At 43.9% G+C, this 71214-nt stretch overlaps 3 protein-coding genes across 5 annotated transcripts in view; 2 read left to right on the top strand and 1 right to left on the bottom strand.

The window, feature by feature from the left end:
- LOC139421191 (contactin-associated protein 1-like) overlaps nt 1-20485 on the top strand; it is a 28968-nt gene extending 8483 nt beyond the window's left edge. The window contains exons 5-24 of the mRNA XM_071171826.1: nt 20-223; nt 830-1014; nt 1416-1565; nt 1698-1959; nt 2170-2319; nt 7882-8056; nt 13306-13412; nt 13604-13726; nt 14361-14564; nt 14709-14865; nt 14966-15093; nt 15190-15363; nt 15728-15946; nt 16177-16416; nt 16589-16828; nt 17710-17837; nt 18047-18140; nt 18520-18750; nt 18888-18932; nt 20283-20485. Of these exons, the coding sequence (XP_071027927.1) occupies nt 20-223; nt 830-1014; nt 1416-1565; nt 1698-1959; nt 2170-2319; nt 7882-8056; nt 13306-13412; nt 13604-13726; nt 14361-14564; nt 14709-14865; nt 14966-15093; nt 15190-15363; nt 15728-15946; nt 16177-16416; nt 16589-16828; nt 17710-17837; nt 18047-18140; nt 18520-18750; nt 18888-18932; nt 20283-20485 (3419 nt within the window). The remainder of the gene's footprint in view (nt 1-19; nt 224-829; nt 1015-1415; nt 1566-1697; nt 1960-2169; nt 2320-7881; nt 8057-13305; nt 13413-13603; nt 13727-14360; nt 14565-14708; nt 14866-14965; nt 15094-15189; nt 15364-15727; nt 15947-16176; nt 16417-16588; nt 16829-17709; nt 17838-18046; nt 18141-18519; nt 18751-18887; nt 18933-20282) is intronic.
- A 5728-nt stretch (nt 20486-26213) lies between these two features.
- LOC139421188 (histone-lysine N-methyltransferase EZH1-like) lies at nt 26214-45891 on the bottom strand. Of its 3 annotated transcripts, XR_011635600.1 has the most exons (21): nt 45643-45875; nt 44409-44583; nt 44196-44321; nt 42759-42881; nt 40913-41030; nt 40439-40651; nt 39806-39908; nt 38906-39069; nt 34848-34939; nt 34534-34696; nt 31985-32166; nt 30816-30907; nt 30576-30604; nt 30326-30451; nt 28850-29028; nt 28547-28642; nt 28299-28380; nt 28105-28185; nt 27926-28010; nt 27637-27766; nt 26214-27472 (listed from the first exon to the last, which is right to left on the bottom strand). XR_011635600.1 is itself a non-coding variant. In XM_071171820.1 (20 exons), the coding sequence occupies exons 2-20, from the start codon at nt 44577-44579 to the stop codon at nt 27706-27708; spliced, it is 2286 nt and encodes a 761-aa protein (XP_071027921.1). In that variant the 5' UTR covers nt 44580-44583; nt 45643-45891; the 3' UTR covers nt 26214-27705. The 3 variants fall into 3 exon arrangements, 2 of the variants coding, with proteins under 2 accessions (XP_071027921.1, XP_071027922.1); XM_071171820.1 differs by having other exon boundaries at nt 26214-27766; nt 45643-45891; XM_071171821.1 differs by having other exon boundaries at nt 26214-27766; nt 27879-28010.
- A 5239-nt stretch (nt 45892-51130) lies between these two features.
- On the top strand, nt 51131-57619 carry LOC139421187 (receptor activity-modifying protein 1-like). Its single transcript, XM_071171819.1, has 6 exons — nt 51131-51517; nt 52368-52430; nt 52796-52846; nt 54977-55015; nt 55265-55436; nt 55699-57619. Exons 1-6 carry the CDS (start codon nt 51451-51453, stop codon nt 55946-55948), a joined length of 642 nt encoding a protein of 213 aa, XP_071027920.1. The 5' UTR covers nt 51131-51450; the 3' UTR covers nt 55949-57619.
- The last annotated feature ends 13595 nt before the right edge of the window (nt 57620-71214 follow it).

Raw genomic sequence — 71214 nt, 5'->3', positions numbered from 1 at the left:
CCCCTTCTCTCTCGGCCAGACTCCCACGTGATGCAGATGAACGGGGACGACTCGGTGGCCTTTATGTTCCCAGGGAAGAGGTTCCGGACCCTGCAGGACCATTTTGCCGTGAACTTTAAGACCCTGGAGCAGGACGGGTTGCTGCTACACAGTGAGGGAGTCCAGGGAGACATCTTGACCCTGGAGCTGAGGAAAGGACGCCTCGTCCTCACCATCGGCCTAGGTAGGATCAGCTGGAATGCGTGGGCAGAGACTCTAAACTGGTCAGAGTGCGGTATGCCATAGATGGAGATAAGAAGCACTCTGACCTGTTGGTCTGTGAAGGATCAAATAAAATAAAATGGAAGTCAAAGGAAATTCAATCTGTTCATTGTCATAAACACAAGATGAAATGCTTAATGGAACATAAATATTCGTGTTGTGGGGTGATTATACAATCTGATAGGCTGGGATATGACTTAAGGGTTCAGTTTCCTAGATTAGATTGAATTCTCTTTACTGGATGAAAAACAGGGCTTGAATATCCCTGTCAATCCTCCATTACTGCTGAAGCAGACATTAGGCTTCTGTATCTGTGAGGAGAACTCAGGTTGGTATAGCCATTACTTCAGCTCCACCTTCTCTAAAGGAAACATTTATAGAAAAATGTATACACGCTGTAACTGTAAGTCGCTTTGGATGAAAGCATCTGCTAAACGCCATACAGTATAGCTATAGCTTGAACTATAGCGAACTATAGCGAACTTGATTATTGAATGAGTTTCACATAGCAGTACTCCCATCATCCCATCAAATTCTTACGTCATTCATTTCCGTTCTCCTATTAAAGGAAGCAGTACGGTCAACCAGGTGGACGGTCGGACCACAATGACCGTTGGCAACATACTAGATGACCAGCACTGGCATTACGTCACTATCAAGCGCTACGGTCGACAGGTCAACTTCACAGTGGACGCCCACACTGAGACGGCCATTAGCAAAGGAGATTTCACCTACATAGACCTGGACACTCAGGTTGGTCGTAGAACTAGACGCTAAGGTGTGTCTGGACATTTCTTCTGTTGCTGAACATTAGAAGGTAGTGGGCCTGGAGAGTTTGGAGTCAGGCTTGTGACAGTGGTCCATAGGGACAGGAAGGAAGTGGTCATTGAAGGGGTCAATGGTCATAGACAGAGATCAGCCTACTATTTACTGTACCTGGCGCCTGCTAGTCATTCAGGGTGTACTTTGTTGATATACACATGATCTGTTCCTAGGCCGTCATTGAAAATAAGAATTTGTTCTTAACTGACCTGCCTAGTTAAATAAAGTTTTAAAAAAACAACCAGCAAATACATGTGTGCCTTTGAGTATAATATTCCATTGATCATATGGGTACATTTATCTAATTTATTCCTCTGCTGGTACTCTCCTAGATGTATGTGGGCGGAGTGATTGAGCCCAATGTGCCCCACCTCCCAGAGGTTCCTAACTTCCGTGGCTGCCTGGAGAACGTCTTCATCAACGGGATCAACGTCATCAACATGGCCCAGGATCAGGAGCCTGAGATACGCATCCCTCGGCAGGTGTAGCTTCTCATCCGACTTCACCTCTGCATCACGTACTCGTTTACCTACACACACACACACGATTTACATGTGACATACAGTAATCTTTCTTCGTAGTTTGTTGTAAATGCAATGATTATTTTCTCTCAGAAAAAGATGCATTACGCGTGCCGTGACATCCTGTGGAAACCCATGACCTTCGCCGGGCCCAACAACTACCTGCAGGTGCCTGGGTTCTTCAGGAAGCCTCGGATGTTTGTGAAGTTTAAGTTCCGTTCCTGGGACTACACAGGCCTGCTGATGTTTACACGCTTCGCTGACGACCTGGGAGCCTTGGAGCTGGGCCTGAGTGAGGGACAGGTCAATGTCACGCTCTTTCAGCCAGGCAAGAAGAAACTACAGTTCGCAGCAGGTGAGCCAAAATGTGGAACTGAACTCACCCTGCCTCGTTAATAAATATTTACTCTTCTACAAATTCGAAATAATGTGCAGAACGTTTGTTGAGACGGTAGAAGATGCAGCTTTGTCAAATGAATACTGGATTATGATGCATTCATACTGATTGCTCATTCATTACATCTAAAGCTGTTCTAATATTGTTTATGTTTGTTCTCCTCTTCAGGTTACCGTTTGAATGACGGTTTCTGGCACACGGTAGACGTAGCAGCCAGGGACAACCTACTGTCCATCACCATAGATGAGGAGGAGGGCTCTCCTCTGAAAATCACCAACCCCTTCACTGTCCGCACAGGGGACCGCTACTTCTTTGGAGGTGAGCTGTTCACCACACCCTCTCTTCACTTTACTGTTCCCAACATCAACATACATTACAATAGCAAATCAAATCAAATCAAAATCAAATCAAATTTTATTTGTCACATACACATGGTTAGCAGATGTTAATGCGAGTGTAGCGAAATGCTTGTGCTTCTAGTTCCGACAATGCAGTAATAACCAACAAGTAATCTAACTAACAATTCCAAAACTACTGTCTTGTACACAGTGTGAGGGGATAAAGAATATGTACATAAGGATATATGAATGAGTGATGGTACAGAGCAGCATAGGCAGATACAGTAGATTGTATCGAGTACAGTATATACATATGAGATGAGTATGTAAACAAAGTGGCATAGTTAAAGTGGCTAGTGATACATGTATTACATAAGGATACAGTCGATGATATAGAGTACAGTATATACGTATGCCTATGAGATGAATAATGTAGGGTAAGTAACATTATATAAGGTAGCATTGTTTAAAGTGGCTAGTGATATATTTACATCATTTCCCATCAATTCCCATTATTAAAGTGGCTGGAGTTGAGTCAGTGTCAGTGTGTTGGCAGCAGCCACTCAATGTTAGTGGTGGCTGTTTAACAGTCTGATAGCCTTGAGATAGAAGCTGTTTTTCAGTCTCTCGGTCCCAGCTTTGATGCACCTGTACTGACCTCGCCTTCTGGATGATAGCGGGGTGAACAGGCAGTGGCTCGGGTGGTTGATGTCCTTGATGATCTTTATGGCCTTCCTGTGACATCGGGTGGTGTAGGTGTCCTGGAGGGCAGGTAGTTTGCCCCCGGTGATGCGTTGTGCAGACCTCACTACCCTCTGGAGAGCCTTACGGTTGAGGGCGGAGCAGTTGCCGTACCAGGCGGTGATACAGCCCGCCAGGATGCTCTCGATTGTGCATCTGTAGAAGTTTGTGAGTGCTTTTGGTGACAAGCCGAATTTCTTCAGCCTCCTGAGATTGAAGAGGCGCTGCTGCGCCTTCTTCACAATGCTGTCTGTGTGAGTGGACCAATTCAGTTTGTCTGTGATGTGTATGCCGAGGAACTTAAAACTTGCTACCCTCTCCACTACTGTTCCATCGATGTGGATAGGGGGGTGTTCCCTCTGTTGTTTCCTGAAGTCCACAATCATCTCCTTAGTTTTGTTGACGTTGAGTGTGAGGTTATTTTCCTGACACCACACTCCGAGGGCCCTCACCTCCTCCCTGTAGGCCGTCTCGTCGTTGTTGGTAATCAAGCCTACCACTGTTGTGTCGTCCGCAAACTTGATGATTGAGTTGGAGGCGTGCGTGGCCACGCAGTCGTGGGTGAACAGGGAGTACAGGAGAGGGCTCAGAACGCACCCTTGTGGGGCCCCAGTGTTGAGGATCAGCGGGGAGGAGATGTTGTTGCCTACCCTCACCACCTGGGGGCGGCCCGTCAGGAAGTCCAGTACCCAGTTGCACAGGGCGGGGTCGAGACCCAGGGTCTCGAGCTTGATGACGAGCTTGGAGGGTACTATGGTGTTGAATGCCGAGCTGTAGTCAATGAACAGCATTCTCACATAGGTATTCCTCTTGTCCAGATGGGTTAGGGCAGTGTGCAGTGTGGTTGAGATTGCATCGTCTGTGGACCTATTTGGGCGGTAAGCAAATTGGAGTGGGTCTAGGGTGTCAGGTAGGGTGGAGGTGATATGGTCCTTGACTAGTCTCTCAAAGCACTTCATGATGACGGAAGTGAGTGCTACGGGGCGGTAGTCGTTTAGCTCAGTTACCTTAGCTTTCTTGGGAACAGGAACAATGGTGGCCCTCTTGAAGCATGTGGGAACAGCAGACTGGTATAGGGATTGATTGAATATGTCCGTAAACACACCGGCCAGCTGGTCTGCGCATGCTCTGAGGGCGCGGCTGGGGATGCCGTCTGGGCCTGCAGCCTTGCGAGGGTTAACACGTTTAAATGTCTTACTCACCTCGGCTGCAGTGAAGGAGAGACTGCAAGTTTTCATTGCAGGCCGTGTCAGTGGCACTGTATTGTCCTCAAAGCGGGCAAAAAAGTTATTTAGTCTGCCTGGGAGCAGGGCATCCTGGTCCGTGACTGGGCTGGATTTCTTCCTGTAGTCCGTGATTGACTGTAGACCCTGCCACATGCCTCTTGTGTCTGAGCCGTTGAATTGAGATTCTACTTTGTCTCTGTACTGACGCTTAGCTTGTTTGATAGCCTTGCGGAGGGAATAGCTGCACTGTTTGTATTCGGTCATGTTACCAGACACCTTGCCCTGATTAAAAGCAGTGGTTCGCGCTTTCAGTTTCACACGAATGCTGCCATCAATCCACGGTTTCTGGTTAGGGAATGTTTTAATCGTTGCTATGGGAACGACATCTTCAACGCACGTTCTAATGAACTCGCACACCGAATCAGCGTATTCGTCAATGTTGTTGTCTGACGCAATACGAAACATGTCCCAGTCCACGTGATGGAAGCAGTCTTGGAGTGTGGAGTCAGCTTGGTCGGACCAGCGTTGGATAGACCTCAGCGTGGGAGCCTCTTGTTTTAGTTTCTGTCTGTAGGCAGGGATCAACAAAATGGAGTCGTGGTCAGCTTTTCCGAAAGGGGGGCGGGGCAGGGCCTTATATGCGTCGCGGAAGTTAGAGTAACAATGATCCAAGGTCTTTCCACCCCTGGTTGCGCAATCGATATGCTGATAAAATTTGGGGAGTCTTGTTTTCAGATTAGCCTTGTTAAAATCCCCAGCTACAATGAATGCAGCCTCCGGATAAATGGTTTCCAGTTTGCAAAGAGTCAAATAAAGTTCATTCAGAGCCAACGATGTGTCTGCTTGGGGGGGGATATATACGGCTGTGATTATAATCGAAGAGAATTCTCTTGGTAGATAATGCGGTCTACATTTGATTGTGAGGAATTCTAAATCAGGTGAACAGAAGGATTTGAGTTCCTGTATGTTTCTTTCATCACACCATGTCACGTTAGTCATAAGGCATACGCCCCCGCCCCTCTTTTTACCAGAAAGATGTTTTTTCCTGTCTGCGCGATGCGTGGAGAAACCTGTTGGCTGCACCGCTTCGGATAGCGTCTCTCCAGTAAGCCACGTTTCCGTGAAGCAAAGAACGTTACAGTCTCTGATGTCCCTCTGGAATGCTACCCTTGCTCGGATTTCATCAACCTTGTTGTCAAGAGACTGGACATTGGCAAGAAGAATGCTAGGGAATGGTGCACGATGTGCCCGTCTCCGGAGTCTGACCAGAAGACCGCCTCGTTTCCCTCTTTTTCGGAGTCGTTTTTTTGGGTCGCTGCATGGGATCCACTCCGTTGTCCTGTTTGTAAGGCAGAGCACAGGATCCGCGTCGCGAAAAGCGTATTCTTGGTCGTACTGATGGTGAGTTGACGCTGATCTTATATTCAGTAGTTCTTCTCGACTGTATGTGATGAAACCTAAGATGACCTGGGGTAAGAAATAACACGTAAAAAAACAAAAAACTGCATAGTTTCCTAGGAACGCGAAGCGAGGCGGCCATCTCTGTCGGCGCCGGAAGTAGAGAGCAACCACTGGAAGTGAGCTGTTGACCAGACCTGGGCTACGTCCCAAATGGCACCCAATTCCCTTTATAGTGCACTACTTTTGCTCTTATATACCAGAACACTGTTCATCTACATCATTTGTTTTACAGTGCATTGCGGAAGTATTCGGCCCCCTTGAACTTTGCGACCTTTTGCCACATTTCAGGCTTCAACATAAAGATATAAAACTGTATTTTTTTGTGAAGAATCAACAACAAGTGGGACACAATCATGAAGTGGAACGACATTTATTGGATATTTCAAACTTTTTTAACAAATCAAAAACTGAAAAATTGGGCGTGCAAAATTATTCAGCCCCTTTACTTTCAGTGCAGCAAACTCTCTCCAGAAGTTCAGTGAGGATCTCTGAATGATCCAATGTTGACCGAAATGACTAATGATGATAAATACAATCCACCTGTGTGTAATCAAGTCTCCGTATAAATGCACCTGCACTGTGATAGTGTCAGAGGTCCGTGCAGAGAGCATCATGAAGAACAAGGAACACACCAGGCAGGTCCGAGATACTGTTGTGAAGAAGTTTAAAGCCGGATTTGGATACAAAAAGATTTCCCAAGCTTTAAACATCCCAAGGAGCACTGTGCAAGCGATAATATTGAAATGGAAGGAGTATCAGACCACTGCAAATCTACCAAGACCTGGCCGTCCCTCTAAACTTTCAGCTCGTACAAGGAGAAGACTGATCAGAGATGCAGCCAAGAGGCCCATGATCACTCTGGATGAACTGCAGAGATCTACAGCTGAGGTGGGAGACTCTGTCCATAGGACAACAATCAGTCGTATATTGCACAAATCTGGCCTTTATGGAAGAGTGGCAAGAAGAAAGCCATTTCTTAAAGATATCCATAAAAAGTGTAGTTTAAAGTTTGCCACAAGCCACCTGGGAGACACACCAAGCATGTGGAAGAAGGTGCTCTGGTCAGATGAAACCAAAATTGAACTTTTTGGCAACAATGCAAGATGTTATGTTTGGCGTAAAAGCAACACAGCTCATCACCCTGAAGACACCATCCCCAATGTCAAACATGGTGGTGGCAGCATCATGGTTTGGGCCTGCTTTTCTTCAGCAGGGACAGGGAAGATGGTTAAAATTGATGGGAAGATGGATGGAGCCAAATACAGGACCATTCTGGAAGAAAACCTGATGGAGTCTGCAAAAGACCTGAGACTGGGACAGAGATTTGTCTTCCAACAAGACAATGATCCAAAACATAAAGCAAAATCTACAATGGAATGGTTCAAAAATAAACATATCCAGGTGTTAGAATGGCCAAGTCAAAGTCCAGACCTGAATCCAATCGAGAATCTGTGGAAAGAACTGAAAACTGCTGTTCACAAATGCTCTCCATCCAACCTCACTGAGCTCGAGCTGTTTTGCAAGGAGGAATGGGAAAAAATGTCAGTCTCTCGATGTGCAAAACTGATAGAGACATACCCCAAGCGACTTACAGCTGTAATCGAAAACAAAAGGTGGCGCTACAAAGTATTAACTTAAGGAGGCTGAATAATTTTGCACGCACAATTTTTCAGTTTTTGATTTGTTAAAAAAGTTTGAAATATCCAATAAATGTCATTCCACTTCATGATTGTGTCCCACTTGTTGTTGATTCTTCACAAAAAAATACAGTTTTATATCTTTATGTTTGAAGCCTGAAATGTGGCAAAAGGTCGCAAAGTTCAAGGGGGCCGAATACTTTCGCAATGCACTGTATATTTAATTTTTTTTTGTTGTTGACATTTAGCAGACACTCTTATCCAGAGAGACTTACAGGAGCAATTAGGGTTAAGTGCCTTGCTCAAGGGCACATCAGCAGATGTATCACCTAGTCAGCTTTGAGATTTCAACCAGTGACCATTCCGTTACTGGCCCAACGCTCTTAACCACTAGCCACCATTTTGATGTTCTCACTCTCAAAATGACAACCCAATAGGAACATATCTTCACACCTCCCTCTGTGCTTTGATCCTCAGGGTGTCCGAAGACTAACAATACGATCAGGAAGTGTGAGACCAAGCTGAACCACTTCCACGGCTGCATGCAGCAGATCTTTATCGACAACGAGCCGGTGGACATCGACATCATCCTGCAGCGACGCTGGGGACGCTACGCTGAACTGTTATTGGGCACCTGTGGTATCACTGACAGGTAGGGGGCATCAGTGACATATAGAGCAGAGGAAGGGGTCATCAGAGACATATATACGGAGGAGGAGGTTGGCAGAAGGGGAGGGGCACAGACTAAGATATTATGGTGAAATGGTTTGTTTGCAACATGCTAGGACAGGCCTGGGCAATTATTTTCCATGGAGGGCCACATTAGAATATATTTTTGCCATCGCGGGCCAGAACCATATTACAGGATTATACATCATGTGTATGACTGTGTTGACAGATATATCTACTGTAAATCACATCCAGACATGCTACTTATTTTATGCACAGAAATAAACCACATCCATGTTCTCCTTTTGGTAGGTATTTTCTTTATTAAACAGACAATGAACTACATGGAGGGAAAAGTACACTGTGCTTTCAGCACCACGGACAGAACTCTTGTTAACGAGTATGTACAAAATACAAGACAGAGAGAGAGCTCAACATTACATTTACACTACTCAATCAGTGTGAGGAGTGAAGTCTCTGATGGGCATTGACTAGAGCAGTGAAGTCAGGTATAGTTTCTGTCGCTATGCGCAGGATTGCTGAGAGGTGAGTCAGTAAGAGATGATCTGTGCCTTGACTTGCTATATTTCATCACTGAAAATGTCTGTTCACATACATAGGTTGACCCAAACACTACAAACGTCTTCTGAGCATGACTCCTAATCTTTGGAAAGTTTTGTTCATCAAGAGATGCATTAGAACCTCGTCAGTGACATTGTTTTGAGTAGTTCTCCAATCACTGCATCAGACTGAAGATCGATAAGCTCAAGTTGCAGGTCAGTGGGAGCTTGATCCACATTGAAGGTGAAAGGAGAGGAAACCAACAGCATGTCATTTTCCAACACTTTGAAATCCTCAAAACGACAATAAAACTCCCCGTTCAAAGCATGCAGCAGCGAAGTATACTTCTCCTGCTGGTCATCTAATAGGGAACAGACTAGTAGTGTGGGAAGGTGGGTGAGATTGTTGGCTTCTACTGGGCGGGTCAGGAGGAATAATTCTCCCTAGAAGGCTTTGACAAGGCTGTACATCTGATGTGCAAAAAGGCCCTTCCCTTGTAGTTTGGAATTCAGTTAATTCATGAGGGCCATGATGTCCACAGTAAAGGCAAAATCAGCCAATTATTCTTTATCAGCCAATTATTCTTAATCCATCTCTGACTTCAGGTCCCACACCCTTTTCAACACCTTCCCCAAACTCAGCCATCTCACGTTTGTGTGGTAAGGGAGATCTGCATGACCCAACTCTGTCTCTGCCAACAGTGAGACAAACTGCCTGTGGTTTAAAGATGTTGCTCTTATGAAGTTTACCACTTTAGTGACTGTATCCACAACATGGCTTATTTTCATAAACATTTACAGAGCACTTCCAGATGAATTATGCAATCACTTTCTGATCTGGGTTCAGCTCAGCTCAGCTACTTGATCTTGTATCCTTTTCAAAAGGCCAATGTTTTTTCCTGTCATGTTTGGGCACCCATCAGTGGTCACACAGGATAACTTTTCAAAACTCAGTCCCAGCTTTGCCACATACTTATTAACCTCCTCCAATAAACCTTTCCTTGTGGTTGTGCTCTTCATTGACTGCGAACTGAAGCAAACTCGTCTGTAATTTCAAGGTCTGGGCTTATGCCTGGTAAGAATATCAACAAATCAACACGCAGCGTCGTGTCACGTGCATCACTGCTCTCGTCCAGGGCCAGAGAAATAGGTGAAATCCTTTACCTTTCAACTGCTTTTCATATTCTCAACACGCCGTGTCACTGTTCCTCTTGACAGGGAAACATTTTCAAGCAGCTCTTTATTGTCGGGGCAAAGTATTGCTGCAGAGTCAATTAAACATTCTTTAATGAATTCACCCTCAGCGAATGGCTTGCTATGTTTAGCAATTTTGTAGGACAGTTCATAGCTAGCTCTCGCAATTCTGTCGTTTGCTGAGTGCAGTTTTGTGACAAGTCCTTGCTGCTTTTGCAACGGAGAAAGCAAAATGCACCTGCCCTCTGCTCAGAAGACATATTCCTATATTTCTCTGCATGCTTTGTCTGGAAGTGTCGGGACAAGTTGTAGTCTTTCAAGACAGCGATGCTCTTTTTGCACACTAAGCGCACAGCTTTCCCTGATACCTCAATAAAGAAATATTTCGATGTCCACTCTTGCTGGAACACCCTACATTCGTTGTCTACTTTCCTTTCCTTTGAAATCTTTGAAAAACTCATTTTTTCACAATTTCTAGCTAGCTGCTATTTGTAACTGTGACGTGTGTCAGCCCGTCAGTCACAGTCTGTCCTCTTGCAGTTGTTATTTATACGTGCCTTCAAAATAAATGTCCCACAAGCGGTAGGAGTTAAATCATTACACAAAAGGTGAGTATTCATTGGGCTTTTAATTTGAATAACAAATACGTTTTTCCAAACTTTACTATCGCAAATTCTTTACGTTATCTGAGCATGATTCTGCGAGCCGTATTGAATCAGGTCGTGGGCTGGCCGTGGCCCAGGCCTGGGCTAGACAATAGTAGCACAAGGGCAAAGGTTACATACAGTATCCATGATGAATCCATGGGTAAACTGATTGGATGCTTTCTGAACACTATACTCAGACTTGTAATATCAGTGGAGTACAGAGATAGTGTTGGAATGTTCCATCCTGATTCCTGATGGACCAATGTGACAGACAGTCAAGGCTCATTGCTATAGGAGTCAAGGCTCATTGCTATAGGGATGAATCATTCTGAGAAGGCCTCTCATCTCAGCCCCTATGACAGACATGGGACATATAACACTCAGACACCTCCAGGAGATGTAGTACCGGTTGATGACGGGCTATTCTCAGTTGAATGCACCTGTCTGGACTGGGAGGATTATTTACATCAGAGTAGGATCCATGTTATGGTATAAAGTATTTTGATGGACACGCCACATGTAACCTCTCTTACTGCAAAACGTTTGCGAGATCAACATTTTAGAAAAATGTCAATGTAAGACCATCCCATGTAACACTAAACTTCAGTCCACCGTTTTCTACAATCACTCCTTTCTCCTCCTCCATTTCTCCCCTCCTTTTATATGAAAAAGGTTCGGGGCGAGCGCTAGTTTCTCTCCAAAATCACGTGCAAAGACCATTGTCTTCGAAACCATTGTGTTCTAGTTTGTATTCGTGTCACATGCTTACATCAGTATGTTACATATTTATCTGCTTTATGATTTATGATACTTTCTCCTGCTCTGTTTCACGAGGCTATCAGCATGACTATGTCTGTGGAGCAGTCAACCTTGGTGGTTCAGAGTCTTCCTGGTTTCCTGGTGTTTCCGAGTGTTTTCACACACAGTTTTTGATCTATAGTTCAATTATTTGTTACATTGTATTTTTTTTCATTTAGTTCGGTTGGTTTAACATTGCCAAATATCAAACAAACTAAAATTCCTAACCAAAACCACGTGTCCATGTAAGCCATTTATTTATTGGACAAAAATGCATCTATGATTATCATCAAACATCACTTGTGTGCCCCAATCGTCATATTATTTTTCGCTTTGGTCTTCCAACAACAGGAAACAGCACAATAGTGTTCAGTATCCTACTGTAAATCCCCGTTATAGTCCCCCTCTCCCCTGATCTGCATCGAATGCGCTCATAAATGCGCTGGTATTCACAGAATGTTTCAAATATCTCAAGTTATGATGCTGTGTGCATTTGGACTTGTGTGAATACTACACAACCTCTGAATGGCTCACACAATCCATATCTCTCAATTGTCTCAAGACGTAAAAATCCTTTGATAACCTGTCTCCTCCCCTTTATTTAACAAGTGACATCAATAAGGGATTATAGCTTTCACATGGATTCACCTGGTCAGTCTATGTCATGGAAAGAGATGTTTTGTGTACTAGTGTACAGAGCATGCAGAAAGTATTCAGACCCCTTGACTTTTTCCACATTTTGTTATATCACAGACTTATTCAAAAAATGTATTAAATATTTTTTTCTCTTCATCAATCTACACACAATACCCCATAATGCAAAGCAAAAACAGGTTTTTGGAATAATTAGCAAAAGATAAATAAAATTAAATATCATATTTACATAAGTATTCAGACCCAACTTTGTTGAAGCACCTTTGGCAGCGATTACAGCCTTGAGTCTTCTTGGGTATGACGCTACAAGCTTGGCACACCTGTATTTGGGGAGTTACTCCCATTCTTCTCTGCAGATCCTCTCAAGCTCTGTCATGTTGGAATGGGAGCGTCACTGAACATCCCCACAGCATGATGCTGCCACCACCATGCTTCACCGTAGGGATGGTGCCAGGTTTTCTCCAGACGTGACTCTTGGCATTCAGGCCAAAGAGTTCAATCTTGGTTTCATCGGACCAGAGAATCTTGTTTCTAGTGGTCTCAGAGTCTTTTAGGTGCCTTTTGGCAAACTCCTAGCGGGCTGTCATGTGCCTTTTACTGAGGAGTGGCTTCCGTCTGGCAACTCTACCATAAAGGCCTGATTGTTGGTGTGCTGCAGAGATGGTTGTTCTTCTGGAAGGTTCTCCCATCTCCGCAGAGGAACTCTGGAGCTCTGTCAGAGTGACCATCAGATTCTTGGTCATCTCCCTGACCAAGGCCCTTCTCCCCCAATTGCTCAGTTTGGCCGGGCGAGTCTAGGAAGAGTCTTGGTGGTTCCAAACTTCTTCCATTTAAACATGATGGCGGACACTGTGTTCTTGAGACCTTCAATGCTGCAGAAATGTTTTGGTACCCTTCCCCAGATCTGTGCTTTGACACAATCCTGTCTCGGAGCTCTACGCACAATTCCTTTGACCTTACGGTTTGGTTTTTTAACTGACATGCACTGTCAGCTGTGGGACCTTATATAGACAGGTGTGTGCCTTTCCAAATCATTTCCAATCAATTTAATTTACCACAGGTGGACTCCAATCAAGTTGTAGAAACATCTTAAGGATGATAAATGGAAACAGGAAGCACCAGAGCTTAATTTTGAGTTTCATAGCAAATGGTCTGAATATTTATGTAAATAAGGTATTTCTGTTTTGTATTTGTAATAAATTTGCAAAAATGTCAACATTTTTTTTCTCGCTTTCTCATTATGGGGTATTGTGTGTAGATTGTTGAGGGAAAACAATAATGTAATCCATTTTAGAAAAGGCTGTAACGTAACAAAATGTGGAAAAATGTACATGCCCCATTTCACTTTTACCCACACTCCTGCATCGTGTGCTCTCTAGATGTACTCCAAACCCCTGTGAACACGAGGGCAGATGCATCCAGTCCTGGGATGACTTCATATGTCTGTGTGAGAACACAGGCTACAAAGGGGAGGTGTGCCATATGTGTGAGTATTTCCTGAGAGAGCCTAATGTTGTTTGCGAGTACTAATGACAGCATGTTGTCGTAACCTCGCCAGTATAACAACCAGTTTGTTGAGGCCTATATCCTGCGGTAGTGTGAGACAGACCCATGTCATCATTAAAACCTTGCTGGTGTAAGTTAAAATACGACTTCTGCTTCTCTCTTTCCCAACAGCGGTCTACAAAGAGTCGTGTGAGGCCTACAGACTTACTGGCAAATCCTGGTCAGGGAATTATACCATAGACCCGGACCTGAGTGGACCCTTGAAACCATTCGAGGTGTACTGCACGATGAAATGTGAGTAACTGGCTTGTCAAATGCATTTTTATGCATTCATAACATGTACTAGTATACAATTATATTATACCATCCGACCAACATGATTCCATGGTGCATATCGAACATAACGGTAGTCAGTGCTTACAGTACCTTTCAGAAATGGACTGTTATTGAACATGTTGAGGCAGAGACCCTGATATTAAACTGTGTTCAGGTTGAGGTGAATGATGACTGTGTGTTCCATGAGGAATGAAAAGGCAACAGCAGCAGCAGCAGAGGAGACAGCAGGGCCACATCTGTTGGATGTTGATCATGGAATAATGAACTCCAACAAGGACAATGGAGAACCAGTTTGGGGCCAGATCAGTAATTGGTTGTGGGGACAGAGTATTCTCCATCCAATCCTATCCAATTAACCAAAATCTATTACTGTAGGTTCTATGTAAATCCCTTAGATTAGTCAGGGTCTACTGCATTAGAGCTGTCTGTGATAATATCAGTTCTCTGGACACAGCATGGCACAAAAACAGATTCCTCAGTAGTAGATGTGCTTTCTCTCACTTTGTCTCTCGCTAGTTCTCTCTCTTTCTCACTTACACAATCATACATTTTTACCCTTTAATTTCAACCCCTTCCTTGTCTGTTGACAAAGCCGACAAGGCATGGACGATAGTGATGCATGACCGTATCAACGGTATCAAGGTGACCGGTAGCACGGTGGACCGTCCTTACATAGGAGATGTCAACTACTGGAATGCCTCTTGGGACGATGTCACAGCACTGGCCAACACCTCCATGTACTGTGAACAGTGGATCGACTACTCCTGCTACAAGTCACGCATCCTCAACAGGCACAGTGAGTAGGAGTGGTTAGGGCCTATGGGCAAAGGTAGCTATTGAAAGCACCTGAATCTGTACCTATTTGTATATATATCATAGGACATTTCAATGATGAAATCATAATAATCATATTCCATTGCTCTATTGTCATGTCATTCAGATGGGAGACCGTACAGTTTCTGGATTGGTAGAAATAACGAGAGTCACGAGTACTGGGGCGGGGCTTTCCCTGAGAGTGGGAAGTGTGGCTGTGCTATCAACCAGACCTGCACTGATGCCAGGTTTCACTGTAACTGTGACGCTGACTACCGCCAATGGTGAGAGAGAAAGGATTTGAAAGACTATTTTCTATAACTTTTAGAAAAGTGTTTCCATAGATTGATATACATTACTGTACAAATGGAACCTATTGTGCAGGTACTCAGACAAGGGCTATCTGATGTGGAAGGACCACCTCCCAGTGAGGAAGGTGGTGGTGGGGGACACCAACAGGACGGGGTCAAAGGCCCACATCAGCCTCGGGCCCCTACGTTGCCACGGCGACAGTGAGTTGTAGTTAAACCATTCTGCGGTATATAATTAGTCAAATGATTGTTTATCGTGGTTCTGGTTTGGCTCTCATGGCCTCTTTGTACTCACAGGGAGCATCTGGAATACCATATCGTTCACCAAGCCCACCTACATCGAGTTCCCCACCTTCAGGCCAGGCAGCACCGTCGACATCTCCTTCCACTTTAAAACCTACCGCCCCCACGGAGTCTTCCTGGAGAACTCAGACGACTGGCTCCGTAACTTCATACGCATTGAGCTCAACAGTAAATTACCACAGATTATCTAGTGTGAATCACATGAAATTACTCATATAATATACACTATTTAAAATACGATTTTCTCCAACGTGACTTACAGTCATGCGTGTATAAAATATACAGTACATACGGGTGGCCCCAGCAGGAATCAAACCCACAACCTTTGGCACGGTAAGTGCCATGCTCTACCGACTAAGCCACATAGGACCAAGGCAGGAAACATCATTTCCGAATTACAATTTTCAAAAGGTTTTGTTGCTGTGAAACTTGACGAATGAAAAGGTTTAGAAAGGATATTATCAATATTTTCCGGTATTTATTTCTATAATATATTTCATCCCTCATTCTGTTTTGTCTCTTCTTCTCCCAGCCACCCAGAACCTGGTCTTCATATTCATGGTGGGAGACGGCATCCTCAACGTGACGCTACGCTCGCCGGTGCCTCTAAACGACAACGAGTGGCACTTTGTCCAGGCAGAGCTCAACGTGAAGTTAGCCAGGATCAAAGTGGACTATCAGCCATGGGCTGTGAGACGCTTCCCTGGCCAGACCTTTGTCACCATGGAGTTCACACACCCTCTCCTCGTGGGTACGTCACCTGGCCGCTGGGGCTGGGGAGGGCGGGGTGGTGGTCGACAAGGATTTTGGACTTCTCCCATTGGTTGATGTAGTCCATTCCTATGAGTTTAAACAGCACTACAGCACGGGAAACAGATGTTTTTTTTATTTTCTTATAACGAACACGTATTTATTCTTCTTAATCCAAAATGCTCAACTTTGCAATGTGATGATTAACCGACGGTGTCCCAATATATCCAGGCGCAGCCAATCGCACGCTGTGGCCATTCCTGGGCTGCCTCCGAGGGTTACGAATGAACGGTGTAACCCTTAACTTGGAAGGCAAAGCGAATGAGGAACAGGGTATACGGCGGAACTGTACGGGCCAGTGTCTGAACGCGACCATACCGTGTCGAAACGCCGCCCAGTGTATCGAGGGCTACGCAGCCTACACCTGTGACTGCGGCAACACTGCCTTTGACGGATTCTACTGCCACAAAGGTGAGCTCCACACAGGTTGGGTTACCTCGGTTTTTCATGGAGCCCCAGAATCACTATGACGGCCTTAAGCATACTGGGTTACAGTAACAAAAACCTTGATTTATTTTGACAGTGTTGGTGATAACCAAATATGGGCATTTAGCTCAACTTGATCCTGTTTGTACCCCCTTAGACATTGGGGCCTACTTTGAGATAGGCTCGTGGTTGCGCTACAACATCAGAAAGAAGCCTACGACCAATGAGGAGTGGTGGGCTAACTGGCTGGACCCCCACTACCACAACTTCAGCCTGGGCTACAACGACACCAGTGATGAGATAGAGTTCAGCTTCAGTACCTTCCAGACACCGGCTGTACTGCTCTACATCAGCTCTTTCGTCCAGGACTACATGGCTGTCATCCTGAAGAAAGATGGTAGGAACGCTCGGCAGGGAGGAGCGCTTTAACATTATGGGTGATTATGGTTCAAGGCAGAGAGTGTTCAAATTGAACTGGCTTTTGAATGAAGATTTTACTGTCACTGATTGAAGTTGGATTACTGTATGCTCCACAGGAGGCTGCTGAGGGGAGGACGGCTCATAATGATGACTGGAAGGTTGCAAATGGAATGGCATTCCACTGATTCCGCTCCAGCCATTACCACGAGCCTGTCCTCCCCAATTAAGGTGCCACCAACCTCCTGTGGTATGCTCTTCAGTCATCCAATTTATTTGAGTGGAAACACAAAGCAAGATAGGACTTGGACAAAAATATATCACTGTACTTTACAATGTGTTTTATACTTTTTTTCTTTAACTAGGCAAATCAGTTAAGAACATATTCGTATTTGATGACCTACCAAAAGGCAAAAGGCCTCCTGCGGGGAGAGGGCTGGGATTTAAAAAAAAAATATATGTATAGGACAAAACACACATCACGACAAGAGACACCACAACACTACATAAAGAGAGACCTAAAGACAACAACATAGCAAGGCAGCAACACATGACAACACAGCATGGTAGCAACACAACATGACAACAACATGGTAGCAACACAACATGACAACAACATGGCAGCAACACATGACAACACAGCATGGTAGCAACACAACATGACAACAACATGATAGCAACACAACATGGCAGCAGCACAACATGGTAGCAGCACAAAACACCACAAAGGGCAAGAAGGTAGAGACGACAATACGCAAAGCAGCCACAAGCCATACTCCTCACAATAGTTAATGGAAATATAATGTTTTAATGCCTTACATTATGAACTGTGGAGTGTATTGTTGCCCCATCCCTCCACAGGAACCTTAGACATGAGGTATAGGTTGGGGTTGATTACCCACAAGTACCAGTTGTCCTTCAGGAACCTGGCAGATGGATACCCCCACTACGTCAACATAACCAGACACAACAGGACCATCAGGACACAGGTACGCTGACGCTCCGCCCCAATGTATACACCTGTTAACACTACCTACCTCCTTCACCACCGTTTAACAGTCAATCACAAACCAGGATGCTCTGGTACCACTTTACTTGGTTTGTGAGTTGTGTGCATTTGTGTATTCTCAGTCTTTGATTTGTTTGTTCGTGTTGACAGGTTTATGGTTGTGTTTGTGTTGATGTGTGTAACTCCTAGGTGGACTACATGGAGCCGATTGTGGAGAAGATCACCCTAGTGGAGGACGGCAGGTTTGACTCACCCAAGAACATCTTCCTGGGGAGAGTGATGGGTAAGATTACACTTCACCCCCCCAGCTGAAACATTTCTGCTTTCCTATTGAGAATTGATTTGATCACACTTTATCTGGATAGTCCGGAGAGTCCATCTGTAGGTGCTCTGCAGATGGCCATACTCTGGTTACGGTTAGGGTTAGAATAATGGTTAGGGTAAGAGTTAAGGTTAGGGTTAGGGTTAAGTTTAGGGTTAGAACTAGGGTTAGTAGATAGTTGAAATGTAACTGATAGTCTGTGGAGCATCTACAGATGGACTATCCAAATAAACTGTTACCCGTGGAAGTAAGGTATCAGTTGTCCCACTGTAAGTTTGGGAATTAGTTGAGGTGGATGTGCACATTGTAACTCCTCTGTCCCTCTCTCTAACCCCCTCAGAGGTGGGTGACATTGACTATGAGATCCAGAGGCATAACAGTCCTGGTCTGGTGGGCTGTATATCTGGGGTGAGGTACAACATCTACGCCCCTCTTAAGACCCTCTTCCGGCCAAATGAGACGGAACCGCCGGTCACCGTGCAGGGCTTCGTCTCCGAGTCTAACTGTGGGGCCTTCCCTCCTGTCCATGGATATGTCCCCTGGGAGGCGGACCACTGGTTCACTTCTATAGGTGAGACGACATATCCCAGAAGCCATCAGTAGATCTACTTTACATGGGACTACATATCCCATCAGCAATTATGACCTAGTGATGATAGTATATAAATTCCCCATAATAACATAATTGATGTATTTTTAAAATTTCAGAATACATCTATATCCACGATGACCTAGGCCTGTTTTGGTTGACAGGTAAGTCTTTACTGCTTACGATTCACAATAATGTCTCATTTCTCATGAAACTTTGATGATTTTTGTGACATCTATTCATGTAAGTGTTCATCTGTCGTCTGCCATCTGTGAGTCCTGACCTTAGTTTACCTCAAGATTCAGATGAAGCCTCCTCTCACTCTCTCTCTGTCCCCCTCTCTCTCTCTCTCTCTCTCTCTCTCTTCCTCTTGCTACCTCCCTCTCTCTCTCTCTCTCTCTCTCTCACTCTCTCTCTTCCTCTTGCTACCTCCCTCTCTCTCTCTCTTCCTCTTGCTACCTCTCTCTCTCTCTCTCTTCCTCTTGCTACCCCTCTCTCTCTCTCTCTCTCTCTCTCTCCCACTCTCTCTCTTCCTCTTGCTACCTCTCTCTCTCTTCCTCTTGCTACCTCTCTCTCTCTCTCTCTCTCTCTCTCTTCCTCTTGCTACCTCTCTCTCGCTTCCTCTTGCTACCTCTCTCTCTCTCTCTCTCTCTCTCTCTCTTCCTCTTGCTACCTCTCTCTCTCTCTTCCTCTTGCTACCCCTCTCTCTTTCTCTCTCTCTTCCTCTTGCTACCTCTCTCTCTCTCTCTCTCTTCCTCTTGCTACCCCTCTCTCTCCCCTACTGACACAGATCAGCAGTAGTTGAAATTCTCATTTTCATTTTCCTAAAATCCCCTAATCCTAAAATCTGAGACCATCAGATTCCAGAATAGGCTTTACGTCCTCACGCTAAAAGCAAAAAATGTGACATGTACCAGAACAAATGCTGGAATGTAAAGAAGGGTATTTTCTTTTATCTGTTGAACATGAGAGGCGAAGAAAATGGGATCGGACAGCAGCTCAGAGAGCCTGTAGTCTGCACTCTATCCCTGTCTGAGATCCTCACCCGGATCAACTATATTTAGAGCTGCCCCTCCCTCCACTATTCATCACAGATATATGCTTCAGCTTAATGTACTGGATACATCTGTACAGGGTTGTTATGGTAACGCAGAACATGTGAGTTTGACTTCTGATGTCTGGGCCGGTCCTGCTGTCCCCTTGCCGACCTCCTCCAGTTACTGGACATCCTTTGAGAAGGATGGATCCCTCATAACAATATGTGGCTGTATAAGAAAGGATACGGCTTGTCTCTAAAGGGAAGTTAAGTGAGTTTGGCAGAGAACCAGCTGAGTCACAATGGTATTGATTGAAAGGGATATTTGTATCATCCACTGAGATACAGGTACATCTTTTCACAGTGGCAATTCCAACGTGAGTCATAGAACCCTACTGTGAGGAACAATGGGTTTTCAGCTGTTTGCTACACACTGTTGTTTTAACCACACCTTGACTGTGTGCGTTTCTCCCTCTAGTTGTCGTCGCCGCGGCCGTGATATTGCTGTTCATAGGTCTGTACAGCATCTACATCTATCTGTACCGGTACAAGGGCAGCTACCACACCAACGAGCCCAAGAACTTCCTGGAGTCCCCTGGAGGCAGCAGCTCCAGGCCCCTGACAGGGACCCTGGAGAAGAAGCGATATCCAGCGATAGAGGAAGACTTTCGGAGTGACTAGCCTCAGGCTGGGGAACGGCGGGAGGGAGGAGGGGGTGGGAGGGATTGAACTGGGGCGGTGTTGGGGCTTACAACAACCACAATACCTGTTTATGTTTTATAATTCCTTTCACTTTTTGATTTACTTTTCGGTTTTGTTTTCCTTTCCCCAGGTATGTGTTATCTTAAGCCTGGTGCTCGACGTAGTGTTGTTTTTCTAACGTGTTCATAGTTTTGCAGGCTTCGGAGATCAAATCAAGCCCGGATTGCGTGAGTGACGACCGACCAGGCTCACACTGCATTGAAGGGTTGACAAACTGAAGTGCCTCGACAGAGCAAAATGAGATCAGAAATAACCCCATGAGTTCATTGAGGATTTGAGACTTAAACTGAGGGAATTAGATTTCACATGCAGTAACACGTATTCAGCAGCCTCTTCTGGTTTGCCGGTCTGTTATTGAGATCACTTGATAGATCAATGCCATCTACTGTGTAACTCTTTCCGACCATCCACTCTTGCAGCCGTTTCGATAAAGCCATCCAAACTATCCCACTCGCCCCATCCTTTGACTAGTGAGCTAGGATCCACCACAGAGAGATGCTGCAACGGTGCAGCAACAACAACCGCAGCAACAACAACAACAACACGCACAATCTGGCATCTGCAAACAGCCTGTCCTGCTTAACACCAATTGAAGAAGCTATAAAAAGCATGGAGCTCTAAGCTTTGAGATTACATATCTAAAGAATAATGGAAGGCATATAAACATATTTGTTGTATTGCAGCCTATGAAATTGCATACCTATACAAAAGAGGAACATGTATTAATGGTTAGTTTCATTAGATAGCAGCTTGGCCAATTACAGTATGCTCTGCGATTCCTAACCCGATTCCCAAACCAATCAATGAAGCAGTCATGTACGATCAACAAAACATACCGAATAGATGTGACATTTGGCTCGGGAATATAAGACGATCGCCAATATTCTTGTTCAGAATCCTCAGAGTAACATGTGAAATGGCTGGGTAGCGCTAAGAAGCCGTGGTAGTTTGACGTTTCCCAGCGGTAGTGCTATTCGTGTTGGTGTGAGACTGGCCGTTGGTGCACTGCAGAAAAGGGAATGGAGATGTTGTACCAGGGACAGGACAACCTTATTGCTAGTAATCCTCATTCCACGCTTCGTTTTCTGTTTGACTTCCAGTAGCGAGTGAACATGCGGCTGAAATCTGGGCGCTATTTCAGATTCAGAGGCCCCGGCGTGGAGGGGCCCCTGACCAACAGCAGCCCTGTCGACCAGCCTGGTCAGGAATCATTACAAATGTCTTTCAGGAAAAGAGCTGCTCCGCATGAACATCCGGACATGCAAACACACACACACACTGGCATATTGTGTAGAGGACCACAACAATGTCAGTGCCAGTCTTGTACTTCTTCTCACCACACTAGACTATTTTTGCATCTGACTGCTCTGTAGGACAGTGCTGTGCTGTGCCGCCGCCCGCCGCTGTTGCTTCTTACCCACTGGGCACTGGCTGAATCAACGCTGTTTCCACATTATTTCAATGAAATTACGTTGAACCAACGTGGAATAGACGTTGAAGTGACGTCTGTTCCCAGTGGGTGGGTGCTTCTTATGGTGCTTCTCTTTCTTTAGGTCCAATGATATTTCCCTGTCTGGAAAGTCACGATTTCAGGTTAGACGGTGGGTGAGGTTACGGTCAGGGAAGATGTTCCCAGTAGGTGAAACGTCATTGGACCCATGTAATGTGTGGCGTGGTAACCAAAGCGTAGGTCTCTGACATCATCACCCAGCGCCCTTTGAAGCTCAAGCAGTAATACATCACAGAAAAAAAGAGAGAAAACATAAGAGCATTTTGAAAATATATAGAGCAAAAATATATAGAGCATGATGATCGCACCTTGCAATGAAATGCAATAAAATCAGCCGCTTCCAGCGCAGGTCACCTCAAGATATTTTTTGTGTCTGTTCCGTTCGCAGCAACTTGCAGCAGTTAGGATCCTAGACATAATATGTATTACGTGAATATATGAATAAGGTGTTTATCGACTTTTTTTTTTTATTCCTATGGTTTGTATGAAACCGTTGAAAATGAGTGGAGGCTGAGAGGTGTGAATGTAAAATCCTAATCATGACCCTGTAATGTGGACAGGCTCTGCAGCAAGACCTGCTCTGCTCCTCTCTGTGTGCTCTGTATGATATGTACTCATTACACTGAAAACTATTCAGCATAGCTTTCTCACATGTTCAGGATGTGGACAACACAGTACCCTCCCGATGTTTCAGTAGAAAACATCACAGAACATATTTCAACATCTTTGGTTTTTAGCCTGTTAAGCCATATTTGTCAGAATGTACTATTTGAAATAGTAATAATGTTAGCATTGGTCAATTAGAGTAGTAACATGTTCCACCTCTGGAGAAATAGGAAGGATGTGTTTTTGTACAGAGATGGACAATGACCTCTTACAGAGCTCATAGTAGACCAGTCAACAACCTGGGTCAAATGTGCTTTGAAGCCTTTTAGGGAAACAGTCGACTTATTGATATATTATGTAAATGTCTACGCTGCGCTGCGTTTATTTGAAATGGACTACAGTACATGTGCATCCTGCCCAGCCTCACTGCGATGCCACACCTTAGCTAGTCCATCCATGCGTGGTCCCTGGAGTGTGTGTGATTGAATGTACAGTAGACGTGCTGGTTTGTGTGTTCACAGTTCTGTTTGTCACCTAACCCTCCCTACTGATGATGAGGATAGTCTCTGCACTGATGATGTGAATGAGCCAACTCACTTGTTGTCGTCCACCAATAGCAGAACAGTGAGCCGATAGTGATTGGGTGCTGTCCAGGCAGGCTCCTCCCTACCCGGATGTTGCTCTACAGCTCTTGGTAATCAGGTAAAGCCAGAACATCTTCATCAGGTCAAAATATCAGTATTTTTAAGGATGTGTGTATGACTACAAACTTGACTATACTGTATGACAGCCTCAGCTCTTAGATCTGAGCTGATTGGCAGTCTATAGCAAGTTCCCTACCTTCCACTCTTAGAAAAAGGGGTTCTTCAGCTGTCCCCATATGAGAACCCTTTCCTGTAACCAAAAAGGGTTCTTCAAAGGGTTCTCCTATGGGGACAGCAAAATAACCATTTCTGGTTCTATATAGCACTTTGTTTTTAAATAGTGGAATATCAACTTAGCCGCGGATAAACTTGGCCATCCCTATAGGGTGGCCGCCAGGGTGAGCAGCTAAGGTTCTCTGTGTAAAGGAGACTCAAATTTAATAAGGGGTTGAGGGAGTGAGCACAAGGGTGAAGGAGACGAGGATTCTGTCCATCCTAAATACATGGTGTCATCATATGACAGACTAGTGTTGTTCCCTACAGTGGAGGAGTGGCCTACAGACAGAGCTAGGGCCAGGCTAGAGGGAGGAGCAGGCAGGGGAGTCTAAGAGGGCCAGACCCCTCTGTGGGTCGCTACTCTATAAAATCTTGCAAGAGGAAGCACCAGACAGTTAGTGACTGTATGACCTAATGTAGCAGGTGTAAAAGCCCCACATTTGGCTTTCAGGGGGAAAAGAAGCTAGGTTGAAGATACTGTATCCCTGAAAACCGGATGTCTCAGGTTTCTTAAAACCCCGCTGAAGGTGATCGACTGCAGGACTTTGTGTTTGTGACCACATTGAAATCGTGGAGGTTTTTTTTCTCCCTTTCTGTTATGTTGGTTTTGTTTTGTAATAAGTTCACTGTAAATGACCATTACTATGTTAATCAAAGCAAAACCAAACTGACACTTCAATAAAGAATCCTGAAGGAAATTAAAACGGTGTATTTTCCCTTTAACTGTTGACAAAGGAACAATGTGTCTGTCTCGTGTACAGTCCTAATAAATACATGTTGGTATGGGAAAATTGGAACACCTAAGATGAAACCAGTGGGTAAATTAAGTTGGTGTTACCTGAAGCCAAGCTCCAGTACCTCATAGTATTCAAAGAGTAAAGTAGGATATAATAGCTAGGGTTAAGGTTGTGGTTGAGGCTGGGGGTAGTGTTGAACCGGGATGTGGACAAGAAGCTAGGGTTAGGGTTGAGGATTAGTGTTGAACCGGGATGTGGACAAGAAGCTAGGGTTAGGGTTGAGGATTAGTGTTGAACCGGGATGTAGACAAGAAGCTAGGGTTAGGGTTGAGGATTAGTGTTGAACCGGGATGTAGACAAGAAGCTAGGGTTAGGGTTGAGGATTAGTGTTGAACCGGGATGTGGACAAGAAGCTAGGGTTAGGGTTGAGGATTAGTGTTGAACCAGGATGTGGACAAGAAGCTAGGGTTAGGGTTGAGGATTAGTGTTGAACCAGGATGTGGACAAGAAGCTAGGGTTAGGGTTGAGGATTAGTGTTGAACCAGGATGTGGACAAGAAGCTAGGGTTAGGGTTGAGGATTAGTGTTGAACCAGGATGTGGACAAGAAGCTAGGGTTAGGGTTGAGGATTAGTGTTGAACCAGGATGTGGACAAGAAGCTAGGGTTAGGGTTGAGGATTAGTGTTGAACTGGGATGTGGACAAGAAGCTAGGGTTAGGGTTGAGGATTAGTGTTGAACCGGGATGTGGACAAGAAGCTAGGGTTAGGGTTGAGGATTAGTGTTGAACCAGGATGTGGACAAGAAGCTAGGGTTAGGGTTGAGGATTAGTGTTGAACCAGGATGTGGACAAGAAGCTAGGGTTAGGGTTGAGGATTAGTGTTGAACCAGGATGTGGACAAGAAGCTAGGGTTAGGGTTGAGGATTAGTGTTGAACCAGGATGTGGACAAGAAGCTAGGGTTAGGGTTGAGGATTAGTGTTGAACCAGGATGTGGACAAGAAGCTAGGGTTAGGGTTGAGGATTAGTGTTGAACCAGGATGTGGACAAGAAGCTAGGGTTAGGGTTGAGGATTAGTGTTGAACCAGGATGTGGACAAGAAGCTAGGGTTAGGGTTGAGGATTAGTGTTGAACCGGGATGTGGACAAGAAGCTAGGGTTAGGGTTGAGGATTAGTGTTGAACCGGGTGTGGACAAGAAGCTAGGGTTAGGGTTGAGGATTAGTGTTGAACCGGGATGTAGACAAGAAGCTAGGGTTAGGGTTGAGGATTAGTGTTGAACCGGGATGTGGACAAGAAGCTAGGGTTAGGGTTGAGGATTAGTGTTGAACCGGGATGTAGACAAGAAGCTAGGGTTAGGGTTGAGGATTAGTGTTGAACCGGGATGTGGACAAGAAGCTAGGGTTAGGGTTGAGGATTAGTGTTGAACCGGGATGTGGACAAGAAGCTAGGGTTAGGGTTGAGGATTAGTGTTGAACTGGGATGTGGACAAGAAGCTAGGGTTAGGGTTGAGGATTAGTGTTGAACCGGGATGTGGACAAGAAGCTAGGGTTAGGGTTGAGGATTAGTGTTGAACCGGGATGTGGACAAGAAGCTAGGATTAGGGTTGAGGATTAGTGTTGAACCGGGATGTAGACAAGAAGCTAGGGTTAGGGTTGAGGATTAGTGTTGAACCGGGATGTGGACAAGAAGCTAGGGTTAGGGCAGTGGTTGAGGCTAAATTTAGGGTTGTGGTTGAGGCTAGGGTATGTTCAACCCTGACTCATCCTAGCCCCCCACCCCCCAAATAGCGCTCCCCCACTTCCACATTTAAACACTGGAGGAAACCAGAATTATCTCTTGACTGACAATGGTACTCAACGACAAGATGCATATTGTAATAATGTATAAAGTTAAAAGTTTTATTTTCATAGGCATAAGTTGTACATAACGATAAATTCCACATAGTTTCAGTCACCTCCGTGCAGAAAGATCTCATCTTCTCATGGGTGTAAATGTTTTTGAATATCAGACCTGGATGTCAGTTCCACAATTCACTTTTATATAGTGTGACAACATGATCAGGTGGATGGTTGTATGTACACAACATCCAAGTGGGGCACTTGAAAATTGAAATTGTCAAAAAATGTTATTTTTCCTATCTTATTTTCCCGTGACGAGTAGAACCGTAAAATGGTTACCTGTAACACAGTCCTGTCCATTATATACAGTACAAACATCATAATGACAACCCTCCTCTTTCAGTTTAGATTCATTTGGCACTTACAGCTTTTTCAGGGGAGACTATAGTGTTCATGGTTCTTATACACGGATATAGTCTTTTTGAGTTAGAAGAGCTAACGCTCATGTAAACTGAATGAAAAGTGCTTCATAAAGTACACGTATCACTGAGTACCAATGGCACAGGTGACTAGTTGTCAAACTAAAGGAGGAATGAGATCTCCCATCAACCAACACTTCAGAGTTCACATTCAGTTAGTCGGTTTCTCGTACGGTACGGCATATATTTTTTTTTAAAGAACATTGATATAAATGCGCAGTAAGTTATTTCACTATGTATGAAGGGGGTGGTGTTGATGCTATAGCCACAGAGACAGGTCAGATACAGAGCTTTAGCATTATCATGAGTTTAGCATTGCCTCCAATAGCTACCGGGAAGAGGCTTTTTCTGAGTAACAGGAAAGTTAGCATGACAGGATACTGAGTTCCTCCATAGAGCTGCATTTGAAAATAAAAGCTAATTATCTTGCTAATGAGCTTAGAGTTCATTTTAAACCAAAAGACACCACGTGCGCTGTCTTGCACTGTTAATAGATACACTGTAGGCTAAAAGCTAGCGTTGCTCATTGAGAGGACAAGCCATAGTTAATAGATGTGAGTACAGTAACAGAAATACAGAGAGAATAACACACAGCATGTGTTCATGTTGAAAATAACAACAATGCCGTGAGGCTGGTGGTACAGTACAAGCGATACATTGAATATATACTGTAGATAGTAGGTTTTTGTTGCCATTCCAATTGCTTGTTTCGTTCCAGAAGCTTCACGTACACAGTTTTCGCTAGGTGAGTGATAAAGCAGTGGGGAAGTGCTTCATACAGAGAGGAAGTGATGTCACTGATGTGGTAGCAGGAGGAAACTGTCACCAAGGGAGAAGAAAACCGTTCAGCACTGTTGTCAATGGGGGACTAGTCAGTAACATAGATCAGGGATTTTAAATCTCCCCCATTACGGTGAATGTTTCACAGAGGCCAATAGAGCTTGTGTTTGTTGTGGCAATGTGGGGAGGAGCAGAAGCATTACCAGGTGGTGGGGGGGGGGGGGGGGGGGGGGGGGGGTCAGTGCAGGTGGCTGAAATGCAGCAGGTTAATGCTAGGCCATGTCGACTTCTCTCTCTATGCCCACATACTTCAGGGCATCATCCTGGCTGTACCTGTAAGGGGCAGGAGAGAGAGAGTCAGGACAGTGTGAAGCATCAGTGTAAAAAAAAAAAAATGCATGTCATCCCACAAATATCAGAGACAACCAAAGAAGGACTGCGATACCGTATTGTATCGAAGACTCCAGTGTTCCCATGGCCACAAGGCTCTACCTATAGTCGAAGAAGAGCTCCTCCCCCTGTAGGATAGCCCGTTTGGCAAAGATCCCGATGCGGTGGTCTCCATTCACCATGACCACTGCAACAACAGCCATCATCATCATTGATTTGTGCACGTCACCAAACCAAATCATTCCACAAAACAGGCTTTGTATTTTTCTATGTGATCCTACCCTTAGCGTAGCAGTTTGGGTTCACCGAGTGATTCGCAAATCTGATTTTATTCCCTTTCCTTGTGGCGTCCACGACAAAGTCTGTTGAGACATTACAGGAACAGTGTCAGCTCAGCGATCACAGAACACAGCGACGGTGATGTCCTTTAAAGGGTTAACTGTGCATCATCAGCGTGTTGAGGAGTCATTATTACCATTGTTCAGGTTGAAGAGGAAGCTGGACATGTATTTGTCGTAGATCCTCCCCCGTCGGTCCGCCTCATCCTGCGAGATTAGCTGCAGACACAGACAGTTTCAGAGCGTGATGGTCAGACTAAATGTTTTATACATTAATACAAAGGCATTCATACAAACGCATACTGATACCGTATAAACCCCACACCCAACTATACCCCATTACATGATAAAGAAAGCTACGTTCAACAGTTTTATGTAGCCTCACCTCTCCACAGTACTCTGAGATGAACTCATTCTTCTGAACGGACTCTTTGATGAAGGTGCCCCACCCTGCCACGTTTGAGGGGGCAAGCAGGAGGTGCTGGGAGAGGTCAGAGGTCAGAGGTTAAAGTTGGCTGCCATTTACGCAAAATGACAAGACAACACCGGAATAATACAACTGTGCCTTTTATTCCTCAGCAAGTCATAAGCATGTTAATATGGGTTCTGACTCCGACCTGAATTCAGATACAGCACATCATCGGCTATTTTCTATTTCTTTGGACTGGAACATGACCCACTGGCCTACCTTCTTGAGCCCCCTTTGGATGCTGCAGTTCTTGCAGGAGACTACCTTGCTGTCCCAGTGGTCCGCGGCTCCACAGGTCATACACAGATCTGGGTCACATTCCCTCACCGCCAGGTAGCAGGGACATTGCTTGGTGTTGCACTGGGTCTTACAGCGGCAGCCCGGGAAACGGTTCTGGCCTGGAGAACAACGTAACACCCCAGGTTAGTGTTCAGAGTCAGACAGGGGAACGTTCAGCGGAGAGGTTTATAGTCGCTTTTAGAAACAGCATGGAAACATACTGCGGTAACAGAGAGGCAGTCTGAGTTATATGCCTCAGTGGACTAGAGAACTATTTTGTAACAGAATTCTCTGTGGCTGTGTGGCGAACGGCAACTGCATTTTCATTAATGAACGCTGCCTCAACGGTAAAAAAGCTGCTGCTCTGTAATGTAACTCATCAATCACTGACCTCTGCTGGCAGCTATGCTGAAATACAGCTGTGCAGAGAGTAATGGAAAGCCTTCCGGGCAGAGGAAGAAGGAAAACGAGCAGCAGACAACTTAAAATGTCCCTCTCCTCTCCAACAGGTTTAGCTGGAGGACAATACTCCATAAGTAGAGCAGTAACATTAATCTTGTCTCTCCTCCTTCCTAAGTCTTCTTCCCTACAGTTTGTGTGGCTGTGTGGCTGTGTGTGTGTGCGCATCACCGAGCAGTGTTCAGTCGTAGCGGTCGGTCTCGTATAAATGTAGGGATGGATGTTGTAGCTCAGGCACTGTGCCTGTCACATCTCTTTGATTCCTCTCCAGGGCTGTGGAGCTCACACATTAAACCCTCCATACGCTGCTTCCTGTCAGAACCAGGGAGGGGGAGGGAGAACTGTATTTCTATTAGAACACAAAATGAGCCAAAGCTGTGAATTCAGAGCCAAGCTCTCTCTCTCTCTCTCTCAACATTCCTTCCTTCCGCCCTGTGGCCATTTGTGGAAGTGCGTGGGCCCAGCGGTTCAGGCTCATTTCTCCTGGGATGAATGTGTCAGAGCATTGTGAACACGGCCCCATGCTGAACAGATGCCCATGCAGCTAACCAAACCCTGCCTGCCAGAGGACAGCTTATCCTGCGAACACACAGCGAGGAGGAGGATCGTCTTACACACTGTTCCACTGTCTATTCTGGCCTGTCAAAAGGGCCTTTTTATCCACCGAGTGAAAGAGAGCTAGTCTTCAGCAGAATTGTCCTGTGAACACATTCCTATTCCCATTACAGAGTTGAGCTGTGAAACCTCTCGCTGTCAGTACAGGTAATTGTAGTACACATTTACCCCAGCCAGTTTAGTGGAAGGAATGTTCAGTATGTGTTGAAATATGTCTGTTTTCACACTGATATGTTTTGGACTTCTGCAAATGGTCTGTCTGGGTTGGGAAGTGGTGTGTGTGTGTGTGTGTTAGGACATGGTGGTAACAGTGGAGGTGTGTTTGGGTAAGGTGACACTCACACTCGTGTTCACACTGGCAGAACTTCTCACAAAAATTCTGGGTCATCACACAGGGACAGGAGCTGTCACATGGGTGGTCCGGGTGGTCACATGGCTGGTAGTTGTACACCTGATTGGATGAGTTATCTAGAGAGGACAAAGGCTTTAATTATACAATGAGCAGATACATCATTCTGAATTAGTGTATAAGAAATGCATTTGACAACGTTAATTTGACTATTTCAATACTTCAGTCAAGTGAAGAACTCACCTTTCTTGAGCTGTATCTTTGCCCATAACCTACAGAAAGAAATGAAAAACACTTTCAATAATCATGTCTATTTTTGTACAAAGGTATTTTTAAAAAAGCAGTTCCTTTCATTTTCTGCACGGTTTAATCTTTTTCTCCCACTGATCTGTGTATCAGGGTCCATTCTCACTACATTCCTATGAGGTCATGCTGCAACAGGGACGGGGAGGGAGTGAGTGTAAAAGTCGGCGGCCATCTTGCCTGTGCTTCCTCTTCTTCTTCTGAGGGGAGTTGCCACCATCCTCCAACGGAACACGATGGATCAGGACCTCTTTCACAGCAAACTCATACACCTGAAGAAGAGAGGGAACACACACATTAAACACACACATGCAAACATATTTGTCCGCGCATACACGACACGCATACACACAGATATGAGGCAACTATCCACAACGGTGCAGAATGTTGTGTGGTTCTGGAATTGGTCCCATTGTGTAGTTGAGTGCCTCTCAAATTAAGCTGGGAAGCGCACCGCTGCATGTGATTACTCCATAAAACACGCGGCCCTCTCCTCCCCTATCAGAACCCACCACCATCTCAGCGTAATGCACACACACACCTCCCCGCCATCCCACTCCCCACACACACCCGCAAAGCCTCAAACCACTTCTGCCTGCCAAAAAAACAGATTTGGCTTCCTCCCTAAAACAGACAGACACACATTACGCAGAGGGAGGGACTGGGAAGCTCGTTGCAGCGGTGTTTCCATCCAGCCAAACCACAGGCTCTCTGAGGGATAACAAGGCCATGCTATAGAGTCACACTGGCGTTGTGTTGGGGGCCGGGATGCTGCTGCAGGGGGCAAAGCTACTTTGCAACGTCTGTGGAGGATCTCTGTCGTCGCGCTTCGCCCTCTTTGTTTCTCGGTCTTTGTCTCTCTGTTTTGGTTTTGGAGGATTGGAACGTGTCTCTCAATAGCTTTGCAAATCTGATCAGAAGGCCTAATATGTTCCCCATACAATACTCCCATAACTCCCCCATATTAGAGACACACAACATCCCCACAATACCTCAGCCCAGAAGGGATCCGTTCGCTATAAGCCGCCTGAGCCCGGAGACCGTGACAGCGTCTCAGAGAATAACAAAGCTGTCATGTACATGTCGTAAAAGTCCTAATTTATGACTCCGCATGTTGTTTACATTCCATTTGTAATCATCCCAATTTTCCACACAGTATTATGTGTTACGACACTTGTATCAATGCCAACACACTACAACACAGTCACAGCACCACTTCGTTATCTTGTCGGTCTGTACTAGTCTGTAATGTGTTTTGGTCATTAGCGTGTTGGCCAGGAGACTTGCTTTAATTGGTGTATCAATAGAGTATATGAACATCTGGTGGGTGTAGGTTCTTGGTGGTTCACCTGTTTGCAGGTCTTGGTGCTGATGAGGCGAGCGATGGAGCAGAAGTTGTTGTAGTAGGTTCCGTGCAGCACTCTGAACAGAGACTCCTCAGCCCCACTCCACTGGACAGGAGGTTCCACCTGCTCCCCGTGCTCCTCCCCCGGGCACAGCTTGGTGGGGGTCTGACAGCGAGAGTTGCTCTCTGACCGTACCCCAAAACACACACATGCGCACGCACACAGACACACACACAGGGGAGGGGGGGGGCATTTGAGACTCATGCACATACACCCACTGCCATGCACATAGACCCACTGCCAAAGGCAGAGAGCAACATGTTGCTTGGCAACAGGTTCAAGGCTGTGTTATTGTGACCACATGCTATGACTGGGGAATGCTTATTAGTCCGCTCATCAATCTGTTTTTACACATGATTTGAGCTAGAGGGGACGGCCGCTGGGCCACCAGCTTAAGTCAGTAGTCTATCTTCAAAATGAAGAGCTGCAGTGACATCACAGTACAGATATTAGTTCCTTCCAAACTGAATGCAAGAGAGAGACAGGAGAGAGACTGAGTGAATGATTAAGACAGAGAAAACGAGAGCCTGAGTAGATTGCTCTTTCTCCCTCCCACTGTTCTCCACATGAGTCTGTCAACAGAAAGAGGAAACCAGGGGGAGAGGCTGAGTGAAGAATCTATTGGTTTTGGAGCTGAAACCCATGGTTGGATTCTTGTGTTTGGAGAGCGAGTGAGAGTGAATGGTTTTTAAAAAAAAAATCTTCTTCCGCCAATGTTCTCTTTTCTGATGAACTGCATTCAGCACACATTAACCATTCTGGCAGATGAGTGTTATGGGGAACTTAGTCGATCCATTCTGTCATTAATACACTGAGGTATGACAGATATACTGTAGTACCGTAGCAGCTGAGGCATTAGTGTTCTCCTACCTTAGAAGATAGGAAGCTGGCTGTCTCCTATTCATGGGTTGCATGTTTCGTCAAAATATTGTTTTGAACGTTCGTTTTGGACTGATGCCCAACTGAGCATCCTACTCGATGTATTGTCAATGAGCCCTGACGAAAATGTAATCAAAAGTGCCCCAGCTAGCACAGTGGTTCTGGGCCGATTCCGGCTGAGAGTCCGCCTTCGGCAGTATTGCTTATGGCTAGGATGCGGGGATTGAGCTCGGGCCGATTCCGTTGAGAGTTATCTTGCCCAAATGTATTACTTGGGGCTCAGGCCGATTCCGGTGTGAGTTATCTGGCCCAAATGTATTACTTGGGGCTCAGGCTGATTCCGGTGAGAGTTATCTGGCCCAAATGTATTATTTGGGGCTCAGGCCGATTCCGGTGTGAGTTATCTGGCCCAAATGTATTACTTGGGGCTCAGGCCGATTCCGGTGTGAGTTATCTGGCCCAAATGTATTACTTGGGGCCTTGGGCCGATTGAGGCTACTCTCTGGCAGATGATTACACGGGCTGCTTTATATAATTAACATTTCATTATTTTCTCATTGTTTCTGTGATCAAAAAATATAATTAACATTTAAATTAAATTCTTTAAGAGCCCGTTGTAGTATTTTGATACTTTGTGCAAGGCAATTGATAAACATTAAAAACTTTGTGGATGGAGCTTCCCGAGTGGTGCAGCGGTCTAAGACACTGCATCGTAGTGAAAACTGCGTTGCTACAGGCCGCGACCGGGAGACCCAATTGGCCCAGCATCATCAAAGTTAGGGGAGGGTATGGCTATCCGGGATGTCCTTGTCCCATCGCGCTGTAGTGACTCCCGTGGCAGACCAGGCGCATGCACGCTGACACGGGCACCCGGTGTATGGTGTTTCCTCTGACACAAAATGTTTGTTTTTTTGTGGATGGGTATAATTTATATGTATAAAATGCATAATAGTAATATTTCAAATGACTAAAATCGGGTAATTTTGTATACATTTATTTACATTTGCATCGGGCCGCTTCTGGGGGGATTCTGGTAAGGTGCCGGCAAAGTCAGCTGAATTCTGGTAGATGGAAAAGACCTGATGTACTTGGGCCGATTCTGGGCAGTCATTCATTTTGATTCCGGGCCGAGTCCGACACCCGATTACGGGCCAATTCAATCAGTTCCGGACGCCCGGAATAGGACCGCTTCTGGGCAGATTCCTCACTGCTAGCTGGGGAATTACAGTGGCTTAGAAATACTAAAAAAGAAGGCAAATAAATCAAAACCTTTTGTCATCATTTTGATGTCGCCAGATTGACTTTAGATGCATGACGCGACCGAGTGACGCAGGTGCAACCTATGAATAGTACTTTAGAAGCTCGTCTTTCCCATAATTGTCTCTTAAAGTACTTACGGACCAGACAGACTAACATGAACATCGGCCATGCGCAGTGGGTGGCCGTCCTATTGCCTCTGACCACAGAACATCGGTCACCATTTTCTGTTCATTTCCCAACGATTCTACATGTTGAACCGCCCCTGTTTGTCGACACCCAGCAGGTGCTCTACTGCGCACCCCTGACGTTTGTGTTGGTCTGTCCCTTATAATGCTTGTGTTTCCCCAAGCTACCTGAGGAGCTGGTGGTCTCGTGGTCACTATCCACCTCCTTGGCCTCCTCAGTGGTGCCTGACGGGCCAGGGCAGCTGGAGCTGGGAGGGCGTGGCTGTCGCCGCCGCCGCCGGGGCCTCTGGGAGCGCAGCATCTCCTGATCCGCAAACTCTTTGGCCCCTTTCTTTAGAGGAGGGAGAGAGGAAGAGAGGGACAGAAATGAAGAGATAGAAGAGTGTTAAAGAAGGGATGAATGGATCGGAGCGTCATCATTGGCTGGTCTGTCTGTTGTCGGGCAGTTAAAGACAGAGGACATGTAGAGGATCTGAGCACACCTGTAGCAGAAAGCAGTCCAGACCACAGGGCTCTGTCTCCATGCGAATCTCCTTGCTCTTCCTCTTGTAAACATTGGGGGTAGCGTGAAAAGCTGGAAAGACACATACTATTAGTATACTGATAGTAACAATATACTGTATGTTAGAAGTACAGTAATAGTAGGGACGTAAAACATTTTGCCTGCTGCACAGACCCTATGGACACTCTAGTCTAGAGTGTCTGGTTAAATTGACCTTAGGAGCATATAAATTCTCTCCACGGTTAAAGTGGGAAGAAATATATGTCATTGTTGTAACAATGTGTGAGTCTGCTACATTTACTATTATCATATATTAAGATATTGAATTACTTTGACATATTTAATTAGGTTACATTATGCTAATTTCCAATGGTGGACAGAATGTGTTACTACATTACACATACTAACGTTTTACCACACAAGAATTGCAGGAAATACACATCCTTTTTTTACCTCAGATGGGTCATGTTAGTATTACAGTTTATAGTCATCATGATCTCATAAAATCGATTGCTTAAAACAGATCAATACTCATACTTGTTCTAAATAGTGGCCATTTGGGGTATGCAAAAATAGAACGTTTTATAGTATTTTAAATGTTGAAAATGTTGTATGCTTTAAATGCCAGGATGTCATACTAATTTGGCGTTTTCATCTAGTATTCCACTATTGAGGAAGATAATCATTTTGAGACCGACGTGTGTTTGACAACAGCTGATAATCAGATATTTTGGACACTGCCACTGTTTTTGTCATACACGCCAGTCCTTTGTGGGACTTAGAACGCAGCTGTCATTTTCAGACCACGGTGGCTAGAAAAAAATTGGGCGCTCTGGCATTACATGAATTAATGGATTGGAGGGTTAAGCTATCATTCAAATGAAAACCAACCCCTTTTGCTATTAGAAACCGATGATGAGGTGGTGATTTGTTGAAATTATCCAGTCCAATTTTTTTTTTCCTTTTCCGTATTGGTCATCTATCAAAATCCTTTTCTCACAGAGAAATAAGTTGATAAATGATAAAGGTTGTCATCATTCGACATATATACAGTGCCTTGCGAAAGTATTCGGCCCCCTTGAACTTTGCGACCTTTTGTCACATTTCAGGCTTCAAACATAAATATATAAAACTGTATTTTTTTGTGAAGAATCAACAACAAGTGGGACACAATCATGAAGTGGAATGACATTTATTGGATATTTCAAACTTTTTTAACAAATCAAAAACTGAAAAATTGGGCGTGCAAAATTATTCAGCCCCTTTACTTTCAGTGCAGCAAACTCTCTCCAGAAGTTCAGTGAGGATCTCTGAATGATCCAATGTTGACCTAAATGACTAATGATGATAAATACAATCCACCTGTGTGTAATCAAGTCTCCGTATAAATGCACCTGCACTGTGATAGTCTCAGAGGTCCGTTAAAAGCACAGAGAGCATCATGAAGAACAAGGAACACACCAGGCAGGTCCGAGATACTGTTGTGAAGAAGTTTAAAGCCGGATTTGGATACAAAAAGATTTCCCAAGCTTTAAACATCCCAAGGAGCACTGTGCAAGCGATAATATTGAAATGGAAGGAGTATCAGACCACTGCAAATCTACCAAGACCTGGCCGTCCCTCTAAACTTTCAGCTCGTACAAGGAGAAGACTGATCAGAGATGCAGCCAAGAGGCCCATGATCACTCTGGATGAACTGCAGAGATCTACAGCTGAGGTGGGAGACTCTGTCCATAGGACAACAATCAGTCATATATTGCACAAATCTGGCCTTTATGGAAGAGTGGCAAGAAGAAAGCCATTTCTTAAAGATATCCATAAAAAGTGTCATTTAAAGTTTGCCACAAGCCACCTGGGAGACACACCAAACGTGGAAGAAGGTGCTCTGGTCAGATGAAACCAAAATTGAACTTTTTGGCAACAATGCAAAACGTTATGTTTGGCGTAAAAGCAACACAGCTGAACACACCATCCCCACTGTCAAACATGGTGGTGGCAGCATCATGGTTTGGGCCTGCTTTTCTTCAGCAGGGACAGGGAAGATGGTTAAAATTGATGGGAAGATGGATGGAGCCAAATACAAGACCATTCTGGAAGAAAACCTGATGGAGTCTGCAAAAGACCTGAGACTGGGACGGAGATTTGTCTTCCAACAAGACAATGATCCAAAACATAAAGCAAAATCTACAATGGAATGGTTCAAAAATAAACATATCCAGGTGTTAGAATGGCCAAGTCAAAGTCCAGACCTGAATCCAATCGAGAATCTGTGGAAAGAACTGAAAACTGCTGTTCACAAATGCTCTCCATCCAACCTCACTGAGCTCGAGCTGTTTTGCAAGGAGGAATGGGAAAAAATGTCAGTCTCTCGATGTGCAAAACTGATAGAGACATACCCCAAGCGACTTACAGCTGTAATCGCAGCAAAAGGTGGCGCTACAAAGTATTAACTTAAGGGGACTGAATAATTTTGCACGCCCAATTTTTCTGTTTTTGATTTGTTAAAAAAGTTTGAAATATCCAATAAATGTCGTTCCACTTCATGATTGTGTCCCACTTGTTGTTGATTCTTCACAAAAAAATACAGTTTTATATCTTTATGTTTGAAGCCTGAAATGTGGCAAAAGGTCGCAAAGTTCAAGGGGGCCGAATACTTTCGCAAGGCACTGTATGTTGTATACCCAAGTTCATTGAGGTTTGTCTGGTAGAAGAGTGCTAATGGTACATATCGCCACGGTAATTGTCCCAGTTCTATTGATTTCAATACGATATCGGTGAGTGATTAATATGCGTGCGCTTTTGATTACAGTAGAACAAGCTCATCAATTCCATTCTTGAGTGACCGCTCGGTAAATATTAGTACGTGTGCAGTTTGTAAGGTGCTAATTTAGTGAAAGGGAAAGGGGGATACCTAGTCAGTTTTCAACTGAATGTTTTCAACTGGAATGTGTCTTCTGCATTTAACCCAACCCCTCTGAATCACAGAGGTGCGGGGGGCTGCCTTGATCGACATCCTTCAGTGCCCGGGGAACAGTGGGTTAACTGCCTTGCTCAGGGGCAGAATGACAGATTTTTACCTTGTCAGCTCGGGGATTCGATCCAGCAACCTTTCGGTTACTGGCCCAACGCACTAACCTTTTAGCAAAATACAAGTATCCTGAACATGTGTGACACGTGTGTAGGGTGTAACTTTTATGTACTGGTCTTCAAAATATCACAAGTATTTCAGCATATTGATTATGAATGTGGACATTTAAAACCGGTGTTTTAACACTCAGCCATAAATCAATAAGCCATGACAACAGGAAGCAGCAACAGTGTCTTAGGGAATACAAACGGTACTTTGAAAATTATTTTTAAACTGAATTCTACCTTATCAGGTAAAAACTACTGAATGAGCCCAAAAACGTGCTACGATTCATTGATTTTGATGATATTAGTGAAATCGTGAAAATATGTTTGTCCTGGCTAGTAATAATGCATTTATTATAACACTAGAGATGTGTTGATTCCAAGAGAGTCTGAGTGAGACAGAGAGAAAAAATAAAAACAGAAATCCAGAGGAAAAGCCACATGTTGACAGATGTCAATAGGTTAAAAACACAGAGTTAGAGAGAGAGAGTTAGAGAGAGAGAGAGAGAGTTAGAGAGAGAGAGAGAGTGAGAGAGAGAGTTAGAGAGAGAGAGAGTTAGAGAGAGAGAGAGAGTTAGAGAGAGAGAGAGAGTTAGAGAGAGAGAGAGAGAGAGAGAGAGAGAGTTAGAGAGAGAGAAAGTTAGAGAGAGAAAGTTAGAGAGAGTTAGAGAGAGAGAGTTAGAGAGAGAGAGAGAGAGAGTTAGAGAGAGAGAGAGAGTTAGAGAGAGAGAGTTAGAGAGAGAGAGTTAGAGAGAGAGAGTTAGAGAGAGAGAGAGAGAGAGAGAGTTAGAGAGAGAGAGTTAGAGAGAGAGAGTTAGAGAGAGAGAGAGAGAGTTAGAGAGAGAGAGAGAGTTAGAGAGAAATACAGAAAGTGAGAGAAAAGAGTAAACCCATAGGACACATTACGGTGGAGGAAGCAGTCGTATTTGAAGCAGCGCCTGCAGAACAGCGTATGGAAGGAGTGCAGAGACTGCTCCCGCTGGACAGACTTGGCGAACGGCCCGTCTATGTTAGGGGTGCAGAGGGGGGGCAGCTTTACCGGGCTGGGGGGCTCCAGGAGGTCCTTGTACCTAGGGAGGTGTCATTTGGGGAAGAAGGGGATAAAACAAAACATAGCCTTACCATGCATAACATAACTTTGTATTAGGATTGTATTTTGTATGAGCATGGTATATGGCATGATATACAGTAGAAGTGGGAAACTACAGTAAGTAGCTGCATTCTGACTCAAGTAGGCCTATGCCAGGAGTAGGCAACTAGATTCAGCCGCTGGACAATTTTGGTCAGAGCGGATGGTTGGGGGCTGGAACATAATTATAATCATTTGTACGTTGCAAATAGACCACAACTAGGCCCAAAACAAAATTGCATTAGGAAATAACAATAGTTTCATACCTTGATTACATTGAGACATGATCAAGTCAAAAACTATTTTTTTTGTGGAAATACTTGGGAACAAATTTCCTAAATGAAACAAATATTTTGCTGAATTCCTGGTGATTTTACAGTCCTTCTCTTTTTTACGAAAAACAAAACATCATTCTTTGTTTTACTAAAAACTTTGGGGGGCCCTGTTGCCGACCCCTGGCCTATGCTCATTTGCAGGTGGATTTGGATGAGAGTGTTTAGTTTGCGGTATTTTATAAGAAAAAGGCCTTTCAGACGGGGATGCAACAACTTTTCTTTTGAGTGTGAGGAGAGAGGGCAGAGAGCATTATTAGCATCTCCCTGAGAACTCCCATCTCCATGGTGAACATTAAGCAACGCTCGGCTAAGCACAGCACAGTTGTTGGGCACTTTTCTTACTTTTCCTTCAGCTCCTCCGTCGTACCCTTGTAGGGGAACATCGAGGCGATGGCCGTGAATATCTTATCATGCGGGATCTTCTTTTTGGCAGCCAAATCCCTCACTAAGGAAGGTAGTGAGAAGAAAAGCAAAGAGCAGATAATTAGCAACTCAACCACCCCTTTTCTAGTTCCAATTTCCCATTGAGATGTAATTGTATTTGCACTTTTTGCCATGTAAGCAATCATATTGGAACGATAGCAAAGTCCCGAGCCTATTGAGAAGGACTGTTTGTCCATGTGCTCTGTGTATTGAGAGAGTACCAATGAGTGTTTGTCATACTGATGTGTTCTGACACTGAGTGACAGTGTCTGATGCCACAGTATCTTTCAATGTGAGTGTTACACACCCCCCCCCCCCCCCCCCCCCCCCCCCCCCCACACACTGTGCAGTACAGTGATCAACCTGACCTGTACCCGCTCTTCTCTCATGCCACTGATAAGAGTAAGAGGACAAGTCTATAGCAAATACAAATAAGATAGTCCAGCATAGTAAAACCAGTGACTCTCATATAGAAAACAGCACGTATTGACATTAACAACTGTGTTAGATGTGGTTACATCTTTCAGTCAAAAGACTCTGGAGGACACTTACCCTCTATGACACTCCTCCTCTTCCTCCTGAAGAAGGCTGTGGGTCCCACCTTTTCCTCTTCAGTCCCTTCCCCAGCGCTCTTCCTCACCCCTTTCTCCTCCTCCTCTTTCCCCCCTTTCTCCTTCGCCTCCTCCTCTTCCTCCTCCTGGTCTGAGTACTGGCTCAAGGCCTCCACCAACTCTTTAAAGATCTCGTCGTTGATGAACCCTCCCTCTGGGAGACAAACCACACAGTCAAACATGTCAGCACCTACTGATGACATCATGCAATATACGTCAGCACATATCCCCTAAACAATTAAGATTTCCCCAGCAGCACACAGCAACGCACGTACTGTACCGATGACCTCCTGGAGCCCGCCTAACCCCCACGTCTCCAATAATATAACTCTGTGATAGATCAGACTGACAGTGTGTGTAATCGAAACAGGACAGAAAGGATGATATCCCTGGTCTAGGCAGGTAGGCAGGTCACCTCTGTCTCCATGGACACCGTCATAGTTGTCGATGAGCTCCTCCAGGAAGGCCTCGTCCTGCTCCAACACCTCGTCTCCCATGTAGGGGATGTTATGGAGGAACGTCTCATCCTCCACCTAGGAAACCATTTTTTATTTGTTTTATTTTATTTAACTAGGCAAGTCAGTTAAGAACAAATTCTTATTTACAATGGCGGCCTACCCCGGCCAAACCCGGACAACGCTGGGCCAATCATGCGCCACCCTATGGGACTCCAAATCACGGCTGGATGTGATGCAGGTTTTTCTGTATTTGTACTATTTTCTACATTGTAGAATAATAGTGAAGGCATCAAAAATATGAAATAACACATATGGAATAATATAGTATCCAACAAAAGTGTTAAACAAATCAAAATATATTTGATATTCTTCAAATAGCCACCCTTTGCCTTGATGACAGCTTTGCACACTCTTGGCATTCGCTCAAACAGCTTAAACTGGAAAGCTTTTCCAACAGTCTTGAAGAAGTTCCCACATATGCTGAGCACTTGTTGGCTGCTTTTCCTTCACTCTGCGGTCCGACTCATCCCGAACCATCTCAATTTGGTTGAGGTCGGGTGATTGTGGAGGCCAGGTCATCTGATGCAGCACTCCATCACTCTCCTTATTGGTCAAATAGCCCTTACACAACCTGGAGGTGTGTTGGGTCATTGTCCAGTTGAAAAACAAATGATAGTCCCACTAAGCCCAAGCCAGATGGGATGGCATAACACTACAGAATGCTGTGGTAGACATGCTGGTTAAATGTGCCTTGAATTCTAGATAAATCACAGACAGTGTCACCAGCAAAGCACCCCCCCACACCAAAACACCTCCTCCTCAATGCTTTACGGTGGGAAATACACTTGCGGAAATCATCCGTTCACCACACCGCGTCTCACAAAGACACCTTTAACACGGCGGTTGGAACCAAAAATCTCCAATTTGCTCTCCATTTCCACCGGTCTAATGTCCATTGTTCCTCTTTCTTGGCTCAAGCAAGTCTCTTTTTCTTATTGGTGTCCTTTAGTAGTGGTTTCTTTGCAGAAATTTGACCATGAAGGCCTGATTCACTCAGTCGCTTCTGAACAGTTGATGTTGAGATGTGCCTGTTGCTCGACTCCGTGAATAATTTATTTGGGCAGAAATTTCTGAGGCTGGTAACTCTAATGAACGTATCCTCTGCAGCAGAGATAACTTTGGGTCTTCCTTTCCTGTGGCGGTCCTTGTGAGAGCCAGTTTCATCATAGCGCTTGATGGTTTTTGCAACTGCACTTGAAGGATCGTTCAAAGTTCTTGAAAATGTTCTGTATTGACTGACCTTCATGTCTTAAAGTAATGATGGACTGTCGTTTCTCTTTGCTTATTTGAGCTGTTCTTGCCATAATATGGACTTGATCTTTTACCAAATAGGGCTATCTTCTGTATACCACCCTAACTTGTCACAACACAACTGATTGGCTCAAACACATTAAGGAAAGAAATAAAAAAAAATAACTTTTAAGAAGGCACGCCTATTAATTAAAATGCATTCCAGGTGACTACCTCATGAAGCTGGTTGAGAGAATGCCAAGAGTGTGCGATGCTGTCATCAAGGCAAAGAGTGGGTATTTGAAGAATCTCAAATATAAAATATATTTTGATTTGTTTAACACTTTTTTGGTTACAATATGATTCCATATATGTTATTTCATCGTTTTGATGCCTTCACTATTATTCTACAATGTAGAAAATAGTAAAAATTAAGAAAATTAGTAGGTGTTCTAAAACTTTTGACCGGTAGTGTATACTGAATGTGTGTGTGTTGTCGGGAAATCCCCATACCATGAAGTTCTGCTGCAGAGGGGACCAGGAGTACATGAAGGGGATTCCTGCCACGGTCGTCAGGGGCCGCATGGCAACCGCCTGAGCTTTAAACGCTGGGAAGCCAAACTCCACCATGCACAACTGTGATTGGACCAGAGACAGATGGGGGAGTATGACAAAGGAGGACAGACCAACACTGGATTATAACCAACAGGTAGGCTACTATTTCCCAAATGGATAAAGACAATGCTATATCCACTGACACTACTCTGAAATGAACTAGGAAACAAATACCAAGACACTAGAGAAGAGCACAGTGAGAATTTCAGGAACACAAGATGCTGCTCTGTCTGCCTCCAGGCTGTTTTCATCATAGGTTCTGAGAGAGTTTAGTTATTGACCTCAGTAAGGCTGCCTCATGAACCCTTTTTGGCAGCTCAGCATCTCCCTGAAAAGGGATGAAACATCACAGTCCTCTGTCAGCCTGATGGGAGAGCAGACCCTGACCTGGTTAATGAGGCAGGAGTCAGAATGGGCTTTAAAGGGCTTGTTAATGGCCAAAATGTAGATTTCCCCTTAAATACACAAACACAAAAGTAAATCTTCTTCATGAGATGGCCATAAATAATAACTGGTAGTGCTGCAAAAATGTTGAAAGGTCTAGAACTAACCTTTATAAAGGTGGACTAACCTTATGAAGGTGTACTAACCTTATAAAGGTGTACAAACTCAAGTACATTGCACAAACATTGTGAAAAATCTGATATTATTTTTGTCCTATTCAACAAAAGTGGCACAATAGGGCTTGAAATTACTGAAATACTTTCTAAATATAGTAACAATCAAATTATAAACGACCTATTGTAAGATTTCACCTTTCTTATAACTGTAAAATAAATGTGATCATACAAACATTCTCTGGGCAATCCAGAGACACCATTCAAATGTGTGCAGACCAACAATGTCTACAACTCCTGGATTGCTGGTGCTATGTATTGGCCAATGAGAGGCTTCGAAGCCACCGGTCGGCCATATTGGCACTCCGCAGTAGGAGCAGTCCTCCATAGGAATGAAAGGAATTCTAAGGTATTTCAATTAAATGTTTCAAAGACAAAATTACATGTATTTATGTATTTGGTGCAGACTCGTTACAACCTCATATTTAAACACTAAGTGATTCTGTCCATCTGTGACTAAGAGAAAGTGGTCTGGTTTCAATTCTCCGAAATGATTTTGGATTTATTCCTGTTGAGAGCTATAAATTCATCTGAGAACATCAATGCGAGATGAAACTGCTATCGTTGCATCTGCTAGACTCTCCCGTTTCATAAGAGCTATTGCAAGTGCAGCTACGAGGTTCACTGGCACAGGAAATCGTTGCTTTGTCTGGATAGGCCAGAAAATGTGATGCGTCGCCTCCTACTGTATGTCTCTCTATCCTTTTGTCTCGCTCACCTTTTTGCCGGGTAGCGCTCCACCTGGGGTAGACAGGGGAACTGACTGGATCCTCAGCTTGGACCACTCCTCGTTCAGAAGGTTGGTACGTTCCTCTATCTTCTGCCGGTTGGACATGAACAAGGCCTGGAAAAGACAGGAAATGTAGGAAGAGTTTGTAATACCTATACACACAATCTCTCTCTCTCTCTCTCTCTCTCTCATTATCCTTACCTTGACCTCCTCTGCGTTTTTAAAGCGTTTCAGCTGACGGAGGCGCATGTACTCAGACTTCACCCTCTTCCTCCACTCCAACAGGCTACGGGAGGGTATGTTGGAGGCAGGACAAGGTGTTGGGGTTGGGATCAGGGCCGGGACTGGGTCTGAGACAGGGGCCTCCTCCATGGTCCTGCACAATGATATAAATGAATGGAGTTGCTGACACAAATACAAAACACATGGAAGTGCCCTGGTCAATCATGCTAAAGAACACTTTTCTATTTCACCAATTCTTCAGGGTCAGTTTTTGTGTTGTTAGAAGTAGTATTAAAGGAGGATATCACTGTTGGAGTGAGTGTGGTGTGTGAATGGGTTGTGCCTAACTCCAAAAACACGTTTTACTTGGATCTGGGATGTGATAACATCAATGGCAATTGGAAAAGTAATTTTCCAAGAGCTTCCCGTAAGAGAAGTGATTCAGCCCCCCCCCCCCCCCCCCCCCCCCCCACACACACACAGACTCACACAGCCAAACGAAACGCATGACTCAAACTTCTGCATGCTTGTGCGTGAGCGAACCACCGCCCCCTTCTGTTAGCAAAAGCACCAAGGACTGCATTAAAAAAGGCTTAAAAAAACACCTTCCAGTGCATCCTGGTCAGTGCTATAATGTGCCATTCGTAATCTTATCATGTGGGACTAGAACAACGGAATCATAAAATAACGGGCCTATAATAAAGTGAAACCTCAAGCACGTCAAACTTGTCATATACCTAGACCAAATGGCAGTCTGAAAAACACGTTCTCCCCAACACATACAACATTAGTAAAAGTGGGCGTTTCTCTTCTGAAAACCAATATGAAAACAGAGCAGCTAAGTGCGTAGTACACTTTTCTAGGATTTCATAACCTCTTATGCAGAATTCTATAACCCTATCCCACAAAAATGTTGTGGGATTGGTGAGAAGCAAAATAAATGTCGCGCTGCGTAAAGGCTTTTCGTTTTCAGGGCAAATGAGTCGTATACAACCGTACCAGGCATTAGCCTTCCTTAGAATCCTACACCAACAGTCGATAACAGAAGTCACAGACGTTGATGCATCGCGTACCAATTTCAATTATGTTCGTTTTACGCAATGGACAGCTTTCACGCCCAACCAATAACATTATAATGTGATATTTCTAATGCGCTTCTCTGGGATGCGCGCACACATGTTCAGTTTTGATACAGTGTCGCAGTTAGAAATACCTTTAAGGATCCTCGTGTCCTCTTATTTGTAGCGACTTGAGCTCGCCACTAAAGCGTTGAACTCCTCGTTTGAAATCCACCATAAAATACGGATTTCTTCGCTACGGACGCGGAGTAAATAATAGGGTCCGTGTATTTGGGTTCACACGCCGATGGGATCCGAAGATTCCTATGTCGTCCGCAAGCATGCTGAAATTGAAGTTGTACAGTTAAAAGCTGCGCACTTAACTGGCTCAGTTAGAGAGTGACGTCTTTATTATGATCACTCTGTGCTTGGTAGCTGGACTGGGGTAAAAAGCGTGCGACTTGAAAGTATATGGACATTTGGATAGCCCACATGTAGCTTATGAATGATTCAACTCACAAGGGCTACACGCCTGCTATAAGGCTACTACTAACGTTATTACTACTATCAGAATACTATTACTATTCGTCAACCATTACATAGGCGACTAAACTACAATAGGCTACTAATAACTAGTGGATAATACTAATTTATGAAAATGGTACAGTTGATAGGTAGTCATAATGATGATGTTTAATATGTTTATTATTTGTTCATATAATGAGATAGATTTTTGTTTTAAGTTCAATAGAACAAATGCCTATACCTATATGGATGTAATGCATTTTAATATGAGTGTCAGGTGATGGTATTTGGGAAGGGTGTAGTAACATCATTCGTTCATCACCAATAACCTTTGCTCTCATACTGTATATTGGTAAGGTACCTTGTTGTATTTTTCCATAATTCATGTATACATGTCATACACATTTATACAGGGGTAAGAGTAAACATATGTTATCAATGAGTATTGTTCCTCAGTCATTCATGGAAGAGGAAGCCTCCAGCCTCTAGTCTAGCGCATGTTGTTTTCCTTCTCTCCGGGGGCGGGTGTGCAGTGCGAGCTGGGGCTGTGGCACACTACTCATAGTCACGTGATTCTCAGAGGAAGGAGAACTCGCCTGATCCAGTAACACAGACAACCCAGCGGCCCGGCCAGGCCAGTGTTAGCTGTGTTCAACAGTCAGTGCTCATTGAACAGTAGCCTGGCCTACCATTAGAGACGTACTGCTTTTTATGATACATTATGTCTGTTTATATTCAATGGCAAATAACTGTCTGGAGGAGAGACAGAAAAGACTCTATGCAAAGCATAATCTATGATAGAGTGTTCATAAATACCATAGAAACAGTTAATAGATACATATTACATCATGATGCTTTATAAATTAAGTACTGTGGAGGTAGGAGTGAAAACTAACAAAACTGCTGGTGAATGTGAACCCTGCTCTTTTTTTCCCCATACACAAGATGGCACTGTAGGGCTACTTTTATTAAAGTTCTCCATTATATTAGTTGTACCAATATCACTACATTAGGCCTACATTTCTTCCAGAGTGTAGAATGACAAGTCTACGGCGAGTTTATGATCAGGCCATTGGGTGATAGTGTAAGTGATAAAACAGGGGTGGGCCGAATGACAAGCAACAGGATGGAAAAGGACAACATAATCATCTTCAAAACACCAGGCCCAACCAGAATAAAATAACACCAGGCCCAACCAGAATAAAATAACACCAGGCCCAACCAGAATAAAATAGTGATTAAGTAATGAAATCATCTTCAAAACACCAGGCAAACCAGAATAAAAGAGTGATTAAGTAATGAAATAATCTTCAAAACGTGTCTAGTTGCTGTCTTTTGACGTAAACCATATGCTCAGTCTTTACTGTGTATGATCGGGCATAATTGATCCTTTATTGATCATTGATTCACATTTAGCACAGTATGCCCAGGCCACCTACAATGGAATAATATTTGTGTACAATTAGTTCTGATTCTCACTCATAGTTACTGGCAGTGTATTCCTGGGGCCATTAAGCATCTCAGAGTAGGAGCGCTGACTTGCCTTTTAGATCCTAGATCAGCACTCCTACTCTGAGATGCTTGATACATACAGCCCCTGATCCATAATTCTGACACTGCAGACAGTAAGGCTGTTTCAGTGTGTCACCTACAGTGCTCTTCTTACGGCGCGTTTTTCTTTGCCGCTCTCTCTCTTTCCTGGCACATCCACATTGGTGCTTGATCTGGGCCGTGACGAGTTTATCCTAGACTGTGAAACAATAGCCAACATGAGAAAGCAGGAAGATATGCTTGAGAGCGAGGCCCTTATCAGTGGAAAGTTCTTAATTGTGCTCTATGTAAACGGTGTGTGTAACTCCTGGCACCTGGAAAGAGGGTTTTATGTGGTCAGATGTGCGAGTGGAGATGGATCAGTTCAGAGGCCTATCGGTGCAGATGGCGAAATACACTACACGGTTATTAATCATCTCAAATAATTATCTGATTGAGGTGCTGAGCTAAGCGTTTTTCGACATTCCTCAAAATATGCTTGTGTCTTGTAGCCCATTGAACATTGATTTGAGCCTCCCAATGGAATCGTTTGGTGGAAGCTGATCAGCTAGAGAGAGAGGAAGTGTAGCTGAGTTTATGGTGGAAATTCTATGATAGCACCAATAGTACAGATGATATGTGTTGCATTATCCCTTGATGGCTCTGTGCAGATTCAGATTAGCTAATGTACTCAAGTCCTTAAACGTTGGAGGTTTATTCAATCAGCTGTAAAGAGAAAAACAAATCATTGATCGGTGTTGAAATGTGGAAGTCATTTTGGCCCAGAGTCCTAGCAAGCTCAGTCCCAGCTGAGGCAGACAGTACATCAGTGACGTGGATGAATGCATCATGAATGCGTCATTCTTTGTGTGTACTGGAGGGCCCAGAAGTGTCTCAATGTACTACTGCAGCTCTGTGGATATGCCAATGACAGCCTTGCAGGGGGTGAGACATTCCACATAACTACTGCTGGGGGGAGAGATTTGTCATCAGCCATTACTTCACATAATAAATACAGAAACACAAAAACATATCTCCTCTCATCACCAGCTGGGACGTCCCCCACTCACCTTGTGCTGACAGTGACAGAAAACCCAAACCATATTTAACTTATGCACTGTTAGTGTTAAGTTAATAAAAGTTTCTCTACAAACAAAGTGAAGTTGATATAAGTTTCCTTACAGACTTGATTCAGCTCCGTCTGTTTCTCACAAGGAGCTGTAGCCTTGATTCAGCTCCGTCTGTTTCTCACAAGGAGCTCTAGCCTTGATTCAGCTCCGTCTGTTTCTCACAAGGAGCTCTAGCCTTGATTCAGCTCCGTCTGTTTCTCACAAGGAGCTCTAGCCTTGATTCAGCTCCGTCTGTTTCTCACAAGGAGCTGTAGCCTTGATTCAGCTCCGTCTGTTTCTCACAAGGAGCTCTAGCCTTGATTCAGCTCCGTCTGTTTCTCACAAGGAGCTGTAGCCTTGATTCAGCTCCGTCTGTTTCTCACAAGGAGCTCTAGCCTTGATTCAGCTCCGTCTGTTTCTCACAAGGTGCTCTAGCCTTGATTCAGCTCCGTCTGTTTCTCACAAGGAGCTGTAGCCTTGATTCAGCTCTGTCTGTTTCTCACAAGGAGCTCTAGCCTTGATTCAGCTCCGTCTGTTTCTCACAAGGAGCTCTAGCCTTGATTCAGCTCTGTCTGTTTCTCACAAGGAGCTCTAGCCTTGATTCAGCTCCGTCTGTTTCTCACAAGGAGCTCTAGCCTTGATTCAGCTCCGTCTGTTTCTCACAAGGAGCTCTAGCCTTGATTCAGCTCCGTCTGTTTCTCACAAGGAGCTCTAGCCTTGATTCAGCTCCGTCTGTTTCTCACAAGGAGCTCTAGCCTTGAGACATAACAGAATAGCATCAACAAAATGATTGACAGTTTGTGTTGTCAAAGAGCATGTTGAAGCTATCCATTTCAGCCTTTGAAAAATGTATAGTTTTTCACTTCAAGCAAGCTACACTGAGTGTACAAAACATTAGGAACACCTTCCTAATAATGAGCTGCACCCCCTTTTGCCCTCACAACAGCCTCCATTTGTTGAGGCATGGACTCTGCAAGTTGTTGAAAGTGTTCCACAGGGATGCTGGCCCATGTTGACTCCAATGCTTCCCACAGTTGTGTGAAGTTGGCTGGATGTTCTTCTTTGGGGGACCGTTCTTGATGCACACAGGAAACCATTGAGCATGAAAAACCCAGCAGCGTTGCAGTTCTTGACACACTCAAACCGGTGCACCTGGCACATACCACCATACCCCACTCATACCCCGTTCATCTACACTGATTGAAGTGGATTTAATAAGTGACATCAATAAGAGATCATAGCTTTCACCTGGATTCACCTGGTCATTCTATGTCATGGAAAGAGCAGGTGTTCCTAATGTTTTGTACACTCAGTGTATATCCAGTCTATATGAATAGACACCCACACCTTTTTGACAGCTGAAGTCTGTTAGGTTGTATTTTTGTGTTTCAGAGAAAGATATTTGTGTAAAGAATGCAACTCAGAAAAATGTCCCTGGAGCGTACATATCCATTCTGGCTGGACTTGGAATTGGTAAATTGTTGAGCTGACATGATACTACTCTAACCCAATGATTTTAGGTCAATGTCAGATGAATTTGAGGGACCAGTTTACAACTAAAACATTTACTTCAGAAGCTGAAATATGATGCTTTAAACCACATATAGCAACAAAAAGAAAGTTAGTCAATTTGCTCAAACTATTATTGAAAATATTTTGCCTGTTTATCAGGTCTGTGGTGATTTAAAATAATCCACTGTTCTGGTCCATTAATTGAAACATGACTGGAACTGGAAAGGAGTCAAAGGGGGCTCTATATCATTAACATACTTTACTCAACCAAAACAAGAAATATAACTGTCATCTGTCAATAACAAAACCCTTTTCCATAGTTTAACAATCATCTATATTATAGTTCACCCAACTTCGGATATCTTGGTGTAACTGCTACGGTGTTGGTTTGACAGTTGTTGGACCAGGTTTGTGTCCTGGATGCCTGAATTCGCTACACTGGTTCAGCTTAAATAGTTCAGCTGCAATGTGATTTCTAGTTTGCTCAACATTTGGACATATTATTGTAGCTGAACCTAAACTAATTCTCAAGTTGAATTGTATGTTCCCTCAACCTAAAATTGAAAGTTGAGTGAACATACAATTCAACTTGAGAATTTATGTTGGTTTGGCTAATATGTAAAAATAAAGAAAGTCGCACACTCTAATTATGCTCCAACCGACATTTCAACGTCGTCGATAATATGCCCAAATGTTGAGCAAACTGGAAATTGTATTGCAGCTGGTTGCTGTGAGAATTTGAAGTTGAATCAACACATATAGAATAAAAATGTTTTTATAGTGTATTGGAACACATATTAGTCTGAAAATCAGTTTACTCACAGGATTTGAGCAAGTGAGAAAGGCTACAGGGTCATCAGCTAGTCAGCAGTCTATTTTCAAAACGAAGACCTTCAGTGACTACTGGTACAGATGTCTGTTCCTTCCATACTGAACGTCTAATAGAGTGTGAGGAAGCATTGAAGTAGAGAGACAGAGAGAGAGAAACTAGGAAAAGGAGTGTGAGGGAGAGTGAGAGAGCGAGAGAAAGAAAGAAAGAGAGAGAGAGCAGTTGAGTGAGAAGGAGAGAAAGAGAATAGGAGAGAGATGGATTGTATTGTAAGTGGTAGTGGGCTACAGTAGCTCTCCCCTTGTCTGGGGCTGTCTGTCCCATTGTGGGAACCCGCCCAAGCCGCCCATCCTAGGAAACGAGAGCTTCCTGTTGTTTTATAGAGCTTTCCTGCAGAAAGGTTGAGATATGTAATCTGGGTCCACCAGGGAAGAGGAACAGAGCAGTGTCAGGCAGAAATGAAAGCCCCTAATCCGTCTCCCATGTCTTCTTCTTCTTTCTCCTTTCTGCATCTTCTTCTCTGGGGTAAGTAGATGATTTACAGAGTACTATATGTATGTAAAGACGGCCAGAGGTAGGTAGAAGTATGTTGAACTACTGAGAGAAAAAGTATGTAAAATATTGCCCTAGATTTCACCTCTTACAGTAAGTGGAATGCTTAGAAGCTCACGGTGAAGTAAGGGATTGTAGTAAGAGCTTGGCAGATCTAATATTAGATTCTTGTTTTAAGTTGCCTAAACTAAGTGATTTTGATTTGTTAAAAACATTTTCATGCTCCAATGTTGAAGAAGCAGAGGTTAAATATAGGTATGATGATGTTATGGATCTGGTGTCTTTCTTGAAGATTATAAGCAGATTGTTGTTCTAATTTATATGATCTGTTTTTTACCAACAAATACACAAGATATGTGATTGAGATAATCACGGTCTTCACAGAACACAATGTCACAATAACGGTTTAATAAGGAACACCTCAGCTTTAGACTCAGTTTCCCAGACCAGATCACTATACAAAAAAAACTTTTAAAAAATTATTCAAAGACTAAATTAAATAGTTTGTGTTTGAGGAAATGGCTGAACTGTTTCAGACTTTATTCAGAGAACAAAGGGAGGATACACTCCCTGCCACTGACCAGCTCTCTCTCTTCATTTGTTTCTCTTTCCCACTCCTCTCTTTCTGTCTCTCCTATAAGTTCATCAGTCTTCTATATGTAAAAAAAATAATACACATCTGTCTACTAATTTCTGTATTTCTACTTGCTTGTGTTTATCTTTGTTTATTTCGCTGACTGTGCACGTGTGAGAATGTGAGTGCACACTTTTCTGTCAAGAACTTTCCGGTGACATTGTCCCTGTTTTGTGTCTGTCCCTGTAGCACTGAGCTCTACAGCAGCTGGCCTGATAGGACATTATGAGGCGCCACAAGCTACCACACCAGGTAACTAACTAACTGTTGTCCTCTTCTCGTGGTCTCTACGTCAACTAACACAACTCATCTATGTCAACTAGTGTTAAAGACCAAGGGAACAACAACAAATGTTTTTTGTTAGACTGTCTTCACTTTGATGGGGGTCCCATTGGGGTCCCGTGTGGCTCAGTTTGTAGAGCATGGCTCTTGCAACGCCAGGATTGTTGGTTTTATTCCAACAGGGGACCTGTACAAAAAAGTATGAAAATGTATGCACTCACTACTGTAAGTCGCTCTGGAGAAGAGTGTCTGCTAAATGACTATAATGTAAATGTACTGATGAATACATTTACAGCAATACTTTGATTAAACAGTATGTTATTCTCATCAATTAGGTTTCACTTCACGGCATGACTCAACAACATATGCAAACTACCAACACCACGGTAAGTTACCAGATTAATTGAACACTTTTTAGGCAACAATTTAACACCTATTTCACAATATTGGTATTACACAACATAATGATCACAGATGGATTATGTTGGAAATGTTTGTAATGGTGTAGCACCCCATTAACGTTCGAAACAAACATTACCATTGAGGTTTGTCCTTCGTCATCTCTATCGCGCAACGCTTTGATGTGAAATTATATTTGAATCCATGGGGGACTCTGTTGGACAAGCACTGTAAACACATGGGTTCAGAACAGAACTGGCCAACCTCTTAAAAAAAATAAAAAAGACAACTGAGATGCATCTCTCTGCCAAGAGTCCTAGGCTTCTAGCATACCGTGGAGCCAAGACAAACCTGTGGGGAGGTCCCCACCGTTGTGGGGTTAGCAGCAGCTGACATAAGGCCCGTAATTGTCTGCGGTCAAAGGTTAACTGAAGCCTAGTTACAGGCAGCCCCCCCACCTGGTCTGCACTTCCTGTATTTGTTAACCATTCGCCCCATGTGATGGCTGTGTTATAAACAAGAACTCTAGAGTTGTGAAACAACTGGAACTTTGGAGCAGCTAGTCCCCCTTCACTGTTCCTCACCCTACGATTTCCCTTTTCTCTCTCTCCGCTCCCCTCCAACTCACCCAACTCTGAGCTCCTCCTCTGCTGAAAAGACACATTTCCTGATGTCATTACTAAATCAAAACCGTTGCTCAGCGAACAGATGGTGTTCAGGGGCCCAACCACATTGTGTAGCATAGATTGTCCTGAGAATACATCTTCTAAATCTTTTTAAAGTCACTTTAAATGTTATTATTTCATCCCAGTAATCGACAAAGACTTATTTTGAAAAACGTCCTTTTTGACAAGGAGCTTGAGGTATGAATAATCGTTTTAGTGATGATGAAGAAGTGGTCTAATGCGTTGTCTTTGAAGAGGAGTATGAAACAGAGACAGTAGTCTGCTGAGGTAACAGTCATGCAGCTCCACATGGCTCAAGGTACTAAATAAAGATCCAGGAGGAGTCCACCCATATTCCCAGGCTTATCCTATTGTGTGAACGCTGAAAGTCCTTTTGAGCTGGAGATTTGCATTACTTGCCTGTGGCTGTGGGGCAGATAGAGAGTAGGTCTTTGCAAACAGCTGGCTGACTCTAATAACGTCTTCCAGATACAATCACATTAACCCAGATATGAATCCACAGCCGTCTGCACAGCACACCGTGCGTAGTCATGATTACATCCACCCTAAACGCCCTGGTCCTAAATGTTTACTTATGTTTCCGATTTGGCAGAGGCAGCCCACAAGGCAAATAAATCACAAGCTGCAAGTCAGCCAGGCCTTTGACTGTGAGAAATGGAGACTAAAAAGCCGAACTAGAGTTAAAGAGTAAAGGGTTTTCAGATGTGAGTCCAGCCCAACTTGGGTGTGCTCCCTTTTATTTGAGAGAGAGAGAGAGAGAGGACAGTCTTTTGAGCCTCCACCCCTTTAAAAGGCAAGACAGTCCTAAAGAAATGCACTGGAGAGGGTAAGAGCTTGCTGCCAAGGCGCAGGGCAGACAGACAGATCCCCGAGGAACATCTGGTAACCTAACCACGGGTAACACCGATCTGACATCTGGTAACCGAGGGTAATGCCGTGTCTAGCTGCTTCCACCCCTATCTAGTTTCCTGTTATGCCTTGCAGGGCTCGGTGTTAGAAGTTCAGGCTCAGTCTAGATGGTCGTCAGTCAGTAGGGGAAACTCTCCTATGTTCACTTTCTCTGACATGAAGGGAGCGCTTGTTTTCTTTGCGGTGCTCCTCTCTGTTCTCTCTGGTGAGTGTGTGGGCTCGGCCCGGGCGGCAGCGAACGCACGTCTCGCGTTGCTGGACAGTCAGAATGAGTTGCTGACACGATGTGCGGCAGTAAAGATAACATTCATTGCATGCTTCGTTTTGATTGGGATCTTAAATGTTACATTGGTCATTTGAAAAACTTTTCTAGAAGATTTGTTCATTCCTTAAAAAAAGATGTTGAATGACACAGCTGTTCAGTCTCTGTTTGAGAGGCCGTTTTTAACAGACATTTCTGTTGTGATTACAACCATTGATCAGTCAAATGTCTACAAATATATTGTCCTTTTCTCTTCTCAGGCGTTAGCCTCGAAGACAGAGGATTCTCCAGTGGATTAGGTGGGCCATTATTACCTTTCTGACTCTACATGTAGGCTATTTAATAGAGTTGAATCAGAGGTGACACTGCTGTTTCTGCTTTCTGTTAAATCAACATAAGGTCAGACTGGGACTTGTTAGTAATAATGTGTAACCATGAATCTTCTAGACATTCTTCTAATCCCTCATTTTAAGGATTCATTTTTGACGATTGCATAATTTTAAAGAACTGATTTTCTAACGTACAGTATTCTCTCTCTTATTGTACAGGTTGTGGGAATAAGTATGTTAATTGTGAAGAATACTGTGACATTTGTGTGTATTTTCACACAAGGACGGAGTGCTACACGACCTTATTTAAGGAAACCTGCTACAGTCCTTTTGTAGGTGGCATGGAGTTATTAAACAACACAGACTGGTGCAACTGGAACAATGTGAAGAGGTAGGCCTAAATGCTTATTTTAATCCACTTATTGTTCTGTTTAATATGTTTCTGATCCAACTTATCATGCCATTGGTCTTGCATTATCACATGCTTAGTTCAAACAGTAGTTTTGAGAAACCCAACACACAGTCAAGTGAAATCAGAGTTAACTCACTCATTAATGATCAATCCATACCATGAAACTCTTAATAATGTCTTTCAGAGCACATAATGTTGCCCTCTCTTGTACTAATAGTACCCCTCGTATTCCTCCCTGTAGGATGTATAACACCTTCACCATGTGCACGGAGGAGATAGCAGAGTGTCTGCTGATCCCCTGGCCCAACAGGATGGTGGAGAATGAGTTTGTAAACATCCACTCCAGGTTCTTCCCGGACTGTCCCAACGAGGGGCTGAGCGACCCCCCGCCCAGCATCGTGTTTGCCCTGGTGATGACCCCCATCTGCCTCATCCCCATCATGGTGGTCCTGGTGGTGCTCAAGACCAAGAACGGAGATGGCAGCTCCTGATAGGACGTCCTGGATCCGTCCTCATCCACCCTGCCTCACCTCCATGTTCAGACTCACTCTCTCCATCCCATGAGGATTCAAGACTGGGACCATTGACTCAACTATTTTACAGAGAACTGCTTAGCATCTTCCACCCACTGATGATTGGCTTAGCTCTGTGGAGTCCTACCAAAACAATCTCACAGCCCAAACACCTGACACATGACCTTTTTGGATGCACTGATACAGAATGATTTGTACCACATGAGCATCGTCAAGGACACAGGGGTTCAAGAAAGGGTCCGTCGGTGTTGTGTAGAGTGTCAGGTCAACATCCTCAGGCTTGCTTCTTGAAAACTCATCTCATTCCTCGATGCTACTCTAACCAAAAGTGGCGACAGCCATGTAAATGTTTTGACTTCCTACACACCTTAGGAAAGTATTTAAGATAGTAGGGTTCATGGACTTATGTCATTCTTGACAATCCATTCCATGACCATCTCCATCTTGTCCCAGATGTGAACCCTAACACTGACTATGCTAAAATAGTTACATTCTTTACAATATTTTGATATTATATAGTGGAATTCCTACCCTCTGGCTGGGAAAACGTGAGTCTCGCATTGCTGGACATTCCAATTGAGTTGATAACCAATGACAAAGGCTTTCTGTTTGAGGAATCCCCACTCTCCATTTACTGTACACTCAGATAAAAAGGTGCTAACTAGAACCTAAAAGGGTTCTTCGGCTGTCCTCATAGAACCCATTGAAGAACCCTTTCTGGTTCCAGGTAGAATCATTTTAATAGAACCCCTTTGGGTTCAGAGTATAACCCTTTCCACAGAGGGCTCTACATGGAACCCAAAGTAGTTGTGCCTAGAACCAAAATGTTTTTTCTTAGAGTGTAGTTATCCATATAGGATCTCCATCATGTTTATTTCTGTATGTAACTACAGAACAAAACGTGATGTACCCTCTCACCTGATAGCTTTCCTGTCCTTGAATGTGTTTTGTGTATATTGGAGAGCCCTCTTTGCCCCCGAGTGCAGGGTTAAGAATGTATGTGGTATGGGGTGGGTGTAGGAAGGCCATGATGAAGGGGGTTGGCCAAGCATCAGTCTGTGTTGGGGTCAGGAACTAGACACAATGGGTGGGTAGCCTACGCCCAACATGTAGTCTATGAGATCTGTTTCCAGGAATTGTCTATTTCCCAGCATTAAGGGCCCAACCTCAACCTCTCTCTCTCTCTCTCCCTCTTGACAATGACGACCCCCACTGTCGCCCATGATGAGCCAGTCGACGCATGCCTGAGAGTTGAATCAAGCATTAGATCAAAAGACAACAAACATTTAGTCTCCCCCCTCGGCTCAGTGTAGCAGTGAGCCCTGACTGAAGACAGAAGGAAAAACTAATGTCTATCTCTCCTCTACTTAAACGGTGTAAGAACTGTTTGTTTCATTTTTTATTATGTTGTCGTGAAGGACACTGAAAGCATTGAGTTGCATTCAGTTTCAGAAACAAAGAAATATGTATGCTTATGTATTGTATTTCTGCTCTTACTCTGGACATAAGACGTCCTGGACTTTGTACTGTCTGTGAGAGGGGTGTAGGTCTTAGTCAAAGCATAGCCTCTTTCCTTACACAATGTACTGTATATAATTTTATTTTGCAATTAAATATATTAAAGCCAAAGGCCTAATCACTTGACTTGTTTTGAACGCTACGGAAATGGATTGTAGAAATAGATATTGTATTTTTGTGAAGTCTCCTAACTGGATCTAATTGGTTTAAACCCCCTGCCTTAATGGAATGCACAGCTGATAACGCCATGGATGATCCATCAAGTTTTTACTCATTTAGACCCAGTGCAGAGATGGGTGTTATTGTGAAATCTAAATAGACCCTTTGCCCTTCACCATATAGGGCACTCTTGTAGATAAAATAAATAAAAAGTATTTACCCTGTCTTGTGACTGCATGGGTGGTATTTTCACCATTCTTTATTGCAGTCCTACAAGAGTCCATTGGAGCTGTTTTACTCACATAACATAGCTGGTGTGTTTCGGTGTGAGGTCTCCTCTCTAAGCAAGAAGTGACAGCAGCTGTGTAATCCCCACCCTTATCTGGCATAGACAAGTCAGGCTGGGTGGGGTGGGAAAGTGTGTTTGATGGCCCTCTTCCTCTCTAGAAGTCAGGTCATCCTCACCCCAGCCCTCCTAGTGACCTCACCCACCTCCAGTGTCACTCTTCAGGTCCCAGTGGGTTCGAATCATAGAATTTGAATTCCTAGAATGGACACTCCCATGGTCAGAGGGCATACTGTATGTCCATTCTGTGAACTATATGCGTATGGTCATAGCACACCTTACCATGCAGGACCAGCCAGTTAGAGCTTCCCATGTTTCTGCAAGGACCCAATATGCAGAAATCTCATAATACATGCAGATATATACTTCAGCGGCTGGCTTCCCACCTCTCCTCCTTTTGCCTTTGCTCAGGTTTTTGCTCCAACACCAAGCCATTGTGAGGTGTGTGGTTGTGTCAGTGGTTGTAGGGGTCATTAAAGAGACACGAGCTTCAGCTTTGGAGAACGATTGCGCTCATAGCCTAGAAGCTCTACAAGCCACCCTCACAGCAGCTGTGAGAGAATACAGCAGAATGGGGCTGACTGTTAACATCCCCAAAACAGGGGTCCATTGTCAGGTCATCTGATCCTCCACCTGAACCACAAGCATTCTCCATCTCAGACTCCTCACTTGCCATCGTACCACACTTTAAATACCTCGGAAGCCGTTTTTAACAACAGCAACCTGCACCTAGACACCGATGTTGCAGTCTACCAGGGAGTGTGTGTATCTACAGTCCTTTATGGATGTGAAACACGGACAGTCTTCAGTCGACATTTAAAACAACTGGAGTCCTTTCACATAAAATGCCTCCAACGCGTTTGACCTGGCAGGACCGGAGCAGGAGCATTGAGGCGTCCATCACCCATCAGCAGCTATGATAACTCGGCCTCGCCATCCGGATGCTAGAGGATCGCCTTCCGGGAAAGATGCTGCACAGACAGCTACAACTGGGCCGCCGCACCGGGCAGAAAAAGCACTCTAAAGGATCCCTTGAAGACCTCACTAAATAAGTGTGGGGTAAACCCTGCCTTCCTCGAGACTGTTGCCACGGACCATTCCATATGGCGTGGGCTCTGCCAACAAGGTGTGCAGTTGGCTGTGGAAAAAAAGGACTGAACGGGCCATTGTGTGCTCTGACTGTGGCAGACAGTGCATACCACATCAGATTATACAGTCATCAGCAAACCCACAAGCAGTAGTAGATGTCATCATCAAATGCGATGGACTACCTTAAGCAATGTAAGTAAGGAGTCATTTAAGAGGCTTGCTTGGCTAGACTACTTGAAAAAGTGATTTCTTTCTTCTTGCAAAACATTGCCCTCTAGAGGTGAGTCTCTCAAATAACATTTCAAAGCAATTCCATCCAGATGTTCGACATGATTGAGACATATTGACACTTACATTCATCTGATTTAGTTTTAATTTGCACATTTCTTAAAAAAGAAATCATGTAAAAAAATAAGTTACAAATGTCATTTAACATCAAAGACTGAAACCCTTTGAAACGCATTAACCCCTAATGTGGATGCTGCCACAAGCATGGGGGAGATCTTCTGGATGGCCCCTATCGCTGCACTTCCAGCAGCCCAGAAACCCAAATACATTTTACCTGCTCCATCATGGCGTCACAGATCAATCAATAACAACACTCCAGAATAACCAATCCAAACCGCTGAGTTGTCTTATATCATAACAGATGTCTTATATCATAACAGAGCTTGCATTTGTGGATTCTAGGGACTCTGGGAGCAACTCATCTGCTTGAGGGAGTCAGGACAACATTTTCCAAAACCTTTTGTTTCTTTATTCTTCAAAACCACATAATCAAACCAACTGTACCTTTAACACAGTGCTCTTCATATATAGAGATCTTATTGTGTATTTTTTGATCATATAACAGCAAAACCAAGCACTTGATATGAGATGAATCTACATGCATAAACAATAACAGCATGATGTTACAGGGCAATTCCTCCTCTTTTCAACATCATTTTCATCATCTCCAGCACTGAACCGGTGTCTACATACACTACATGACCAAATGTATGTGGACACCTGCTTGTCGAACACCTCCTTCCAAAATCATGGGCATGAATATAGAGTTGTCCTCCCTTTGCTGCTAGAACAGCAAAGGGGGAAGACTTTCCACTAGATGTTGAAACATTGCTGCGAGGACTTGCTTCCGCCACAAGAGCATTAGTGAGGTCGGGCACTGATGTTGGGCGATTAGGCCTGACTCGCAGCCGGCTGTACAATTCATCCCAAAGGTGTTCGATGGGTTTGAGGTCAGGCCTCTGTGCAAACCAGTCAAGTTCTTCCACACCAATCTCAAAACAAACCATTTCTGGACCTCGCTTTGTGCACAGGGGCATTGTCATGTTGAAACAGGAAATGGCCTCCTCCAAACTGTTGCCACAAAGTTGGAAGCACAGAATCGTCTAGAATGTTATTGTATGCTTCACTGGAACTAAGGAGCCTAGCCCGAACCATGAAAAACAGTCCCAGACCATTGTTCCTCCTCCACCAAATGTTACAGTTGGCGCTATGCATTTAGGCAGGTAGTGTTGTCCTGGTATCCGCAAAACCCAGATGCGTCCGTCAGACTGTCAGATGGTGAAGTGTGATTCATCACTCCAGAGAACGCGTTTCCACTGCTCCAGAGTCCAATGGGGGCGAGTATTACACCCCACCAGCCACCGCTTGGAATTGAGCATGGTGATCTTAGGCTTGTGTGCGGCTGCTTGGCCATGGAAACCCATTTAATGTGCTGATGTTGCTTCCAGAGGCAGTTTGGAACTTGGTAGTGAGTGTTGCAACAGAGGACAGACAGCACTCGGTGGTCCCGAAAAGTGGGCCAGCCCACTACCACTTTGCGGTAAGCCACAGGAAGCTTCATGAAGTAGTCACCTGGAATGCATTTCAATTAACAGGTGTGCCTTGTTAAAAGTTAATTTGTGGAATTTCTTTCCTTCTTAATGTGTTTGAGCCAATCAGTTGTGTTATGACAAGGTATGGATGAAATAGAGAAGATAGCCCAATTTGGCTAAAGACCAAGTCAATATTATTGCAAGAACAGCTCGAATAAACATAGAGAAATAACAGTCCATCATTACTTTAAGACATGAAGGTCAGTAACAGTTCAAGTAACATCTCAAGTAAGTTCAAGTAACATCTCAACATCAACTGTTCAGAGGAGACTGTGTGAATCAGGCCTTCACTGTAAAATTACTGCAAAGAAACCACTACTAAAGGACACCAATAATAAGAAGAGACTTGCTTGGTCCATGAAACACAAGCAATGGACCGGTGGAAATCTGTCCATTGGTCTATTGATTCCAAATGTGAGATTTTTGTTTCCAACCGCTGCGTCTTTGTGAGACACAGAGTAGGTGAGCGGATGATCTCTGCATATGTGGTTCCCATCGTGAAGCATGGAGGAGGAGGTGTGATGGTGTGGGGGTGATTTGCTGGTGACACTGTCTGTGATTTATTTAGAATTCAAGGCACTCTTAAATAGCATGGCTACCACAGCATTCTGCAGCGATACGCCATCACATCTGGTTTGCTCTTAGTGGGACAATCATTAGTTTTTTTTAACAGGACAATTACCCAACACACCTCTAGGCTGCGTAAGGGCTATTTGACCAAGAAGGACAGTGATGGAGCGCTGCATCAGATGACCTGGCCTCCACAATCACGCGAACTCAACCCAATTGAGATGGTTTGGGATGAGTTGGACCGCAGAGTGAAGGAAACGCAGACAACAAGTGCTCAGCATATGTTGGAACTCCTTCAACACAGTTGGAAAAGCCTTCCAGGTGAAGCTGATTGAGAGATTGCCAAGAGTGTGCAAAGCTGTCATCAAAGCAGCGGGTGGCTACTTTGAAGAATCTCAAATATAAAATATATTTAGATTTGTTTAACACTTTTTTGGTTACTGCATGATTCATATGTGTTATTTCATAGTTTTGATGTCTTCACTATTATTCTACAATGTAGAAAATAGTAAAAATAAGGAAAAACCCTTGAATAAGTAGGTGTGTCCAAATGTTTGACTGGTACTGTATATACTTTTTTTGGTAGGGGACCCCTAGTGGTCCTGACAGGCCAAACAAAGCATTGTCACGGGCTGGCTCACGGTCCCCAGTTTGGTCTACCATGATATACATCTATACCTTTGGTTTCCCATCCAGGTTTTTCACCAAGCCCAATCCTTCTAAGCTTTGATATTCGCCACTGACTATTACCGTTGTAGTATCTTGAGAATGATTCTTGAGAGATCTCCACTTCAAAGACTAAACATATTCACTGTTGCTATTGAAGTCATTCCAAAGGGTAGGTTTAACATAGCAAATCAAATGTGACCATACTTTATCACTCATAACATCTCATAACATCTCATAACATCTCATAACATCTCATAACATATCGCATTTGCGAAGTCATCAACTGACATAGTTTCAATTCAATCCGCGGTTCATCTAAAAATGTACACTTTAAATAGATGGTTTCAATCACATTTGATCTACAACTTAATCATGTAAGTGTTGGATTCACGTCTCCATCTCCACCAAAAATCTAACAAGACCAAATCAAATCAAACTTTATTTCAAGTGCATTTCGAGTCTGCTTAAAACAGCGTCTTTTGGGGGTTGAGATGGAGACGTGAATCCAATCGATCAATTCTTCATTTGTAGACAAGCGGGAATGAAAGCCCGGCTAAGTCAACGGCACAGGTGGAACTATCCAAGCAGAAGATACATCTCTATGTTGATATTTGGTTGTGTCGACAACCAACCACAATTCAATATCAGTTTTGCGATATAGGAAACAGCCTAAAGTTAAGGCTAGCTTACAGACTAATGTGACGATATTTATTCGACCTTAAAATGAGTATCACATCCATAGACACATTTTAAGCGACTTCAACTATAAAGTGTCTTCTAATGTAATCATAGAAAGTGTGTATGTTCAAGATCAAACGATGCGATAATAATCTGCCCAGAATCTCCAACGCCATTGGTCACTTGCACCATGTACTTTTAATATAATATTAACTGCAATCCAGGTCATTTGATTGTGCTATTAGGTGAAGCTCATTGAGAACACATTAAGCTGTTGTAGAAATTAACAAAGTATCTGACATTGTATTCCCATTCATTGTTCTGGTTTTAAACGGTTAAAAGTGCAGTGATGATAGCACATTTAGCTGACAGCTAAACCAAAAACCAGACATGGTTTTTCTATTGGAATTCGGTTATGCTTTGTGATAACACATTGGGAATTCAATAAGCTTTTCGCTGGCTTTTTGAGTTCACACAAATGGATCGCTCCTACAGACAGTGAGTCAAGTGGCCATGGCTAGCTACAGTATATAAAGCAGGCAGACAGGCTTCGAGGCATTTAGTTTGATTGAATGTTATAATGGGAAAAACGAGTGACCTAAGCAACTTTGAGCGTGGTATGATGTCGGTGTCAGGTGCGCCGGATCCAGTATGTCAGAAACGGTCACCCTCCTGGGCTTTTCACGCATGACAGTGTCAAGGATTTACTGAGAATGGTGCAACAAACAAAAGACATGTAACGGTCATCGGTGGAAGAAGGTGAGGACCAAAGCGCAGCGTGGTACTTGTTCATGTTATGTATTTAAACTGAACACTATCAAACAAAGAAACAAACAGCACAACCGAAACCGCTCCGTCAGGTGCAAACCGCACTAAACAGAAAATAATCACCCACAACTCAAGCGTGAAAACAGGATGCCTAAGTACGGTTCTCAATCAGGGACAACGATTGACAGCTGCCTCTGATTGAGAACCATACCAGGCCAAACACAGAGCTACCAAATCATAGAAAAAAGAACATAGACTACCCACCCAACTCACGCCCTGACCATACTAAAACAAAGACATAACAAAATAACTAAGGTCAGAACGTGACAAAACATCTAGTCAGCGGCAGTCCTGTGGCTCAAAACAACTCGCTGATGAGAGAGTTTGAAGGAGAATGGCAATAATCATACAAGCTAACAGGCCACAAACAGACAAATAAGGGGGCAGTACAACAGAACAGTGGTGTGCAGAATGGCATCTCGGAACATACAACTCGACAATCCTTGTCCCGGATGGGCTACTGCAGCAGATGACCACACCGAGTTCCACACCTATCAGCTAAAAACAAGAAGAAGCAACTTGAGTGGGCAGGCGATCACCTACACTGGACAAATGGAAGTGGAAAAACATCGCCTGGTCTGATGAATCCCGGTTCCTGTTGCGTCATGCTGATGGCAGAGTCAGGATTTGGCGTTAGCAACATGAGTCCATGGCCCCATCCTGCCTGCTGGCGGTGGTGTACTGGTGTGGGGAATGTTTTCCTGGCACACATTAGGTCCCTTGATACCTATTTAGCAACAAATGTTTCCGACACATTGTAGAATCTATGCCCCAAAGAATTCAGGTTGTTCTGGAGGCGAAGTGGTGTCCGGTGAGTGTAGGTTGTAATCTCATTGATCAACGTCTGAATCAAACATTACCCAATTGTCCACTTTGAAATCACTTGGTGTGCCCAGTCAGTGGGTCACCACTAATTACATTGCCCTTATTTCAATTGGGGATTGTTTTCCTGCTTGGTGATGGAAAGTCTACAAACCTGTCAACAGACCAATCTACGTATTGAATACGTGGAATTAGATTCTGATGATACCAATGAATTAATCCATGCACACAATGTGCTAATTTCCTTTTTGATCAGAAACAATATTTGATTTGATGTGCATTAAATTGTTTGGTGAAATAGGCATAAAGGAGAGTAGTTGCACCTTTTAATAGTTGTTTTTCCTATTTTGATCATCACGATGTGTCATTCTGTTTCTTTCAGCTTGACCCAAGAGGCATGGTTGTGTTATTCTTTTTGCAGGCAGTCGTGTTCTTTTGATCATGTATTATCATTCCAGTTTTGATGAATGTAATTTGCTGTTTTGAGAAAGCATCTACATTTTGAAAATACATTTGCTGTTATGCAAAATACCCCAGAGTTCTGTGCCTTGTGTACATTGTTTTGAAGATCGACAACATTGTTCAAATAATGTTGTGAGACGTCTCAACGTGCAGATTAAAAAGTGAAGTGATTCAAGTCAAGTGACATAGAAGAGACCTCTCCCGGCCTCATCGTTTCCTAGATCTACTGCTGACATAGGCTGACACGTCGCTGGCGGCTGTTCTCGTCTCTTCTCCCTGCTTCCCTCCCTGGGAAAGGACCAGAGGGTTATGCTACAAAGCAGGATCAATAAGTTAGCCAGCTGACTTTGATAAACAACCCAAAACAACATTAGATTTGATGTGTCATTAAGAAAGCTCAACTCAGATAGGTATATTTTCATTGTTGATTCAGTTAGACCATGCCCATTCGAAGCACATCTTTCTAAAAAAAATACGAAGTTACTTAGGAATATTTTGACAAGCTAGCTGGCTTGTCATTAGTCTTCTCATCAATATGGTGTACACACCCCTCTGTGAACCCTTTCACTTACGTAACACCAGTCATTTCTGACATATACTTGGATTCATTTATGCTTTTCAAATCCTTTAATTTCACATTGGTGGGATAACCTAAAGGCAGAAGAAGCTTAGTCTGTAAACATAGCCAAACAGATCCAACATTGTGTTTTGATGCAATATGCAAGTGATGACATTAAGGTTACCAATTGCATTAGGGAACTAAATCTGTGACTAAATAGATAGAAACAAGATCACAAACGATGTATACATTATCTGGGTATTTGCATTTCAATGCGAGTTCAGCCATAATTGGTCTGTGGGATTGTGCCCTGTTTATTCTGGTAACAACTGGATCACTGGTTGTCTCATGGTGTGTGTGAGTCATGATCGGGATGGCCTGAACTCGATAGAATGGCCAAATTTCAGTAACTGCAGTCAAAACACAGTGGAACAAAGCCAGAGTGCAGTAACTTCACTTAGTAACTTAAGTTACTGCTGTTTGCCTTGGTTTTTACTTTACTACTTATTTTGTAGTTACTGTAAATTTGACACTCCATAGTATTTTCTCTGAAACTAAAGATAATTGAACCAGGACACAAGAGAAAACAGATACTACAAAACCTGATTTCGGTCTTAACTCAATTTTGACCAAATGTGCAGTTACTGCAGTTTGCAGTTGTACAGTAGTGTCACTGGAGGCTGCTGAGGGGAGGACGGCTCATAATAATGGCTGGAATGGTGTCAATGGAATGGTACCAAACACATTAACAATGTGGTTTCCATGTGGTTGATTCTATTCCATTGACTCCACTCCAGCCATTATTATGAGCCGTCCTCCCCTCAGCAGCCTCCACTAAGTAGTGTAAACCTATGACCCTATCATTCTTGTTTGCACGTCTGGACATACAAGAGTTGGAGGAAGGGGTGAGAGAAGGGGAGGGTGTGGCATGTTTGTGAGTGAAAGAGCTAGAGGACATCCTGCAGATGGGCTAACTAGCTGACAGATAGGACTGAGTGGCAGAGCATGCCCACTGGGCACAGACGTAAATTCAACATCTATTCCATGTTGGTTCAACGTAATTTCATTGAAATGACCTGGAAACAACATTGATTCAACCAGTGTGTGCCCAGTGGGTGGGTTAGGTCGGGGGGTTCAGAGAACGAAAAGCCAATGCACAGAACAGAGATGGGATGGGCAGTGGTGTGTATCTGTCTTGCTGTCAGAGGATCAGTCCCAGACAGAGCGCTGGCGTTCATCATTTAGCCAATGTGAGGATGAGAGGGCTATAGAAATACGAACCATTGAATATAACCTTTTTGCTTAGTTACATGCAGATTGTGTGTCAATGTTTAAATGTAATTTAGTAAATAGCCTACACAAGCCACTAATTAGTAATTGTGAAATGTATTGTATTGGCCTTGCAATAAGGGAGGGCAGAGGAAAGCCGAGAGAGAGAGAGAGATGTTATTCATCCCCAATATGACAAGTTAGCAGAACACATAGCAACCAAAGGGAAACAGATTGGTTTTTATTTCATAGATGGACTCTGGAAAAACAAAGATACTCCCAGCAGGGTCAGAGTGTATGTCTGATAGAGAGAGAGAGAGAGAGAGAGAGAGAGAGAGAGAGAGAGAGAGAGAGAGAGAGAGAGAGAGAGAGTGTGTGTGTGTGTGTGAGAGAGAGAGAGAGAGAGAGAGAGAGAGAGAGAGAGAGAGAGAGAGAGAGAGAGAGAGACAGAGAGAGAGAGACCCTGTGATCGTGAACATGAAAATTGAGAGATGGCTCAAGGCAGACCCCAGTCAGCACATTCCACATGCCCATTAATAACAGTGTTTCACAGAGAGACCACAACTGCACCCCACTTGCAGTGCATCTCCCACCAGAGACCATGCTTCTTGCGCTCTCTGAAGTCATCATGGCCACATTCTCCATTCACGCCAATCTGTTGAGGCTGACATTGTGGGGGCTGAAGAGGATGCTGGGGGAGATGTCCTTGGCCAGGAGCAACCTGGAGATGCAGCTGGAGGACCTGAAGGAGACCCTGATCTGGGACCAGGTTAGCCTGGTCCCAGATCTGTCTGTGCTGTCTTGCCAATTCCTATGCTGATACCTCTGTAATGTTGTTGTTGATGTTGTTGTTGTTTCCTAGAAGACCATGTGGTTCCGTGCCCCGATGAGTGGACAGGTGCAGGTGGAGGTGGACGCGGCCCCGGTCTAGGACTTGAACACTGTCATCACTGAGATCAGAACCAGGGCTTGGTGTCAAAGAGCCGTAGAGAGACCGGGGCCTGGTTCAAGAACAAGGCAAGGGGACAAACACACAGACATAGATTACATCCCAAATTGCACCCTATTCCTGTAGGGTGCACTACTTTTGACCAGGGACCATAGAGCTCTGGTAAAAATGTAGTGCACGATGTAGGGAATAGTGTGCATTTGGGATGCTACCGTTGTGTATGACTACAGGGACCTGAATACATAACATTTCAAGATGATTTTTTCTGTTCAAGAAATAACAGTATTGATGATTTTTATTATTACGTTTTCATATCATATATTTTATATATGTCTTATACTGATGAAATGTTTATTCATGGGTTAATGATTTTGACCTGTGTGTGTTGGTTCCCTCAGGCTGAAGTGGTGCAGTGGGAGGTGAGCTCCAGTACTGAGGTCCTGCAGACCACCAGTGTAGAGCTGAAGAGCGGCCAGTCCACTGGGGCTGCAGTAAAGTGGCATTCCCAACACAACCGATGGAGAGGTCCATGGTTTGGTGGCATTCCCAACACAACCGATGGAGAGGTCCACCCAGCACGGCAGACTTAGAACTTCTTGGATAGAAGCACTTTAGTTTCTCGTTTACCTGTCACATTATAAGGCTCTCCGTTTGGACCCTATGATTTACTATTACAACATGCATCATGATGCTCAGAACAAATAGGCCTAAAGAGTTTCAAAACAAGCCACGAATGATTTTTTACAGTTCCAAGGATCACTTCAGCTCAAGACATCACAACTCTTGCCCCTTACTCGTCTGCTGTAGGGATTGGACATACATCTATTTGGAAAATAAAATGCTAAATGACCTCCAGAAATAAAGTGTACAAGTCAGACTTAACCAAAAAACGATTGAAGAATCAGAGTTCAGCTCAGTTCTCACTGTGTGTCTGTGGCCCTGCCCTTGTAGAAGGCTCTATGGAGGGGAACCTTGCGGAGATGGAAGCTTGCTACGGAGCCATGATGATGAGCCTACAGGCGTCGGTGACAGGTCTGGAGAGCCGGCTGACCCAGATCAGGGCAGACACAGAGCGCAGCTCCCAGGAGTACCAGGCCCGGCTGGACATCAAGACCACAGGCTGCTGAAGGGAGGAGACATTGGGTGAGCTGATCTCTCAACTCTAACCCCTTGACTCTCAGTACGACATCAGTCCTCCTCCTCTCTGATGAAGGCTGTCTGGAGGATATTGTGTCCTTTGAAATCTGTTATCATGAGATTTTGGTTCATTGTGCTGACATTTGGGATTTCTCCTCCTTTCTCCTCCTCTTTTCTCCTCATTTTTGTTCAATGGCAGCTAACCATCAAGTTAGATGTACCTCTATATATTGTGCCCAGTATTAGTTAGATAAATGCTCCCTAACGTTCTGTTGTACAGTAGAGCAGTGTGAGTCATTACCTTGGACAGCCTCTAGGTGGCAGTCTTTGAAAGCAGATAAAGATGGCTCTCAGCACTTCACAGATATACAGAGCACTGGGAAAACACAATAAATTGGTAACGTTAGTTCAGACCATGGAATGTTTTAGCAGATGAAGGTGCATTATTATCTTGCCAGCATTATGTTTAACACCAGACACAGGAGAATGTTCAGCTCTAATCAACTGCTTCTCTTCAAATCAAAGAGTAAAAGTACAGGAAATCAGCAGGAACTTGCTGACTACCAAGTGACTGCTGTGATACTGGCTTATGTGTATGTTGTTGTGCTTGGCTGTTTTTGAGGAAATATACTAAATGCCAAGCTTACTATTGTATGATTCTATACACACGCACGCACACACACACACACACACACACACACACACACACACACACACACACACACACAAACGAACAGACTCACGAATGCAGTCACGCACACACACACACACACGCACCCACACAAAACACAATCACATACAACACAATACATGAAAGCATGCTTAAGTATATGCAGGTGTATGAGTACATGTGGGAGATTGAAAGAGGGAGAATGTGAAAGGAGTGAGAGAGTTTATCCCCTTTCAAAGATGTAACAGACAAAAAGCCCTGCTTTGCGCGCGGTATGGCCCCATCTGTTATAGGCGGCTGTGCCTGTCTCTGTTTCAATGCACCACTCAACAACGCTTCTGAGATTGAGCCTAAATAGAGCTAGTTTATGCTTCTATATTATGTAAATGCTACAGCGGGAGGAGAAACCTTTGATCAGGGCCTCTTTGTGGCGGTAACCAGTTAACGCAGCTTAAGCGAAATGAATCTACCGCGTGGGGGAAACAGAGTTAGAAATGCAGAGTTGGAATTGTAAATGGACTTGCTGTTAGAAACGCAATAACATCTGGCTGGGATGTGATTTAAGAGCTTCTGCAGCATTCTCTCCCAGCAGTACCCTCATTTTCACAAGGTTAATGATTGCATCCCTCCAATCGTAGCAGTACTATTAGCATAATAAGTGTGTACTCCATGTGTGTAAGTCACTCCCATTGTGGGACTGGTGCAGTATTGTTGATAGTCTGAAATACCCAAGCCTCAGCCTATAGGGCTCGGAAATTAGAATTAGACTGTAAGTAGAAGTGATAAGGGTTTCTTCTCTGTGTTGGTATTTAGTGAATGATAGCTGTTAGGGGGAAGAGACTTCCTATTCACTGGCTGTCATCTCCTCCGTCAGGCCCTCGAAGCAGTCGGCAGGCCTTCTGTTCCTCTGAAGAGCCTTTGAAATGCTACATTTGCTTTCAATAGAGGTTTAATATTGACATGGTTGTGCTTCTCAAGGGTTACTATAATGCAAACTGTGCATTATGCCTTGAAACATTTTAGGAAAAGGGTGGAATAGTGGCCCTTGACTCACTACAACTCTGGGAGTCACTCATCTTGCTACAGATACACTATAGTTTAGCTGATCACAGGTACCCTCTACAGACTAAGCCCTGTTTAAGCCCTCTACTAAGCTACAATATATGGAATTGTTTTAAGAAGGTCACACCAAGGATAATTGCCTATTTGACACAGAATTTTAAGTCCCCTTGAAGTATAAAAAAAATATATGAAAAAATGATTTGATGAAAATGTAATATGGCCTTACATACTGCACATGACCAGTGGTGCAAAGTAAAAAATACTTTAAAGTACTACTTATGTCGTTTTTTGTGGTATCTGTACTTTACTTTACTATTTATGTTTTTGGCAACTTTTACTTTTACTTCACTACATTCCTAAAGAAAATAATGTACTTTTTACCTGACACCAAAAAGTACTCGTTACATTTAGACAGGCAAACATTTATGTGGCTTAACCAACAAGGCTCGTAACTTAACAATTGTATTTGTATATTTACAGATGGCATACAAGTTTGTTATTTAAGGCACATAAAAGTTGACATGTTCCAGAAGGCATTTCTGCCAAAAAAACGCATT

Source organism: Oncorhynchus clarkii, chromosome 12 (genome assembly GCF_045791955.1).
Source record: "Oncorhynchus clarkii lewisi isolate Uvic-CL-2024 chromosome 12, UVic_Ocla_1.0, whole genome shotgun sequence".
Taxonomy (NCBI): Eukaryota; Metazoa; Chordata; class Actinopteri; order Salmoniformes; family Salmonidae; genus Oncorhynchus; species Oncorhynchus clarkii.
The sequence above is the reverse complement of the archived record's forward strand: the minus strand, read 5'-3'. Positions and strand labels throughout refer to the sequence as shown.

What these genes read in the sequence shown, in the direction of transcription:
- LOC139421188 (XM_071171820.1), bottom strand. Translation starts at nt 44,579, where the DNA reads ATGGAGGAGGCCCCTGTCTCAGACCCAGTCCCGGCCCTGATCCCAACC. An exon ending in AAAGATACAGCTCAAGAAAG is followed by an intron (nt 30,452 to 30,575) that starts GTGAGTTCTTCA and finishes TGTCCTCTCTAG; the next exon opens with ATAACTCATCCAATCAGGTG. An exon ending in CTGCCAGTGTGAACACGAGT is followed by an intron (nt 29,029 to 30,325) that starts GTGAGTGTCACC and finishes GTTGTTCTCCAG; the next exon opens with GCCAGAACCGTTTCCCGGGC.
- LOC139421187 (XM_071171819.1), top strand. Translation starts at nt 51,451, where the DNA reads ATGAAAGCCCCTAATCCGTCTCCCATGTCTTCTTCTTCTTTCTCCTTT. An exon ending in GCCACAAGCTACCACACCAG is followed by an intron (nt 52,431 to 52,795) that starts GTAACTAACTAA and finishes CTCATCAATTAG; the next exon opens with GTTTCACTTCACGGCATGAC. An exon ending in AACTGGAACAATGTGAAGAG is followed by an intron (nt 55,437 to 55,698) that starts GTAGGCCTAAAT and finishes TCCTCCCTGTAG; the next exon opens with GATGTATAACACCTTCACCA.